Raw genomic sequence first — 72,089 nt, forward strand, 5'->3', positions numbered from 1 at the left:
TTTGGCAATAGGGAGGAAAATAATGAGATGGAGGAAATAAATGGAATATCAGTTCCAGAAACAAGAAAGATAGCACTAAGTCGTGTCCAACTCTTTTGATCCCATTAACTGTAACCTGCCAGGCTCCTCTGTCCATGGGATTCTCCAGGCAAATACTGGAGTGGGTTGCCATTTTCTTCTCCAGGGGATCTTCCTGATCCAGGAATTGAACCCAGGTCTCCCACATTGCAGGCTAATGGTCTACCAACTGAGCTACATAGGAAGCTCCAGAAGAAAGTCTTCCCTAACCAGGAATCGAACCCCAGCCATTGCAGTGAGAGCACCAAATCCTAACCACTAGACCACCAGTGACAGTTATACAGAAATGATAAACCGGACTCACACTTCTGAGGATAAATATTATAGACAAGAGTCTTTTGACAATTCCCAGAAAAGTGCTAGATTGATTGCCATATTTGCTTTCCCTAAACACATAAAATAGAAAGATTAACCCATATAATATGAGATGGAGGAAATAAATGAAATATCAGTTCCTTAAACAAACAAATTAGCAATTTCCTAGTGGCTCAGACTAGGAAATTTCCTAGTGGCTCAGACTAAGTAAGAATCTGCCTGCAATGCAGGAGAACTGGGTTCAATCCCTTTGTCAGAAAGATCCTCTGGAGAAGGGAATGGCAACCCATTCCAGTATTCGTGCCTGGAGAATTCCATGGACAGAGGAGCCTGGTGGGCTACAGTCCATTGGGTCGCCAAGAGTCGAACACAACTGAGCACTAACACTTTCACTAGGTAGGAAATCTGTGCTGTTGAATATATATTCATGATAATAAAGATACAGTCATTATAATATTTTTAAAGGGCTCAAAGAGATCCAACTTTTATCCCATAGTAAATTGGATTCTCAAAACAAAAGTGGATAAATACATATAATTATAAATAGTTAAACATTTGAACAAACAAGAAAGTTTGGTTTTTTGCCTCACAATCAAAATTACATACATACACAGTATTTCAAAATAATTTGGGTCAAAATATTTTAAAATTACCTTATAAAGCAACTTTTAAAATGGAGGTGAAATTCATATAACTGTAGAATTTATATGAAATTACTCCATTTTAGCAACAAGTAAAAAGTAGAACAGACTGCAAAATAAGCAGTTTTTCTTAGATCCATAAGAGAGGGGAGAACAAAGGGCAAATGCACGATACTGGATGCTTGGGGCTGGTGCACTGGGACAATCCAGAGGGATGGTATGGGGAGGGAGAAGGGAGGAGGGTTCAGGATGGGGAACACATGTATACCTGTGGTGGATTCATTTTGATATATGCCAAAACCAATACAATATTGTAAAGTTAAAAAATAAAAAAAAAATAAGTCAATGTGTCAACAAAATATAAAAAAAAGATTAGAGAGAAGGAAAAATACAAGTTATCATGGTTTATTGGAGCACAGACAAACAGAAACTGCTGCAGAAATCAGTGCCAGGGTAGGAAAACTTGAACCATAATTGATGAATTGCTGGAGGCTCAGTGTGGACAACTTTGAGAGTTAAAAATTGTCTGGGAGACCCAGCCATACAAGATCCCAACAATATTGACTTGAGGAGTTTGAACATATTGCCACAGAAAATATTTTAGAAAAATCTCCTCAGATTTCTAGCAGAGGGAGGGAATAGCGACCATTTTGAAATACATCAGCACACTCTGGTGTGTGTGTGTGTGTGTGTGTGTGTGTGTTTAACAAGCCCTTCCCTCAGAAGAAAACAGTTAACTAAAACCTAAGCTATTGAAGTATTATCTGAGGCTAACTTATCTGGGAAAGGGAAATACCCAGCTCTAGTCCATTCTAGCCAATTTGTTTCATTAAAGGGAGGAGAAACAAAACTGAGAAACACTTGTGAAGCTTACAGTCCAGAGGCATGGGGACACTAAAAGACTACGACCTAATCATGGGACTATAGAACACTTCCCCTTTGCCCACACCTCCTCATCAATTAACCAAAGCCTTTTTACTGTAGTTTCTTTTCCCCAGTACATCATGTCTAGCCATCAGAGAAAAATTACAAGGCATACGCAATATAAAAAGCATAATTTGAAGAGGTAGTGAAAGCATTAGAACTAGACACTGCAGGGACATCAGAATTATCAGGACTCCGTCATGGATAAAGTGAGGGAGAAATAGAGACTTTCTCAGACAAGCAAGTGAAGGAATTTGTTGCACTAGATATGCCATGAAAAATGTTAAAAGGAGTTCTTGAAAGAAAAAGAAAATAATGTAGGTCACAAATGCAGATCTAAATACCAAAGTGAAGAGCAGAGAAGAAAGAGGCAAAGGTAAAATAAAAACTTGCATTTTCCTTATTCTTAATTAATCTAATAGATAACAGCTTAAAATAATGATAGCAACAATGTATTCAATCATATATATGTTTATATCTTATGCTTATATGTATGCTTACATATAAGACTATGTTATATTCTTATATATGTCTATATCTTATGTTTGTATCTTAAGCTTATATGTTTATATCTTATGCATATATGTATGTTTATGTCTTATGCTTACATATATGCTTACATATAAGAATAATGAATGACAACAATGAGACAAGAAGTGAGAGGAAGGAATTGGGACTGTTTGTTATTAATAGTATCAGGTATTCACACTACCCATGAAGTTCAGTTCAGTTCAGTGGCTCAGTTGTGTCTGACTCTTTGCAACCACATGAACCGCAGCACGCCAGGTTTCCCTGTCCATCACCAACTCCTGAAGTCCACCTAAACCCATGTCCATTGACTCAGTGATGCCATCCAACCATCTCATCCTCTGCAGTCCCCTTCTCCTCCTGCTCTCAATTTTTCCCAGCATCAGGGTCTTTTCAAATGAGTCAGCTCTTCGCATCAGGTGGCCAAGGTATTGGAGTTTCTGCTTCAACATCAGTCCTTCCAATGAATATTCAGGACTGATCTCCTTTAGGATGGACTGGTTGGATCTCTTTGCAATCCAAGGGACTCTCAAGAGTCTTCTCCAACACCACAGTTCAAAAGCATCAATTCTTCAGCACTCAGCTTTCTTTAGTCCAACTCTCACATCCATACATGACCACTGGAAAAACTATAGCCTTGACTAGATGGACCTTTGTTGGCAAAGTAACGTCTCTGCTTTATATTATGCTGTCTAGGTTGGTCAGAACTTTCCTTCCAAGGAGTAAGCATCTTTTAATTTCATTGCTGCAATCACCAAAAGTGATATAGTGTTATTTGAAAGTGGACTTAGAAAATTATAAATGTATATTCCAAACTCTAGATTAACAATCAAAAAAAGTAAAACAGAAAAGAAGTACAAATGATATACTAAGAAAGAAGGAGAAGGGGATGACAGAGGATGACATAGTTGGATGACATCAGCGACTCAATGGACATAGGTTTGGGTAGACTCTGGCAGTTGGTGATGGATAGGGAGGCCTGGCATACTGCGGTTCATGGGGTCGCAAAGAGTCAGACATGACTGAGTAACTGAACTGAATTGAAGAAAGAAGAGCAAATGGAATCAACTAAAATGCTCAATTAAAACCACAGAAGGTAGGAAAAGGGTGGAAGACAAAAGTAAAAACAAAGAATCAGGACAAAAAATAGAAAACTATAATAAATATTGTAGAAATTAATCCAAAATTTAAATAATCACTTTAAATGTCAGTAGTCTAAGTGTATCAATTAAAAGACAGAGATTGAATTCTACCAAAAATTTAGAGAAGAGCTAACACCTATCCTACTCAAACTCTTTCAGAAAATTGCAGAGGAAGGTAAACTTCTAAACTCATTCTATGAGGCCACCATCACCCAAATATCAAAACCAAAGATGCCATAGAAAAAGAAAACTACAGGCCAATATCACTGATGAACATAGATGCAAAAATCCTTAACAAAATTCTAGCAAACAGAATCCGACAACATATTAAAAAGATCATACATCATGACTAAGTGGACTTTATCCCAGGGATGCAAGGATTCTTCAATATCTGTAAATCAATCAATGTAATACACCATATTAACAAATCAAAAGATAAAAACCATATGATTATCTCAATAGATGCAGAGAAAGCCTTTGACAAAATTCAACAACCATTTATGATAAAAACCCTCCAGAAAGCAAGCATAGAAGGAACATACCTCAACATAATAAAAGCTATATATGACAAACCCACAGCAAACATTATCCTCAATAGTGAAAAACTGAAAGCATTTCCCCTAAAGTCAGGAACAAGACAAGGGTGCCCACTCTCACCACTACTCGTCAACATAGTTTTGGGAATTTTGGCCACAGCAATCAGAGCAGAAAAAGAAATAAAATGAAACCAGATTGGAAAAGAAGAAATAAAACTCTCACTGTTTGCAGATGACATGATGCTCTACATAGAAAACTCTAAAGACTCCACCAGAAAATTACTAGAGCTAATCAATGAATATAGTAAAGTTGCAGGATGTAGAATTAACACACAGAAATCCCTTGCATTCCTATACACTAACAATGAGAAAACATAAAGAGAAATTAAGGAAACAAGTCCATTCACCAATGCAACAAAAAGAATAAAATACTTAGGTATATATCTACCTAAAGAAATAAAAGACCTATATATAAAAAACTATAAAACACTGGTGAAAGAAATCAAAGAGGACACAAATAGAGAAATATACCATGTTCATGGATTGAGAGAATCAATACAGTGAAAATGAGTATACTACCCAAAGCAATCTATAGATTCAAAGCAATCCCTATCAAGCTACCAACAGTATTTTTCAAAGAACTAGAACAAATAATTTTAAAATTTGTATGGAAATACAAAAAAAAAAAAAAAAACAAAAAAAAAAAACAAAAAACAACCCTTGAATAGCCAAAGTAATCTTGAGAAAGAAGAATGGAACTGGAGAAATCAACCTGCCTGACTTTAGGCTCTACTACAAAGCTACAATCATCAACACAGTATGATAGTGGCACAAAGACAGAAATATAGATCAATGGAACAAAATAGAAAGCCCAGAGTTAAATCCATGCACCTATGGACACTTTATCTTTGACAAAGGAGGCAAGAATATACAATGGATTAAAGACAATCTCTTTAAAAAGTGGTGCTGGGAAAACTGGTCAACCACTTGTAAAAGAATGAAACTAGACCACTTTCTAACACCATACACAAAAACAAACTCAAAGTGAATTAAAAATCTAAATGTAAGACCAGAAACTATAAAACCCCTAGAGGAGAACATAGGCAAAACACTCTCTAACATAAATCACAGCAGGATCCTCTGTGACCCACCTCCCAGAGTATTGGAAATAAAAGCAAGAATAAACAAATGGGACCTAATTAAACTTAAAAGCTTTTGCACAAAGAAGGAAACTGTAAACAAGGTGAAAAGACAGCCTTCAGCATGGGAGAAAATAATAGCAAATGAAGCAACTGACAAAGAATTAATCTCAAAAACATAAAAGCAACTCCTGCAGCTTTTCTCAGTTCCAGAAAAATAAACGACCCAATCAAAAAATGGGCCTAAGAACTAAATAGACATTTCTCCAAAGAAGACATACAGATGGCTAACAAACACATGAAAAGATGCTCAACATCACTCATTATCAGAGAAATGCAAATCAAAACCATAATGAGGTACCATCTCACGCCAGTCAGAATGGCTGCGATCCAAAAGTCTACAAGCAATAAATGCTGGAGAGGGTGTGAAGAAAAGGGAACCCTCTTACACTGTTGGTGGGAATGAAATCTAGTACAGCCACTATGGAGAACCGTGTGGAGATTCCTTAAAAAACTGTAAATAGAACTGCCATATGATCCAGCAATCCCACTCCTGGGCATACACACCAAGGAAATGAGAACTGAAAGAGACACATGTACCCCAATGTTCATTGCAGCACTGTTTATAGTAGCCAGGACATGGAAGCAACCTAGTTGTCCATCAACAGATGAATGGATTAGAAAGCAGTGGTACATATACACAATGGAGTATTACTCAGCCATTAAAAAGAATACATTTGAATTAGTTCTAATGAAGTGGATGAAACTGGAGCCTATTATACAGAGTGAAGTAAGCCAGAAAGAAAAACACCAATACAGTATATTAATGCATATATATGGAATTTAGAAAGATGGTAATTATAACCCTGTATGCGAGACAGCAAAAGAGACACAGATGTATAGAACAGTCTTGGACTCTATGGGAGAGGGAGAGGGTTGGATGATTTGGGATAATGGCATTGAAACATGTATAATATCATATGTGAAACGAATCGCCAGTCCAGATTCGATGCATGAGACAGGGTGCTTGGGGCTGGTGCACTGGGATGACCCAGAGAGGGATGGGGACGGAGGTGGGAGGGGGGTTCAAGATGGGGAACACATGTTCACCCGTGGCAGATTCATGTCAATTTATGGCAAAACCACCACAATATTGTAAAGTAATTAGCCTCTGATTAAAATAAATAAATTTATATTTAAAAAATAAAATAAAAGAGATTATCAAAGTGGATTAAAAAACAATCCAACTACATATTGTCTATAAGAAATCCACTTTAAATATAGAAACATCCATTTAAAAGTAAATGGATGGAGAAAAACATACTATGTTAACACACATCAAAAGAAAACAGAATGGCTATATTAATTTCAGAAAGAACAAACTTCAAAGTAAGGAAAATTATCAGGGATAAAGAAAGGTATTACATAATAATAAAGAGGTTCATTCTCAAAGATTACATAACAATTTTTAAAATATGTGCAACTAAAAACAGCATTAAACTACATGAGGCAAAATCTGATAGAAGTACAAGGAGGAATAGTGAAATAACAGAGAAGGGCAAATACCATATGATTTCACTCATATATGGAATATATTTAAAAAATAAATAAATAAATGAACAAAGCAAACTGAATAAAAACAAACACCCAAATACAGAGAACAAAATAGTGATTACCAAAAAAGAAGGATCAGTGGGGAGGGCAAAATGGGTAAATGGGATCAACTTTATGGTAATGGATGAAAACTAAATTTTTAGTGGTTAGCATGCTGCAGGGTATACAAAAGTAGAAGCACAATTTGTCCACATGAAATCTACATGATGTTATAAACCAATGTTGCCTGAATAAAAAATAAAATATACATATCATTAAAATTAAAAATACAATAGATCTTCCAGTTTCGTGGAGAAATTCTTAACATCACTAAGCATAGCATGATGATTTGATTTACTTATATTGTGAAATGATTACCACAATAGGTCTAGTTACTGTCTATCATTTCATATAGACACAATAAAAAGAAAAAAGTAATTTCTCCTTGAACTCAGGATTTACTCTCTTAATGACTTTTCTATGCACCTTTTAACCATCTTCCTCCAATTCCCCCACCTCCCCAACACCTAGTAACTACAAATTTATCTTTTATTATTAATCCAGTGTTTGTTAGATTCCACATATAAGTGAGATCACACACTATTTGTTTTCTCTGACTTATTTCACACAGCATAATGCCTTTAAGGTCCATCCATGTTTGTTTGCATGTATTACATTGGAGTATAGTTGATTGATGATATTGTGTTACTTTCAGGTGTACAGCAAAGTGATTCAGTCAGAAATATACATTTATCTATTCTTTTTTAAAATCTTTTCCCATTTAGGTTGGGAATATTGAGCAAATTTCCATGTCCTACATAGTAGTACTGGAAAATCTTTGTTGGTTTTCATGTAGGTTATTCATTTTAAATACAGTAGTGTGTATCTGCCAATTTCAAACTTCCAATTCATCCCTCCCCACTTTTTTTCATTGGTAACCATAAGTATGGGCTTCCCTAGTGGCTCAATGGTAAAAAATCTGCCAGCCAATGCAGGCCCCACAGGAGATCTGAATTTGATCCTTGAGTCAGGAAGATCCTCTGTCTGGAGGAGGAAATGGCAACCCACTAAAGTATTCTGGCTGGGATAATTCCATGGACAGAGGAGCTGGGTGGGCTATCCAAGAATGCTCAGATTCCTTATACAAAATGGTGTAGTTTTGCATATAACTTACACATATCCTTCCACATACTTTGAATCTTCTAGATTTAAATTTTCTAGATGTTTTTTATCATACCTAATAGAATATATATGCTATGTAAATAGATGACAGCATGTGGCAAATTGAAAGTTTTGCTTTATGAAACTTTCTGGAATTTTTTTCAATATTTTTTTTAATTTTATTTTTTTTAAACTTTACATAATTGTATTAGTTTTGCCAAATATCAAAATGAGTCCGCCACAGGTAAACTTTCTGGAATTTTTTTCAATATTTTTGATCCATTGTTTGTTGAATCTTCAGATGAGGAAACATAGATGTGGAAGGCCAATTGTATGTACCACAACTTCTATATCCATTCATCCATCAATGCACACTTAGTAACTTAGTCCGTGTCTTGACTACTGTAAAAAATTCTGCCATGAACTTGGGGGTGCATATATCTTTTTTGAATTAGTATTTTTGTTCACTTTGTTATATTCCCCAAAACTAAATCGATGGATGATATGATAGTTCTTGTTTTGTTTTTGTTTTTTTTTTGAGGAACCTCTATAATGTTGCATAGGGGTTCACCAATTTATATTTCCACAAAACAGTTCCCAAGGGTTTCCTTTCCTCCACATTCATGTCAACACATGTTATGAAATGCTTTTTGATGATAGCCATTCTGACAGATGTAAGGTGATGTCTTTGTGGTTTTGATTTTCAGTTCCCTGATGATTAGTGATAGTGAGTATCTTTTCAGGTTATTGTTGGCCATCTACATGTCAGTTAATAGATAAAAAGAACTAAATGGGAATAAATCAAGAATGGTTATGAGAATACTCCCCTTACATAAAGCCTTTTGCTTGTTTCTGGAAAAAAATATTGATACATAGGGCTCATTCTCTCCCAATCCATGAATAAGAGCACCAGCAAGAATTGTATATGACTTCTCACTCTTTCCCAACTCAGTAACTCTAAATGAGTTCATGGTTCTATATTTTTTGTTTTAAATGGTACTTATGTCTCACCTACCCAGTGCATTATCTTTCTCAATATTGAAGATATTCTTACTTTTTCTTTCTTTTTTAATTTCTCATCACCAAGTATCTCTTCTGGTTTTTTTTCCTTGGGAAAATCAACATGACTTATAGACCTGGTTCCCAGGGGAAATCAATAAAATGTTTGTTGTTAGGGATCTGAGAAGTGTCAATGGGTCACCAATACCTAGTATTACTAATTAACCGTATTCCCACTGGGAAAAAAATACATATTTTTTTCCTGGAGGTGATTACTCTCCAAAGCAGAAATCAAAATTATTAAATTTCTACAAATGCTGCTGTACAACCTAGAACAGAAGAGGTAGGTCATTAAAATGCTCCTAATATTGAGCAATACCACAGCAATCTCTCTCATATTTCTCTTCCACTTTCTGTCTTTATTTTCTCCTGTCTCCAGTCTCCAAATTCCAATCCTTTGGACACTATTTCACTAAATTATGCTATGCCTGAAGAAGGGGCTGACATTTATGATGCCTCTCTTTGGTGATGAGATACTATAATTTGGGGTTATAATTTTTCTTTGCTCCTTATGCTAAGTCACTTCAGTCATGTCTGACTCTCCGTGACTCCCCGGATTGCAGTCCACCAGGCGCCTCTGTCCATGGGATTCTCCAGGCAAGAAAACTGGAATGGGTTGCCATTTCCTTCTCCGTGCTCCTTAGAAGAGAGGGAATTTCCAGTCACTAAAGTCTGAACACCAACATTCTGATTTTTTGCTTGAAAAAAATCTACTTTAAAATATTCCTTTGGCCTGAATGTTAAAGCCAAAATATCCAGCAGAGATAGCAACCAACTCTTATGAGACTCTCCGTCTGGAGATTTCTGAGTCTTTAATGTTTTCTAAAAAAGCAAAAGAACTAAGTATTTTTAATTGGTTAGAATACAGTCTTTCCTCATGTGCTAAGCATGAATTCAGTATTTCAAGATTAACTAACTAAATGCTAGGATTCCTGATAACTTCTGAACTGAAGATGTTTTAAATTTTTAAACAGATTAATCAGTACAGCATAGTGTATGCAGTTATAAGTAAGTCTGATTTCACTACATATTTTTAGCATTTCTTTTTAGATATATTTCTTCAGTCAGTCTTATCTGTTTTAGAAAATAATAAGAGTCTATTCAAAAGAATAAAATTAAGTTGACAAGATAAAGTGGGGGAGTTATTAGTGCTTTCCCATTGTTTTCAGTGTATGATTTATCTATTCCAAATAATGGACACACCAGGATTCTATAATGTGGCACATACATTAACATTTCTCTAGAAAAAGAAGCATGTACATATTTGGGCCAAATTTGACATAAAACATCCAGGGTTTTCATCATAGTACACTCAGTAATTGTCAATCACCAACCAAGAAATGGTGGTTTAACCAAGGCTAACAAAACTAGTAAACTAGTGTCAAAAATCATAATAACACTCTACCTCTAATATCACATATATGCATACTTCATTCCCTCCATAAATCTCAGTGTTTTTTTTCATTTTCTTGGCCCTCTTTCTCCTCTGTTACTCTCCTCTCATTTTCTTTTCATTTTTATTGCAAACATGTGGCCAATTTAGAAAAATATAAAATATATTCAAAATTTTAGTATTAAAATGACATTCATTATCCAAAGTTATCAAGAGATGTTATTGTATATGTGAACATATTTGTGCAATGTAAACATATCAAGAGCACAACAAAAAAAACACTCATTTGTAACCAATTTTTGTCACAATAATTTAGTGGACATGACAACAAAACTATATTTGCATCTATGATAATGGCCATATTTATTTTGGTACCAATCTTATCAACTTCCCCTTTCTGTATATCTTTTCATAACTTATCTCTTTTTAATATACTTCTATTTTTTCTCTTTACATTGGATAATGAATGGATTCAAATATGTCTTATAGATAGACATCTATAATCATTCTGTTTATATTAAGTGATGATAGATACTCTCCTGTATTTAAAAGTTGTTGGTAGCAATTTTAGTTCAGTTCAGTTGCTCAGTCGTGTCCGACTCTTTGCGACCCCATGAACCACAGCAGGCCAGGCCTCCCTGTCCATCACCAACTCCCGGAGTTCACTCAGACTCACCTCCATGGAGTCGGTGATGCCATCCAGCCATCTCATCCTCTGTCGTCCCCTTCTCCTCCTGCCCCCAGTCACCCCTAGCATCAGAGTCTTTTCCAATGTGTCAACTCTTCGCATGAGGTGGCCAAAGTACTGGAGTTTCAGCTTTAGCATCATTACTTCCAAAGAACACCCAGGGCTGATCTCCTTCAGAATGGACTGGTTGGATCTCCTTGCAGTCCAAGGGACTCTCAGCAGTCTTTTCCAACACCACAGTTCAAAAGCATCAGTTCTTCAGCACTCAGCTTTCTTCACAGTCCAACTCTCACATCCATACATGACCACAGGAAAAACCATAGCCTTGACTAGAAGGACCTTTGCTGGCAAAGTAATGTCTCTGCTTTTTAACATGCTGTCTAGGTTGGTCATAACTTTTCTTCCAAGGAGTAAGCGCCTTTTAATTTCATGGTTGCAGTCACCATCTGCAGTGATTTTGGAGCCAAGAAAATAAAGTCTGACACTGTTTCCACTGTTTCCCCATCTATGTCCCATGAAGTGATGGGAACAGATGCCATGATCTTCATTTTCTGAATGTTGAGTTTTAGGCCAACTTTTTCACTCTCCTCTTTCACCTTCATTAAGAGGCTTTTTAGTTCCTCTTCACTTTCTGCCATAAGGGTGGTGTCATCTGCATATCTGAGGTTATTGATATTTCTCCTGGCAATCTTGATTCCAGCTTGTGTTTCTTCCAGCCCAGTGTTTCTCATGATGTACTCCGCATAAAAGTCAAACGGCATTTTAGCAAAACAAAGCTTAAAATACTTGAAGACAAACTGTCATGACCTTTATGGTCTGTAGTTTTTACATTTTCTTAGTTTATCATGACTAAATATTTTGTTTCAGTGAAGACATCATTACTTCTCAGTTTCATATTTGAATTGCCAGTCATTAATCCTATAACACAGTGCTCATAGCACAAAATCTCTCTCAATCCTAATAAAATACTGAAAAATCCTCTTTTTGAGTCATTTGAAAATCCTTCTTTGCAGTTTGGAGTTTCCCTTGATTTAAAGTGTGTTATAATTCTCCAAGTGTCAGAAACAATCAGAGAAGTAAAACTTTTAGTTTCATGCTACCATCCTACATGCAACATTCATGCCCTCATTAGTTGGTAACTATTCTATGTGTGATTAATGCCTGAGATTTCTTAAGTGTGAAGTAAAAGAAAAATAGAGATTACATTCTCCTAGAGTGTGTGTGAACAATTATGATTTGCTTGAACACTTCAAATATACCTGATAATTCATGATATGTAAGCTGTTATGTTAAATAAATATGAATAACATGGAAGAAGTCAGAATTATTGCACAATAAGCTTGGTAAAGTAGCTCTCTGCTAGGAATATGTTACTCATTGTTCCTAATTCCTCCACCTTACTTGCCATGTTTCCACATAATTTCTTTCTTTGTTGCACTGGCCTAACTTTTGATTATCTCATTTCTTTTTTTTTTTTTTTTTAATTTTATTTTATTTTTAAACTTAACACAACTGTATTAGATTTGCCAAATATCAAAATGAATCTGCCACAGGTATACATGTGTTCCCCATCCTGAACCCTCCTCCCTCCTCCCTCCCCATTCCATCCCTCTGGGTCGTCCCAGTGCACCAGCCCCAAGCATCCAGTATCATGCATCGAACCTGGACTGGCAACTCGTTTCATACATGATATTTTACATGTTTCAATGCCATTCTCCCAAATCTTCCCACCCTCTCCCTCTCCCACAGAGTCCACAAGACTGTTCTATACATCAGTGTCTCTTTTGCTGTCTCGTACACAGGGTTATTGTTACCATCTTTCTAAATTCCATATATATGCGTTAGTATACTGTATTGGTGTTTTTCTTTCTGGCTTACTTCACTCTGTATAATAGGCTCCAGTTTCATCCACCTCATTAGAACTGATTCAAATGTATTCTTTTTAATGGCTGAATAATACTCCATTGTGTATATGTACCACAGCTTTCTCATCCATTCATCTGCTGATGGACATCTAGGTTGCTTCCATGTCCTGGCTATTATAAACAGTGCTGCGATGAACATTGGGGTACTCGTGTCTCTTTCCCTTCTGGTTTTCTCAGTGTGTATGCCCAGCAGTGGGATTGCTGGATCATAAGGCAGGTCTATTTCCAGTTTTTTAAGGAATCTCCACACTGTTCTCCATAGTGGCTGTACTAGTTTGCATTCCCACCAACAGTGTAAGAGGGTTCCCTTTTCTCCACACCCTCTCCAGCATTTATTACTCGTAGACTTTTGGATCGCAGCCATTCTGACTGGTGTGAAATGGTACCTCATAGTGGTTTTGATTTGCATTTCTCTGATAATGAGTGATGTTGAGCATCTTTTCATGTGTTTGTGAGCCATCTGTATGTCTTCTTTGGAGAAATGTCTATTTAGTTCTTTGGCCCATTTTTTGATTGGGTCATTTATTTTTCTGGAGTTGAGCTGTAGGAGTTGCTTGTATATTCTCGAGATTAGTTGTTTGTCAGTTGCTTCATTTGCTATTATCTTCTCCCATTCTGAAGGCTGTCTTTTCACCTTGCTAATAGTTTCCTTTGATGTGCAGAAGCTTTTAAGGTTAATTAGGTCCCATTTGTTTATTTTTGCTTTTATTTCCAATATTCTGGGAGGTGGGTCATAGAGGATCCTGCTGTGATGTATGTCAGAGAGTGTTTTGCCTATGTTCTCCATTTCTTCTATTCACTTACCATCATTCTTTCAGCTCCCCTATCTGTAAGTCTTCTCACTTCATATTTTGGCATTTACAATATGTTTTCCACAGATTCATTGATGAACAAATAATGTATTAATTTTGGTACTCACATTTCTCATTTCTTTCTTATTTTCTACCTTCAGACTATTTCAGCTTCTTCTCTACTGATTGAGTCAATGGATGGAGTAAATGACTCTATGGTATCTGAATTTGTACTAATCAGACTTTCAAATTCATGGAAAATGCATCTTTTTTTTTTTTCTTCTTTTGGTTCTTTTTTGTGTTCTACATGGGAATCATCCTGGGAAACTTCTTTGTTGTATTCACTGTAATTATTGACTCACATTTACACTCTCCTATGTACTTCCTGTTGGCCAACCTCTCTGTTCTTGATCTAGGTCTTTCCTCTACCACAGTACCCAAAATGATCTCTGATCTTTTCACTAACTGCAACATCATTTCTTTTATAAAATGTATGACACAGATATTTTTCATTCATGTCATGGGTGGAGTTGAGATGATGCTGCTCATAGCCATGGCATTTGACAGGTATACTGCAATCTGTAAGCCTATCCACTACCTGACAATTATGAGCACCAAAATGTGTGTTTCCTTTGTAGTGGTTGCCTGCATAGTGGGGATAATCCATGCTGTATCTTAGTTTTGTTTTTGTCATAAACTTGCCTTTTTGTGATCCCAATAAAGTAGACAGTTTTTATTATGATTTGCCTCGGGTCATGAAACTTGCTTGTGTAGACACTTACAAGCTAGAGTTTGTAATTATTGCTAATAGTGGCTTTATTTCCATGGCTGACTTCTTCTCTTTAATTATATCCTACATTTTCATTTTGGTCACATCTGGAAACCTTCAGGAGACTTATCCAAAGCATTTGTCACACTGTCAGCTCACATTACTGAAGTAATTTTGTTTTTTATGCCATGTATGTTTCTCTATGTGTGGCCTTTCCCTGCAACATCACCGGATTTGTTTATTGCTGTCTTTGCTATCACCCCTGTCTTGAATCCTGCCATTTATACATTATGAAACAAAGATGTGAGAATTGCCACGAGAAGACTGGGCAAACGGATTGTAGGCTCTAGTGGGATCTTATATGAATGGAGCAAATCTAGAATACAAGACACTTTAGGCTCACCAAAAACACTGAGAGTCATGTGACTATCATCATTACTATGCTAAGAATTACTATTTTGAATGATAGTTCAACAAAGGTACACCTGTAGAATCTGATGTGTCAAATCAGAGTTGACTTTATTTTGCCAATTACAGGGAATAAATTGACTTCATCTACTTTCATGGAGAAGAGAGAACTGAGCTGATTTCCAGGTGTAAACTTAACATTCAAATACCATTTTCTGTGTGACATTTCTTGCATCTTTCTTTACTAGGTGTGATTACTGTCAATTACAAATAAATATCTCAAAAAGTGCTAGAAATTTCTCATAGCAAAATAATGGATTAAATAGATAAAATGTAAGTTTAATTATGGGGAAACAATGGACAGGAGTTGTGATTGACAGGGAAGCCTGGCATGCTGCAGTCCATGGGGTCACAAGGTGTTGGACACAACTGAGCGACTGAACTTAACTGAAGTTTAATTATAAATAAAGTATATTTTTAAATTTTCTATCTCAATTTTAGTTTGATTTAAAATAAGAATAAAATCAGCTATGTATTTCCTATGTTAAGCCTTGAACTCAACACTTGACTATACTTTGAGCTTTTTTAGTTTAGGATGCCATTTCAATTTTGAGTTTAGACTTGAATGAGATTTGAATGACTGCAGGTAGAAAATTTTTTAACACTATCAATACTTTAGATAAATACAGACCAAAGATTTTTGGACTCTTACTTTTCTGTCATTCTGAAAATGAATGTCTTCTAATATTCAATCAGCCTGCTGCTACTCCTGCTGCTAAGTCGCTTCAGTCGTGTCTGACTCTGTGCGACCCCATAGATGGCCTCCTACCAGGCTCCTCTGTCCCTGGGATTCTCCAGGCAAGAACACTGGAGTAGGTTGCCATTTCCTTCTCCAATATTCAATCAGTCTAGTTTATTCTTTTTAAAAAGCATAGCCATAATAGCTGTTTCACAAGATACTAATCGCCCAAAGATGGCATTTAGAGGTCCTGGTTTCCTTGAATATGTTTTCTTATCTATCAGACTATCCCTTCCCACAAGAGTTTATGTATCTCAGTTTGATAGCCTTGGATAAATGGAAAGCCAAAAATGTTGAGGCATAATCAACTTAAATGAGGATTTCTACATCTGGAATATAAAGGTTTTGTTGAAGATACACATAACCTTTTTTTTTTATATGCTTCTATTGTTCTGGAAATAAAATCTGCTCAATTAAAAAAATCAAAAGCTTATTTTTTGTCCTGTGTTTTTTCAGAAATCTACAATTACATCTCTGACTTTCTCATATAAATAAATCAACAATACTTCTTTTTAATTTTTTTTATTCATCTGGACAGGAATTTTTTTTTGCTTAATTATCGCTGACAACTCCTTCCTTTAAATACTCTACTGGGCCTCTGAAACACTACAATCTCCTGGTTTCCTCGTACACCTTGGGTAATTCCTTCCCAGTATCTGTTTGTTGCGTTTCCCTCATTTGCCCAACCAACAAACTTAGGATTCCTCAGAATTGTATCTTTGGCCTATTCTCACTTTGTATTCTGTCCCTAGATGATATCCATTCCCACAGTTTTCATTACTATGCCAAGCTTTTAGCTTGGGGCTCTCAAAGCCAGGTTACTAGTTCTTGAGTTCCTAATCCACAAATCTATCTTCTTACTTGGATGCTTCACAGACAATGCCCACTCAGAAGGTCTACAACTAACATGTCTCCTTTTCCTCACACCCCTTCTTTCAAAGTTACAGCAAATGGGTCAAACACCCAATTGCTCAACTCAAAATTTGGTGTAATAATAGACTGTCTATAAAAGAGACATGTGGACTCACTTATAGAAAAAGGCAAAGTGGTTTAAGAGGCTTTACAAATAGCTGAGGAAAGAAGAGAATCAAAAGGCAAGGCAGAAAGGCAAAGATATACCCAACTGAATGCAGAGGTCCAGAAAATGGCAAGGAGAGATAAGAAGGCCTTCTTAAGTGAAGATTGCAAAGAAATAGAGGAAAACTATAGAATGGTAAAGAGTAGAGATCTCTGTAAGGAAACTGGAATATCAAGGGGAACATTTCATGAAAGGATGTATACAATAAAGGACAGAAACAGTAAGGACTTAACATCAGCAGAAGAGATTAAGAAGAGGTGGCAAGTATAAACAGAAAAACTAGACAAGAAAGATCTTAATGACCCAGATAAGTATGAAGATGTGGTCACCTACAGCCAGACATCCTAGAGTATAAAGTCAAGTGGGCCTTAGGAAGCATTATTATGAACAAAGCTAGTGGAGGTGATAGAATTCCAGCTAAGCTATTTCAAATCCTAAAAGATGATGATGTTAAAGTGCTGCATTCAATATGCCAGCCAGTTTGGAAAACTCAGTAGTGGACATAGGGCTGGAAAAGGTCAGTTTTCATTCCAATATCAAAGAAGGGAAATGCCAAAGAATATCCAAACTACCATACAATTGCACTCATATCACATGCTAGCAAAGTAACGCTCAAAATCTTTCAAGCTAGACTTCAGCATTATGTGAACTGAGATGCACAAGCTGGGTTTTGAAGAGACAGAGGAATCAAAAATCAAATTGCCAATATTTCTTGGATCATGGAAAAATCAAGGGAGTTCCAGAAAAGCATCTACTTCTGCTTCATTAACCAAAGCCTTTAACTCTGTGGATCACAACAAACTGAAAAATTGTTAAAGAGATGTAGAGTACCAGACCACCTTACCTGTCTCCTGAGGAACCTGTATGAAGGTCAAGAAACAAGTCTTAGAACCAGACATTGAACAATGAACTGGTTCCAAATTGGGATAGGAGTATATAGTCACCTTTTGGTCCCAAATTGGGAAAAGACTGTATATTGTCATCCTACTTATTTGACTTACATTCAGAATAAATCATGTGAAATACCAGGCTGGGTGAATCACAAGCTGGAATAAAGATTGCCAGGAGAAATATCAACAACCTCAGATATACAGATGATACACTCTAATGACAGAAAGTGAAAAGGAAGTGAAGACCCTCTTGATGAGGGTGAAAGAGGAGAGTGAAAAAGTTGGCGTAAAACTCAACATTCAAAAGACTAAGATCATGGCATCCAGTCCCATCACTTCATGGCAAACAAAAGGGGGAAAAGTGGAAGCAATAACAGATTTTATTTTCTTGGGGTCAAAAAACACTGCGGACAGAGACTGCAGACATGAAATTAGAAGATGCTTGCTTCTTGGAAGAAAAGCTATGACAAACATCAGTTCAGTTCAGTCACTCAGGCATGTCCGACTCTTTGCGACCCCATGAATAGCAGCACGCCAGGCCTCCCTGTACATCACCAACTCCTGGAGTTCACCCAAACTCATGTGCATCGAGTCAGTGATGCCATCCAACCATCTCATCCTCTGTCGTCCCCTTTTCCTCCTGCCACCAATCCCTCCCAGCATCAGGGTCTTTTCCAATGAGTCAACTCTTCACATGAGGTGGCCAAAGTATTGGAGTTTCAGCTTTAGACTGGTCTCCTTTAGGATGGACTGGCTGGATCTCCTTGCAGTCCAAGGGACCCGTAAGAGTCTTCTCCAGCACCACAGTTCAAAAGCATCAATTCTTTGGCGCTCAGCTTTCTTCACAGTCCAACTCCACATCCATACATGACCACTGGAAAAACCATAGCCTTAACTAGACGGACCTTTGTTGGCAAAGTAATATCTCTGCTTTTTAATATGCTTTCTAGGTAGGTAATACTTTCCTTCCAAGGAGTAAGCATCTTTTAATTTCATGCCTGCAATCACCATCTGCAGTGATTTAGGAGACCCAAAAAAATAAAGTCTGACACTGTTTCCACTGTTTCCCCATCTATTTCCCATGAAGTGATGGGACCAGATGCCATGATCTTTGTTTTCTGAATGTTGAGCTTTAAGCCAACTTTTTCACTCTCCACTTTCACTTTCATCAAGAGGCTTTTTTTTTCTTCTTCACTTTCTGCCATTAGGGTGGTGTCATCTGCATATCTGAGGTTATTGATATTTTTCCCAACAATCTTGATTCCAATGTGTGCTTCTTCCAGCCCGGCATTTCTCTGCATAGAAGTTAAATAAGCAGGGTGAAAATAACAGCCTTGATGAACTCCTTTTCCTATTTGGAACCAGTCTGTTGTTCCATGTCCAGTTCTAACTGTTTCTTCCTGGCCTGCAAACAGGTTTCTCAAGAGGCAGGTCAGGGGATCTGGTATTCCCATCTCTTTCAGAATATTCCACAATTTATTGTGATCCACACAGTCAAAGGCTTTGGCATAGTTAATAACGCAGAAATAGATGTTTTTCTGGAACTCTCTTGCTTTATCAATGATCCAGCAGATGTTGGCAATTTGATCTCTGGTTCCTCTGCCTTTTCTAAAACCAGCTTGAACATCTGGAAGTTCACAGTTCATGTATTGCTTGCTGAAGCCGGCTTGGAGAATTTTGAGCATTACTTTACTAGAGTGTGAGATGACTGCAATTATGTGGTAGTTTGAGCATTCTTTGGCATTGCCTTTCTTTGGGATTGGAATGAAAACTGACCTTTTCCAGTCCTGTGGCCACTGCTGAGTTTTCCAAATTTGCTGGCATATTGAGTGCAGCACTTTCACAGCATCATCTTTCAGGATTTGAAATAGCTCAACTGGAATTCCATCACCTCCATTAGCTTTGTTCGTAGTGATTCTTCCTAAGGCCCACTTGACTTCACATTCCAGGATGTCTGGCTCTAGGTGAATGATCACACCATCGTGATTATCTGGGTCATGAAGATCTTTTTTGTACAGTTCTTCTGTGTATTTTTGCCACCTCTTCTCAATATCTTCTGCTTCTATTAGGTCCATACCATTTTTGTCCTTTATCGAGCCAATCTTTGCATGAAATGTTCCCTTGTTATCTCTAATTTTCTGGAAGTGATCTCTAGTCTTTGCCATTCTGTTGTTTCCTCTATTTATTTGCATTGACTGCAGAGGAAGGCTTTCTTATCTCTCCTTGATATTCTTTGGAACTCTGCATTCAGATGCTCATATCTCTCCTTTTCTCCTTTGCTTTTCACTTCTTTTTTTCACAGCTATTTGTAAGGCCTCCCCAGACAGCCATTTTGCTTTTTTGCATTTCTTTTCCATGGGGATGGTCTTGATCCCTGTCTCCTGTACAATGTCACAAATCTCCATCCATAGTTCATCAGGTACTCTGTTTATCAAATCTAGACCCTTAAATCTATTTCTCACTTCCACTGTATAATCATAAGGGATTTGATTTAGGTCATACCTGAATGGTCTAGTGGTTTTCCCTACTTTCTTCAATTTTAGTCTGAATTTGGCAACAAGGAGTTCATGATCTGAGCCACAGTCAGCTCCCAGTCTTGTTTTGGCTGATGGTATAGAGCTTCTTCATCTTTGGCTGCAAAGAATATAATCAATCTGATTTTAGTGTTGACTGTCTGGTGATGTCCATATGTAGAGTCTTCTCTTGTGTTATTGTAAGAGGGTGTTTGCTATGACCAGTGCATTATCTTGGCAAAATTTTGTTAGGCTTTGCCATTCTTCATTTTGTATTCCAAGGCTAAATTTGCTTGTTACTCCAGATGTTTCCTGACTTCCTACTTTTGCATTCCAGGCCCCTATAATGAAAAGTACATATTTTTTGGGTGTTAGTTCTAAAAGGTCTTGTAGATGTTCATAGACCATTCAACTTCAGCTTCTTCAGCATTACTGGTTGGGGCATAGGCTTGGATCACTGTGACAAACATTGACAGTGTTTTAAAAAGTAGAGACCTCACTGCCAACAAAGGTCCATATAGTCAAAACTATGGTTTTTCCAGTAGTCGTGTATAGATGTGTGAGTTGGATCATGAAGAAGGCTGACCACCAAATAAATGATGTTTTTGAACTGTGGTGCTGGAGAAGGCACTTGAGTGTCCCTTGGATGGCAAGGAGATCAAACAGGTCAATCCTAAAGAAAATCAACACTAAATATTCATTAAAACAACTTCTGATGAAGTTGAAGCTCCAGTACTTTCACCACCTGATACGAAGAGCTGATTCATTGGAAAAGACCATGATGCTAGGAAAAAGTGAAGACAAAAGAAGGGCGAAACAGAGGATGAGATGATTAGATAGCATTACCAACTCAAAAGACATGAATTTGAGCAGACAGGCAATAATGGAGGGCAGAGGAGCCTGATGTGCTACAGGCCATGGGGATGCAGTCAGACATGACTTAGTTACTGAACAACATCCTCGTAATCCACAGTGGATTAGTCCAGGATTCCCCCACAGACAAAAAAATCCGAAGATGCTCAAATTCCTTTTACAAAGTCATATAGTTGTATAAGGTATTTGCATACAACCTACACAAGTGTGGGAAGGCCTTCTGAGACAAGAAAAGTTTCATATGATACCACATCATCCACATGGGAGAGAAGCCCTTCAAGTGCATGGAATGTGGGAAAGCCTTCCACCACAGGTCACAGCTCATGATGCACCAGCAGATCCACACCAGAGAGAAGCACGTGTGGGAAGGGCTTCTGTGACAGCACCAGACTCATTCAACACTCCATCACCCATACCGGGGAGAGGCTCTACAAGTGCCTCAAGGGTGGGAAGGTCTTCTACCACAAGCCATACCTCAACGAGCACCAGAGGGTCCACAGAGGGGAGAAGCCCTATGTATGCACCGAGTGGGGAAAGGCCTTCATCTACTGCTCCACTTTTATTTTACATAAAAGGGCCCACACTGGAGAGAAACCCTATGAATGCAAAGAATGTGGAAAGGCCTTTAGCAATCAGTGAGGCCTCAGCTGGCACTTCACCATCCACAGTGAAGCAAAGCCCTACAAGGGCACAGCGTGTGGGAAAGCCTTCAACCACAAGTCATACCTCACCAGCCACCAGCAGATTCACAGTGGAGAGAAGCCCTACAAATGCATGGAGTGTGGGAAGGTCTTCTGGTGGAGCACAAGCCTCATTCAATACTCCATCATCCACACCAGAGAGAAGCCCTATGAGTGAAGTGAGTGTGGAAAGGCCTTCAATCACAGCTCATCCCTTACCGAGAATCAAAGGGTTCATAATGGGGGAAACCCTGTCAATGTAACAGATGTGGGATGACTCTGCACACTTATGTAGTTCCATACTTAAGAGTTCAACCTCTAAGAACTCCTTCTGGGGAGAGACTTCTGCATGTAACCCCTGAGGAAAATCTGAGGAAGGAATAGCTTACTCAGAATCTAATCATTCATACCCAAAAGAAATCCCCTCATTTTTCTTCCCTGTGAAAAAACCTATTGCAGGATATCAGTTTTCATCCAAAGAGTCATGTTAGAAATGGACTCAGCCTAGAAACATTCTATATCTGAAAATTCACACAGAAGAGTGGCCCAATCTTTATTGTGCATTTAGCAGAGAATTCAGGCACATCTTCCTCCTCAGTTTACACTGCAAAATGATCTCAGGGACACTTAAACAAAAGAGGGGGAGACATGAGAGAGAAAAGAGAGAAATACAAACACAGCTTTCATATTTCCATGATAAGCCTATGGCATTTGTCATCCCTTAGTTTATTTGAGGTAAGAGGAGCATTGTTGCAGAGATCAGAGGACCTCATTCCTTTTATTTATCTTGTATATACATGCATTGCTGCCCATTGCCAGGAGAGTTAAACAGTTGAGGGTACATCTTAAAAGATTTGCTGAAAGCCACCTTTGCTTCCTAGTAGCTCAGATGGTAAAGCATTCACCTGCAATGCAGGAGATCAGGGTTCTGTCCCTGGGTCAGGAAGATCCTCTGGAGCAGGAAATGACAACTCACTCCAGTATTCTTGCCTGGAGAATTTCATGGACAGAGGAGCCTAGTGGGCTACAGTCCCTGGGGTTGCAAGAGTCAGACACAACTGAGCAACTAACACACACACTACACACATTCTTCCTTATACTTGAAATCTTCTAGACTATTTATAATATCTAATAGAATATAAATGCTATGTAAATATATGCCAGCATGTGGCAAATTAAAATTTTGCTTAATGGAACTTTCTGGAATGTTTTCCAATATTTTTGATCTGTAGTTGGTTGAACCCTCACATATGGAACTAGAGATATGGAGGGCCAGCTGTATGTACCACAATTTCTTTACCCATCTATCAGTGGGCACTTAAGTTGTTTCCATGTATTGACTATTGTGAAAACTTCTGCTACGCACATGAAGGTGCAGATATCGCTTTCATTAGTGTTTTTGTTTCTTCTGGTTTTGATTTATCATTGTATATAAAATCATATATGGATTATATGATAGTTTTAATTTTTAGGAACCTCTATAGAGGTTGCACTAATTTGCATTCCCACAAAACAGTATACATGGGTTCCCTTTTCTTCAAATTCATGTCATCACTTTTTTATTTCATATCTTTATGATAATAGCCATTCTGACAGATGAGAGGTGATACCATTGTGGATCTGATTCACATTTCCTTAGTGATGGTTAACATCTTTTCATGTATCTGTTGGACAACAATATGTCAGTTAATAGACAAAAATCACTAAATGGGAATAAATCAAGAATGGTTATCAGAATATGCCCCATGCATAAAGCCTAAGGCTTGTCTCTTGAAAAAAAAAATATTGATAAATGAACCTCATTCTCGCCCGGTCAATGAATGAGGGTGTCAGGAAGAATTGTGAACGACTTCTTACCCTTCCCCACCTCAGTAACTGTAAGTGAGTTTGTGGTTCCACATTTTCTGTTCCAAATGGTACTTATTTCTTAGCCATCCAGCACATTATCTCTCTCTATATAAAGGAGATATTCTTATGTCTTCTTTTTTTCTTACTTCTCATCACCAAGTAACTCTTCTGATATTTTTTCTCGTGGGAAAATTAACATGACTTGTAGACCTGGTTCCCAGGAGAAATCAATAAAACGGTTACTAGGGACCTCAGAATATCAATGGGTCCCCCAAACCTAGTGCTACTAATTAAGTATAATCTCACTGGGAAAAAAAACTTATATATTTTTGTCCTAGAGGTGATTATACTACAAAGCAGAAATCAAAATTATTGTGTTTCAACAAATGCATCCTAGAAAAGAAGAGGTAGGTCATAAAAATTTACCTAATACTGAACCATATCACAGCAATCTCATATTTCTCTAGCACTTTCTTTCTTTTCTCCATTTCCAATTATTCCCAATCCTTTTGACACCATTCTTCACTAGATTATATTATGCCTGAAGAAGGGACCAATATTTATGATGGCTGTCTTTGGTGAGTTAGTATCTCAAGGTTCCTGCATCTCTCACCATCTTCATCATCTTATAAGATGAAGTCCCTGCATTTCCCATTGTGGAGACTGAATATGCCCATATCTTGCCCATTCCATTCCCATCCATGCTTCAAACAGATTACCATTTGAAGTGACTATTTGCCCTCATATGAAAATGATTGGATTCAGTTAGTTCCCTCTATTTGGCATATTTGATAAACCCCTCAATGATATTAGTGATGAGTGGATCAAGAATTAAAGAGAGAATGATAAGAATGAACATGGCTTAATAGAACTTGTGTCCATTAGTTCTGTAAGTATTCTATAACCAGTGAGCTAAGGTGGTTAAGGGTAGAAATTAAAAGAAAAAAATAATGAATATGGTATATCAGTGAAGAACTGAGTTTTGAACAGCTTTCCTTCTGTGTGTTCTCAATCTTAAGGTGGTTATAATTTCTCTTGGCTCCTTAGAGGAGAGGGAATTTTTAATCACGGAAGTCAGATTACCTACATTCCATCTGATTTTTTGCTTGAAAAAAATATTTTGAAAAGGTTTCCATGTTCTAAATGTTAGAGCCAAAATATCCAACAGAGATAGCAACCAACTTTTATGAGACTCTGCCTCCGGAGAAGTTCTGAGTCTTTAATGCTTTCTAAGAAAGCAAAACAGGACTTCCCTGGTGGCTCAGATGGAAGAAAGCAAAAGAAATAAATATTTTAAACTTGTTTGGTTATACTCTTCCCTCTAAGCAAGAACTCAGTATTTCAGAATTAACTAGCTAAATATTAGAACCAATTCCTGATAAGTTTTAAACAGATTAATCAGTACACATAGTGTATGTAAAGTTATAAGAAAGTTTGATTTCACTCTGCAGTATGCCTTTTTACCTTTTCTTTTTAGACATATTTCTTCACTCAATCTTATCTGTTTTGGAAAATATAAGGGACTATTGGAAAGAATAAAATTCAATTGACAAACAAAAGTGGGAGAGCTATTAGCGCTTTCCCACTGTTTTCAGTGTATGACTTATCTATTCCAAATAACGAACAAACCAGGATTCTATAGAATGTCACATATATTAACATTTCTCTAGAGAAGGAAGCAAGTACATATCTGGTCCAAATCTGACATAGAACATCCAGAGTTTTCTTCATGTACTTCCAGTAATTGTCATTCACCATCCAAGAAATGGTGGTTTAACCAAGGCTAATAAAACTATTAAACTAGTGCCAAAAATGCTAATACTACTCTAACCACCACATATATGCATACTTCACTACCTCCATAAATCTCAATGCTCTTCTTTTTCATTTTCTTGGCCCTGTTTCTCTCCTTTCATTTTCGCTTTTTATCACAAATATGTGGTCGGTTTAGAAAAATATAAAATACAGATATTTAAATTTTTAATATTAAAATTACCTGAAGTGTCATTATCCAAAGTTATCTTCTTGAGATGTTATTGTATATGCAAACATATTTTTGTAATGTATAATATTAATAGCACATCATATAAGACACTCATTTGTAACCATTTTTTGTCAATAATTTAGTGGGCATGACAAAAAAAATAATTTTACATCATTTATAATGGCCATATTCATTTTGGTACCAATCTTATCAATTTCCTGTTTCTGTATGCCTTTTCATAGCTTCAGTTCGGTTCAGTTGTTCAGTCATGTCCAGCTCTTTGTGACCCCATGGACTGCAGCACTCCAGGCCTCCCTGTCCATCACTAACTCCCAGAGTTTACTCAAGCTCATGTCCATTGAGTTGGTAATGCCATACAACCATCTCATCCTCTGTAGCTCCCTTCTCCTGCCTTCAATCTTTCCCACCATCAGGGTCTTTCTTAATGAGTCAGTTCTTTGCATCAGGTGGCCAAAGTATTGGGAGTTTCAGTTTCAGCATAAGTCCTTCCAATGAATATTTATGACTGATTTCCTTTAGGATGGACTGGTTGGATCTCCTTGTAGTCCAAGGGACTCTCAACAGTCTTCTCCAACACCACAGTTCAAAAGCATCAATTCTTTCGCACTCAGCTTCCTTATAGTCCAACTCTCACATCCATACATGACTACTGGAAAAACCATAGCTCTGACTAGACAGACCTTTGTTGGCAAAGTAATGTCTCTGCTTTTTAATATGCTGTCTAGGTTGTTCATAACTTTTCTTCCAAGGAGCAAACGTCTTTTAATTTCATGGCTGCAGTCACCATCTTCAGTGATTTTGGAGCAAAAAAAAAAAAAATTTAATCTGTCACTGTTTCCCCTGTTTCATAGCTTATTTCCTTTAATATACTTTTATTCTGTCTCTTTGTATTGGATAATGAATGGATTTAAAAATGTGTTATACATGATCTCATCAATGTTTACATTTATTTGTAGTGATAATAGATACTTTCTATTAAAAAGTTGTTGGTAGCAGTTTCATTCACCTTCAGATAGCATTTTAGCAGAACTAAGCTTCAAATCAGAGAAGGCAATGGCAACCCACTCCAGTGTTCTTGCCTGGAGAATCCCAGGGATGGGGGAGCCTGGTGGGCTGCCGTCTATGGGGTCGCACAGAGTCAGACACGACTGAAGCGACTTAGCAGCAGCAGCAGCAGCAAGCTTCAAATACTTGAAAGACAAGCTGTTGTGACCTTCATGGTCTGCAGTTTTTTTCATTTTCTTAGTGCATCATGACTAAATATTTTGTTTCAGTGAAGGCATCATTGTTTCTCAGTTTCACATTTGAATTGCCAATTACTACCGTCTGAGTCACCAGGGAAGACCAATCCTATAGCACAGCTCTCAAAGCACAAAATCTCTCTCAAGCTTAGCAAAGTACTCAATAACTCTCTTTTGGGGTTTTTAGACACTCCTTCTTTGGAGTTTCCTTTGATTTAAACTGTATCTTAATTCTCCAAGTATTGTAAATTAGAGAAGTAAACCTGTTCATTTTATGCTACCGTCTTAAGTGCAACATTCATGCCCTCATTTGTTGGAAACTCTTCTATGTGTGATTAACACTTGTGTGGACAAATGTGATTAAGAGTTTGAACACTTCAGATATGCTGATTATTCATGATGTGGAAGATGTTATGCTAAAATATTTATGAACAAGACTGAAGAAGCCAGAACTGGGCTTCCCTGTCAGATTAGATGGCAAAGAATCTGCCTGCAATGCAGGACACCTAGGTTCAATGCCTGGGTTGTGAAGATTCTCTGGATAAGGGCATGACAACTCACTTCAGTATTCTTGCCTGGAGAATCCCCATGGACAGAGGAGCCTGGCGAGCTACAGTCCATAGGGTTGCAAAGAGTTGGACACAACTGAGCAACTAAGCTCAGCACAAACTTGGTAAAGAAGCTCTCTCCTAGGAAACTGTTACTCTTTATTCCTAATTCCTCCATTTTACCTGCCATATTCCCATATGATTTCTTTCCTTGTCTTTATGGTCTAAATTTTATTATCTCTTTTCTCCTATTCAATTATCTTCCTTTAACCTGCCCCTCTCTGTATTTCTTCTCACTTCATATTTTGGCATTTACAACATGTTTTCCACATAATCATTGATGGATAAATAAGGTATTAATCTTTGGTACCCATATATCTCAATTCTTTCTTATTTTCTACCTTCAGAATACTTCAGCTTCTTCTCTGATTGAGTCAATGGATGGAGTAAATGACTCTGTGGTATCTGAATTTGTACTAATCGGACTTTCAAATTCATGGGAAATGCATCTTTTTCTTTTTTGGTTCTTCTTTGTGTTCTACTTGGGAATTATTCTGGGAAACCTCTTCATTGTGTTCACAGTAATTATTGACTCTCATTTACACTCCCCCATGTACTTCCTGTTGGCCAATCTCTCCCTCCTTGATCTAGGTCTTTCCTCTACCACAGTACCCAAAATGATCTCTGATCTTTTCACTAACTGCAACATCATTTCTTTTATAAAATGTATGACACAGATATTTTTCATTCATGTCATGGGTGGAGTTGAGATGGTGCTGCTCATAGCCATGGCATTTGACAGGTATACTGCAATCTGTAAGCCTCTCCACTACCTGACAATTATGAGCTCCAAAATGTGTGTTTCCTTTGTAGTGGTTGCCTGGATAGTGGGGATAATCCATGCTGTATCTCAGTTTGTTTTTGTCATAAACTTGCCTTTTTGTGGTCCCAATAAAATAGACAGTTTTTACTGTGACTTTCCTCGGGTCATGAAACTTGCTTGTGTAGACACTTATAAGCTAGAGTTTGTAATCATTGCTAATAGTGGGTTTATATCCATGGCTACCTTCTTCTCTTTAATTATATCCTACATTTTCATTTTGGTCACTGTCTGGAAACGTTCTTCAGGAGACTTATCTAAAGCATTTTTCACACTGTCAGCTCACATCACTGTAGTAATTTTGTTTTTTATGCCATGTATGTTTCTCTATGTGTGGCCTTTCCCTACAACATCATTGGATAAGTATTTGTTTATTGTTGACTTTGCCATCACCCCTATCTTGAATCCTACCATTTATACATTGAGAAACAAAGACATGAGAATTGCCATGAGGAGACTGGGCAAACGGATTGTAGGTTCCAGTGGGATCTCATAATGAATGGAGCAGATCTAGAGTACACGATGCTTCAAGATCACCAAAAACAGAGTCATGTGACTATCATCATTACTATGGTTAAGAATTACTATTTTGAATGATAGTTCAACAAAGATGCACCTGTAGAAATTGATTATCAAGTTAGAGTTGACTTTTATTTTGACAATCACAAGGAATAAATTGACTGCCTCTACATTCATGGAGAAAAGAGATGAGAAAAGAAAACTAAGCTGACCTCCACATGTAAACTTAACATTCAAATACCATTTTCTGGTGCCATTTCCTAGGACTTGCTGGGTGTAATTACTCTCAATTATAAATAAATACCTCAAAAATTGACAAATATATCTCATAGTAATCTAATAGATTAAGAATCTAAAATGTAGGTTTGGGTAAATTATAAATAAAGTACATACTTCTGATTTTCTATTTTAATTTTATTTTAATTAACAGTAAGAATAAAATCAACTGTTATTATTTATGTTTAGCCCTGAATTCAAGACTTGACTACACCCTGAGCTTTTTCAGTTTAGGATGCCATTTCAATTGTGTTTAGATTTCAGTGATTGCATGTACAGAATTTCTTTAACACTATCAATATTTTAGATGAATTTAGACCAAATATTTTTGCACTTTTTTTATGCTTCTCTGTTATCCTGAATATGAAGACCTTCTAACATTCAACTAGCTCAGTTTATTCTTTTAAAAAGATGTATAATTAATAGCTGCTTCACAGCATAATAATCACCCAAGAATGTATATTTAGAGGTCCTGGTTTCCTTGAATATGGTTTCCTGGTCTGTCAAACCACCATCCCACCACCACCACAAGCACCATCCCCTCCTTCACCCCACGGCCCAATACAAGAGTTTATGTATCTTTGTTTGATAACCTTGGAATAATAGAAAGCCAAAAAGGTTGAGGCATAATCAATTTAATTGAGGATTTCTACATCTAGAATAAAGACTTCGTTAAAGTTACAGGAATATACAGTAACATCTCTGTCTCCTCTGTATAAATAAAACAATCTAATATGTCTTTTAAATTTTTTCTTTTTTTAAATTTTTTTTCTTTTTTTAATTTTATTTTATTTAACTTTACAATATTGTATTGGTTTTGCCATATATCAAAATGAATCTGCCACAGGTATACATGTGTTCCCCACCCTGAACCCTCCTCCCTCTTCCCTCCCCATACCATCCCTCTGGGTCATCCCAGTGCACCAGCCCCAAGCATCCTTTTTTCTTATTCATCTGGACAGGAATTTCTTTTTAACTTAATTATTGCTTATAACTCCTTCCTTCAAATACTCCACTGGGCCTCTAAATCACTATAATCTCCTGGTTTACCTCCTACCTCTTGGGTAATATCTTCCCAGCATCTGTTTGCTGAATTTCCCTCATTTGTTCAACCAACAAACTTAGGATTCCTCAGAATTGCATCTTTAGCCTGTTCTCACTTTATATTCTGTCCCTAGGTTGCATCCATTCCCATGGCTTCACCTCAAACCTCCTGTTCTTTCAAAGTCACAATAAACGGCTCAAACACTTGCCCAGTAGCTCAACCCAAAATCTGGGGTGATAATGAACTCCTCCCTCACTCTGATCCTCAATATTCAATAAATCAGCAAGTCTATTAATTCCACTTTATAAACATTTCTTATATACCTCCCCTTATTTTCTTCTACAATGTCACCATTCTTGTTGAAACCATCACATATTATTTTTTAGAATAGAATTTTAAGTCAACTATGTGGTCTTCATGCTTCAAATCTTATCCCATTATCTTCATTTCAGTAGAGAGGTTTTTAAAAATATAAATCTAACCATGTAGTTGTTTTGCTCAATGACTTTAACATAATTGTCATAGACCTTAAATTAAAACATTACCTCTCTTTCAAAGTTTATCAGGCCACCAGAGACCTGGTTTCCACCATGTCTCCTGCCCCTGAGAACAACATGCTCTTTCCCTTTAACTTCAGATTCAATTTGGTGTTTTTTTAACTTGCCTGGAAACTTCAAACTCTCTCATCTCTGATGCTTTGCACTGATGAACATTCTGTCTGAAACACTTGTCTTTTATGTTTCATCTAGTAACATCTACTTATTCTTCAAACCTCAGTTTCAGCAACACTTTACCGGGGAATAATTCTCAGGACCTGGGTTCAAGAACTCTCTTCTTATTGTGTATTATTATAGCACTCCTTATTACCACTTTTGTAACATTAGTGACACTCATGATTTCCTATTCAATGTAAGTCTTCCTCATTACACTTAACTTCCATGAGAAGAGGAGCTGTTTAATGCTGCCATCATATTTACTGCCAAACATTAGTATCAGTAGCAACAGTACAGAAAACAATCTATAAACATTTGTCATTAAATACAGACTGAGGTCAGAACGAGAAAAACAAAAATCCTATGTAAACACATATATGTGGAATTTACTGAGCATGCCCCCGCCCATCAGAACAAGACCCAGTTTCCCCCACAGTCAGTCTGTCCCATCAGGAAGATTCCATAAGCCTCTTATCCTCATCCCTCAGAGGGCAGACAGAATGAAAACCATAGTCACAGAAAACTAACTAAATTGATCACATGGGCCACAGCCTTGTCTAACTCAATCAAACAATGAGCCATGCCATGTAGGGCCACCCAAGATGGACAGGAGATAGTGGGGAGTTCTGACAAAACATAGTCCACTGAAGAAGGGAAGGGCAAACCATTTCAGTTTTCTTGCCTTGAGAACCCCATGAACAGTATGAAAAGGCAAAAAGATAGGACACTGAAAGATGAACTCTCAGGTAGATAGGTTCCTGGAGAAGAGTGGAGAAATAACTCCAGAAAGAATGAAGAGATGGAGCCAAAGCAAACACAATGACCAGTTGTGGATGTGACTGGTGATGGAAGTAAAGTCTGATGCTGTAAACAGCAATACTGCATGGGACCCTGGGTCAGGTCTATGAATCAAGGTAAATTAGAAGTGGTCAAACATGAGATGACAAGAGTGAACATTGGCATTTTAGGAATCAGTGAACTAAACTGGACTGGAATGGGCTAATTTAATTTAGATGACCATTGTATCTACTATTGTGGGCAAGAATCCCTTAAAAGAAATGGAGTAACCATCATAGTCAACAGAGGAATCCAAAATGCAATACTTGGGTGCAATTTCAAAAACAACAGAATGATCTCTGTTTCCAAGGCAAACCATTCAATATTACAATAATACAAGTCTATGCCCTGACCAGTAATGCTGAATAAGCTGAAGTTGAATGGTTCTATGAAGACCTACAAGACCTTCTAGAACTAACACACAAAAAAGATGTCCTTTTCATTATAGGGGACTGGAATGCAAAAGTAGGAAGTCAAGAGATACCTGAAGTAACAGGCAAATTTGACCTTGGAGTACAAAATGAAGAATGGCAACAAAGTTTTTCCAATGGAATGAACTGGTCATAACAAACACCCTCTTACAACTACACCAGAGAAGACTCTACACATGGCCATCACCAGATGGTCAATACCAAAATGAGATTGATTATATTCTTTGCAACAAAACATGGAGAAGCTCTATACAGTCAGCCAAAATAAGACTGGGAGCTGACTGTTGCTCAGATCATGAACTCCTTATTGGCAAATTCAGACTGAAATTGAAGAAAGTGGAGAAAACCACTAGACCATTCAGTTCAGTTCAGTTCAGTCACTCAGTCGTGTCCAACTTTTTGGGACCCCATGAATCGCAGCACCCCAGACCTCCCTGTCCATCACCAACTCCCAGAGTTCACTCAAACTCATGTCCATCGAGTCAGTGATGCCATCCAGCCATCTCATCCTCTGTTTTCCCCTTCTCCTCCTGCCTCCAATCCCTCCCAGTATCAGAGTCTTTTCCAATGAGTCAACTCTTCACATGAGGTGGCCAAAGTACTGGAGTTTCAGCTTTAGCATCAGTCCTTCCAATGAACACCCAGAGTTAATCTCCTTTAGAATGGACTGGTTGAACCACCTTGCAGTCCAAGAGTCTTCTCCAAAACCAGAGTTCAAAAGCATCAATTCTTTGGCACTCAGCTTTCTTCACAGTCCAACTCTCACATCCATACATGACCACTGGAAAAACCATAGCCTTGACTAGACGGACCTTTGTTGGCAAAGTAATGTCTGTGCTTTTTAATATGCTATCAAGGTTGGTCATAACTTTCCTTCCAAGGAGTAAGTGTCTTTTAATTTCATGGCCACAATCACCATGTGCAGTGATTTTGGAGCCCACAAAAAATAAAGTCTGACACTATTTCCACTGTTTCCCCATCTATTTCCATTCAGGTATGACCTAAATCAAATCCCTTATGATTATACAGTAGAAGTGAGAAATAGATTCAAGAGACTAGATCTGATATACAGAGTGCCTGATGAACTATGGACAGAGGTTCATGATACTGTACAGGAGACAGTAATCAAAATCATCCCCAAGAAAAAGAAATGCAAAAAGGCAAAATGGTTGTCTGAGAAGGCCTTACAGATACCTGAGAAAAGAAAAGAAGCTAAAGGCAAAGGATAAAAGGAAAGATATACCCATCTGAATGCAGAGTTCCGAAGGACAGCAAAGAGAGATACAAAAACCTTCTTCAGTGATCAATGTAAAGAAATAGAGAAAACAATAGAATGGGAAAGACTAGAGATCTCTTCAAGAAAATCAGAGATACCAAGGAAACACTTGATGCAAAGATGGGCTCAATAAAGGACAGAAATGGTATGGACCTAACAGAAGCAGAAGATATTAAGACTAGGTGGCAAGAATACACAGAAGAACTATACAAAAAAAAAAAATCTTAATGACCCAGATAATCACGATGGTGTGATCAGTCACCTAGAGCCAGACATCCAGGAATGCAAAGTCAAATGGGTTTTAGGAAGTATCACCATGACAAAGCTAGTGGAGGTAATAGAATTCCAGCTGAGCTATTTCAAATCCTAAAAGATGATGCTATGAAAGTGCTGCAGTCATAAAGCAGCAAATTTGGAAAACTCAGCTGTGGCCACAGGATTGAAAAAGGTCAGTTTTCATTCCAATCCCAAAGAAAAGCAATGTCAAAGAATGTTCAAACTACCATATTATTGCACTCATCTCACACACTAGCAAAGTAATGCTCAAAATTCTCCAAGCTAGGCTTCAACAGTATGTGATCTGAGAACTTCCAAATGTTGAAGCTGGATTTAGAAAAGGCAGAGGAACCAGAGATCAAATTGCCAACATCCATTGGATCATCGAAAAAGCAAGAGAGTTCCAAGAAAACATCTACTTCTGCTTTATTGATTATGCCAAGGCCTTTGACTGTGTGAATCACAACAAACCGTGGAAAATTCTTAAAGAGATTAGAATACCATACCACCCACCTTACCTACCTCCTGAGAAATCTGTATGCAGGTCAAGAAGCAAGAGTTAGAACTAGACGTGGAACAAGAGACTGGTTCCAAATTGGAAAAGAGTATGTCAAGGCTATATACTGTCTCCCTGCATAAATTATTTAATTTTTATTCAGAGTACATCATGCAAAATGCCAGGCTGGATGAAGCACAAGCTGGAATCAAGATTGCCAGGAAATTTATCAGTAACCTCAGATACACAGATGACACCACCCTTATGGCAGAAAGTGAAGAGGGACTAAAGAGCTTGATGAAAGTGAAAGAGGAGAGAAAGCCAGAAAAAGCTGGCTTAAAACTCAACATTCAAAAAACAAAGATCATGGCATCTGGTCCCATCACTCCATGGCAAATAGATGGAGAAACAATGGAAACAGTGAGAGACTTTATTTTCTTGGGTTCCTAAATCACTGCAGATGGTGATTGCAGCCTTGAAATTAAAAGATGCTTGCGCCTTGGAAGAAAAGTTATGACCAACCTAGACAGCATATTAAAAAACAGAGACATCACTTTGCCAACAAAAGTCCATCTAGTCAAAGCTGTGGTTTTGCTAGTTCATGTATGGATGTGAAAGTTGGACTACAAAGCAAGCTGAGTGCCAAAGAATTGATGCTTTTGAACTGTGGTGTTGGAGAAGACCCTTGAGAGTTCCTTGAACTGCAAGGAGATCAAATCCTAAAGAAATCAGCTCCGAATATACATTTGGAAGGACTGATGCTGAAGCTGAAGCTCCAATACTTTGGCCACCTGATGCAAAGAATTTGCTCATTTGAAAAGACCCTGATGCTGGGAAAGATTGAAGGCAGGAGGAAAAGGTGATGACAGAGGATGAGATGGTTGGATGGTATCACTGACTCGGTGGACATGAGTTTGAGCAAACTCTGAGAGTTGGTTGTGGACAAGGAAGCCTGGAATGTTGCAGTCCATGGGGTCACAAAGAGTCAGACACAATTGTGCGACTGAACTGAACTGTGGAATCTAGACAAAATGGTACAGATGAACCTATTAGCAAAGCAGAAACAGAGAAGCAGACATATAAAACAAATGTATGGACACCAAGGGGTCAAGGAGTGTGGGATGAATTGGGAGACTGGGAATGACATATATACATTACTATGTATAAAATAGATAAGTAATGAGAACCTACTGTATAGCACAGGGAACTCAACTCAGTGTTCTGTGTTGATATAAATAAGAAGGGAATCCAAAAAAGAGGGGATAAATGTATATGGATAGCTGATTCACTTGACTGTACAGCGGAAACTAACACAACATTGTACAGCAACTATACTCCAAAAAAATTTTATTTAAAAAAATAGAAATTAATTAATTAATAAACCCCAACAAAGAATAAAAATTAACAGTGTGAATAATTTGCTGCATAGAAATTGGGATTTGTTTTTACTTTTGATCAAAGATCACCCAGATTTAAAGAAATCCTCCCCTTTTTTTTTCTACTTGTCTCTCCTTAATTTTTTCTGCCTCTATCTCCTTAAGTAGAACTGAAATCTACTGTGAAATATACCAGTGAGTTCTTTTTACAGGCTTTGTCGATTCAAATCTTGAGCCAATCTCAGCCTGTGAATCACTGGTCTCGGGCCTCTCTGATACTCTCAGGTCTCAAGAACTCTACATTAACAATTTCTGATCTTCTACTGGGACTGAGGTTTCTCCACTGCCAACTAACCTGTGTCGCATGTCCCAGGAGAGAACTTCACATAGCCCAGGAGATGCTCTGTGCCTAGCGGCCAGCTTCCTAGGATTCTATTTCTGCCTATCTTCTCCCTCATTCATCTGAATATGCTGTTTTCCATGGTACCCCAATCTCCTCACTTAGAACAAAAGCACAATCGTTTTACTGGCATGGTAGAATGATTTATGGAGTTCTATACTGCTCACAGAGCTTCTCTGGTGGCTCAGATGGTAAAGAATCTGCTTGCAATGTGAGAGATCTGGGTTCGATCCCTGGGTTGGGAAGATCCCCTGGAGGAGGGCATGGTAATCCACTCCAGTATTCTTGCCTGGAGAATCCCCATGGACAGAGGAGCCTGGTGGGCTACAGTCCATAGGGTCGCAGATTCAGACATAACTGAGCAATTAAGCACAGCACACGCACTTACTGCTCACAGTGTTATGGACAAGCCCTGGGTGTGGGGGAGGGCCACAGGAGAAATTTTCTACTAATTTGGAATGTCACTATTTTACCAAAATTAATTTAGACAAGCCATAACTCTGCTGCTTTTCTAGAGTATATGGCTTCTGGGCAGGAGAAAATGATATACAACTCTAAACAAAGATAGAGCTTTGATACCTTGAGCCCACCATGGTAACCTGGAGATCAATTTTATTTATTTTTTTTTTACGTAAAGTCAGCCCTTTTCAGAGAAATCCACTAGGCTTATCTTGATGATTGTTACAGGTCATCTGAATAATTATCTCCTTCTCAGGTAAACATGCTCCTATTACAGACAACTCAAAATAACTCCCTACATTTTTTTCTCTTCAGACATTGATCCAACAAACCCAAAATTTACTTGTATCCAGTCAAGTCAGGAAAAATAAAGTTCAAAACCATTTAAGACCTTCACCCCCAGTAGTCCAAAGTTTATGAGCACAAGTAGAGTCACAGGTAAACATCTGCCATAATTAAAAACAGGAAAAGTATTATGAATTATGAGAATTATCTTTACCTATCAAGGGTTTAGATTTATTTCTTCAAGTCTGGTACTATGAATATCTTGTTTCTCAGGATATATTTTCACACCTTCATCTCAGTCACTCAAAGCAAGATCATCCACCATAAAGAGGGATTTTTATTATACAATCCAATATGTTATGTCAAAATCTTCCTGTAAAACAGATTCACTTTGCTGTACACCTGAAACTAATACAACATTGTAACTCAACTATATCCCAATAATATTTTTTTAAAAAAAACCTTCCTTCTTTCCCACTGTTTCATCACCAGAAAATTTTTCAATATTTCTCTCTTGGGGAAACCAATGTGACTCAAAGATTTAGTCCCCAAGAGAATCTAATAATGGGCTGAGTATTAGCCATCTTTGCAGCAGCAGCGAGTCACTCTCTTATGCAGCTAATTAGGTTATTTCTCATTATGGATAATCTTATATATAGCTTTGTCTTTGAGTGGGGTGGGAGTGCTTTTTACAAATATAAAAGAGTACACTCTCTGACTTTCTCTTCTTCTAAAAATATACACCCTGTGACTGAACAGGCAAGTAAGAAAGACACTTTTAAATTACAAAACCATCCCTGTCATGGTTGCTTCCCTCTCCCCATAACCCTCGACCTTCCTTCAATTTCCATTCCCCTGTAAAATACTGTGTCAGTTTTCTCTTTTGAAATCTATTTGTCCTTTCATCCTATACCATCTCTTTCCTATGATCAAATTTCAATCATTGAATTGCATTGTCTTCTAAAATTAATTACACACACACACACATATACCTTCTGATATTTTTAACTTCTTAATGTGAAAATTTTTCAAGATTCACGTTTCTGGCTTTTGTGCTTTCCAATTCATTTTAAACTTCGTTTTCCATTGTGCAAAACAGAGTTCTGGACTCAGTGTATTCCTATACTATTTAAGAACCAAATTCTGTTTTAAACAAAAGGAAATCTCAGTCCTCAGCCTCCAGGATTCTAGTGTGATTCCCTCTCCTTCACTATTACTTTCCTCTGAATTTGAAGGCTCCAGCCAATGCCTAGACTGAGAGCATATGCTCAGATTCAAAGAAGATTCTGGTGTTGTGCCAGAGGATGGTACAGAGGAGATGCTGGCTGAAAATTCTGAAAGAGAACTGTTCAAGGACTGGCCAGGTTGTTTGAAGAAATAGGAGAGGGGATAAGGAAGAGCAATACCCAATGGGGAAAAAAATAGTCTTTCAGAAAGGGACAGCTCATTTTATTTTAAAAGGAAAGAGAACTCAGGGATGAATAGGACTCTTCCAATTTGGTGTGATACAATCAAATATAAACAGTCTAGCTTTTTAATGACTTTTCCTACAAGCAGGTGTAGATCGTGAGTGAGGAAGGTCATTGGACTGAGTTAGGCTGGCTTCTAGTGCTGGCTCTGTGAATGTATTGCTGCAAATACACTGGGCATTTAACCTCCTGGGTTGTTTTCCATCTGTAGAATGAAATAACTGGGCAAGATCATCTCAAAGTTCTTTCCCACTTCTATAAAAATGTATCATTCTAATAATCTTTTTTGTTTAAAGATTTGTCTCTCCAGGCATTGGATAACTGATAAATTTTAAATCTCCAATAGGAGAGATGGCAAGTTCTAAGGGGACTTGGCTTTTGAAGAACTCCTGGGAACTTCACACAGTCACCAGTGTTTCCTAAGAAGGCAGAGAAACCAAGTATGTGGTCTTTTTCTCCAAACAAGCACTCTCAGGTCATCAGGACTTCTTGAATAATGATACACATTAATTCTAGATGTTTATAACAGAATGGGTGGGCCCTTCTTCATTTATCTTAAATACTCATGATTATATATATATATATATATATATATATATATATATATATACACACACACACATATCTCATTAGGTTATCATTAGGAAGCACAAGCTTGTGGAGAAGGTGTTGTTAACTTCAATTTCTCTATATATTTGTGAGGACTTCTATTTTGTTTACGTGGGCAATTTAGTGATAATTTCTGGACAATTTATTCTTCAAATATTCCTTGAGCTTTTTCTATGTGCCAGCCTGTTTTAGTCAAGAGACACAGTGTTGGACAAAGCAGAAAGTGTACCTACGTAATGAACTTTAATTTTTACATTTTACAAAAAGCTATAAATATTAGAAATAAGGAAAGCAAAATACTGACTGGAAGTTAAAGGGGTGTTTTTAATCAGTTACTTCCTAATGTTTTAGAGGTGACCTGTCAGCTGAACCACCATGCCAAAACTATACCCACTCCATACTGTCAAACCCCTCTGCCACATCCATTTGCTTAATGTCTTAACTTTTCTTCATATCAGTGACTATTTTCCCTAAAATTTTATTATTACTTTCCATCCTTTCAGGCAAAATGTACTAAAATAGTGAATGGAAATGCAGATAAAGCTCACACTCTTAGGTGTTCATAATGTATTGATGTGTGTTGATGTAAACAATGACAGGCAATTAAGCAAAGATGTGCAACATTGCACCAATGTCTCTTTTAATCATTTTATCCTCTTTATTTGTCCTAGATTTTATTTATTCCATCCCCTGTTTTCATTTAATTCTTCACTCCCTTTCTATTTTCATTCTTCCTCTTTCTTTAGATCTTCTTTCCTGCCTGTTCCCTAGACATGTTACTGACTGACTGCACCACACTACTATGCTTATAGCACCATGTTTTATATTGTAATTATACCAAACCCACTCCAGCATTCTTGCCTGGAGAATCCCAGGAACAGTGGAGCCTGTTGGGCTGCCGTCTATGGGGTCGCACAGAGTCGGACACGACTGACGCGACTTAGCAGCAGCAACAGCATAATTAAAGATTATCAATAAATTTAATTACACTTTTAAATGGAATCTTACAGTCTTTAGGCTAATAGACTCAAAGAGTATTGGATTTTTCTCTTTGTGAGTGAGTGAGTGAGCTCTGTCGTGTCTGACTGTTTGCAACCCATGGACTGCAGCCCACCAGGCTCCTCCATCCATGGGATTTTCCAGGCAAGAGTACTGGAGTGGGTTGCCATTTCCTTCTCCAGTTTAAAAAACTTAATTATCACTCACACTCCAAGACAAGCACCATTTCAGCAGTACTAAGCTAATACATGTGGAAATTTTCAAATATGACAAATCAATTTAGAGAAAACTTCAATTGTTTTTATAAGATGAAACATCCACTTTCATGATGATGGAGACTTGAAGAATTGAGTTTATATGTTTAATGTTAGCTTTATAGGATAAAATCTTTGATCATAAGCAGTCAACATGATTCTTAAGCTTCAGCTTCATTACTCCAAGATAGTGACTTGAATGATGAGATCAGGAAATCAACACCTTCTGCTCAGCAGAATAGAGGGTATTGCTATGAAATCTTCTAGGGATGACTTTCTGAACTCTATAATGTTCCCCAGATTCAATTCCAATCCCCAAATTCTTTGCCCTTACGCCCCTGTGACCTGGGTGATTTAAATATGGATATGAAGTCCATTGATAATTGAATGAATAAATTTCAAATGGTTATCATAGTTTTCAGAGAAAATGCTAGGAAGGGTTTTTAGAACATCTAGGTGAGAGAAGGTAGAAGACAATAGAAAAATTAATCAAGAGGCAACAGAAACAATAGTATATTGCTGAAATAGGAAGTTAATCAAACCTTTCCTATTTCCACCATCAAAATCCAGATCCATCAGGACACTATACTTATTTAGCTACATTCTGCCCTAATACTATCATCTATTAATCAATTCTGACAGCTTATGAAAATGTCTAATTGGATGAGAGAAGTATTAAAGTCCTTGACTTCTCCAGCTAGTCTTCTAATAATTACAAATTATTCTTTGTTTTTGAACCTTCTTAATAAATCATTCTTTAGCTCTCTATGCTCTTGGATGTTTTTATCAAAAAATCTAATATAAATATGATAGCTATACTGAAAGATATTTAAAATCTAAAGGATTTTTCAAGTTCTAAAAAATAAAAGTCAACTACTGTACTATGCAATCTGTTTACTTTTCGTACACTTAATATTATAAATAAAATTCTTACTAATGCTATTATAAATTTCTATTAACTTATTTTAATAACTATAATATTTTCCTTCATAACAGAATTAAACCTAATGTTTGACATCTAAATTGTTCAAAGTTTTATCAACTGTAAAGTATGACAAACATTTTTGTGCAAAAATCTTTTTTGATACAAATAGAATTCCACAAGGAGTACTACTGCACCAAGTGGTATGGAGTCGAGATTCTTGACACATGATTTCAAAATATTTTCTTTAATAATCTTTAGTTTCTTTTTTAATTGGTGGAAAATTGCTTTATCTTGTTGTGTTGCTTTCTGCCATACTCATGCACGCTCTTGAGCCTCCCTCCACTCCTCCCAACCCCCACCTCTAGGTCATCAAGGAGCACCAGGCTGGGCTCCCTGTGTTATATAGCAACATCCCACTATCTATTTCACACATTACAGTGTATACATATCCATGCTACTTTCGCAATTCGTCCTACCCTCACCTTCCCTCTGTGTGTCAAGTCCCTTCTCTGCTATGTTCATCAGTACCATTTCAAAATATTTTCTTAATTTTAGATTAGTCTATATTTCTATCAAGGGTGTATGAATGTGCCTATCTCAATGAGTGTTTGACAACAATACTACAAAACTTTTTTAACTTAATAGAAAAATAATAGCTTTATATTTGATTTGATTTCTGAGGAAGATATATATATATATGCAAAAATACATAGATAGTTTACTTTTCTGAATTCTCTCTTCATATCATTTGTCCATTTATCTATTAGGCCTCAGAGGTTTTATTAAATGATTTGAACTTTTTAAAAATATTATGAAGATATCAATCTTTTGTCTGTCTATGGTACTTCAAATTCATGTAAGATTTTTAAGGTAGATTGTTTTTAATTACATGTAGGAAATAGCATTCAGAGGTATCTTAACAGTTATTAGGAATGTCTATACTCATTTCTAATATGTGTAGTGTATCAGATGGTAAAGAATCTGCCTGCAATACAGGAGATCCAGGTTCAACCCCTGGATCAGGAAGATCCCTTGGAGAAGGAAATGTCAACCCACTCCAGTATTCTTGTCTGAGGAATTTCGTGCACAGAGGAGCTTGGCGGGCTACAGAGATCTCCAAGAGTTGAACATAACTGAGTGACTAACACTTTTCATATTCACTTCTAACTTCTATTTAACTTTATTGTTCATGATTATATTTTTTAAAGGTTATCTATTTTTTAATCATTTTATATGCTCTTATACCCTCTTCCAATTTTCTAGGATTCAGTATTTTGGTTTTTAACTTTTATTATTTCACTTCATCTGTATTCCTTCAGTTTATGTTATATGTTCTTTCCTAACACCATAAATTGTCTGATTGCTCACATATTTAAATAAATAGGATCATTTAAAGCAAAATATTGTCTCTGAGTGAAGCTTTGTTGTATTCAATATTTTATACCCTGGTTCCCATTATTTTGTAAGTAGTCTATAATCATTTAAGTTAAAGGACCAATTTTAAATTATCAACATTTAAGTTGTATTAAGTTGATCCCTCCTTTTTTTTGTTGCAGGTCACTTGACAGTCTTCTTGTCTTTATAATTCAATGGACCAAGTAAATGGCTCTGTGGTAACTGAATTTGTGTTACTGGGACTTACACAATCCTTAGGGATGCAGTTTTTACTTTTTCTCTTCTTCTCTGTATTATATTTGGGGATTATCCTGGGAAACGTCTTCATTGTGGTCACAGTGATTTTTGATTCCCACTTACATACCCCCATGTATGTTCTATTGGCCAACCTGTCACTCATTGACCTAGCCCTTTCATCCACCACAGTTCCCAGGATGATCTCTGATCTTTTCAGTGACTGTCAAATCATTTCTTTCCACAACTGCATGCTACAAATGTTCTTTATCCATGTCACAGGAGGAGTGGAGATGATGCTGCTCATAGCCATGGCATATGACAGGTACACAGCAATCTGCAAGCCTCTCCATTATCTAACTATTATGAATCCCAAAATGTGCATGTTTTTAGTAGTTGCTGCTTGGATAATTGGAGTGACTCATGCTGTGTCTCAGTTTGTCTTTGTCATAAATTTACCCTTCTGTGGACCTAATAATGTGGGGAGCTTTTATTGTGATTTTCCTCGGGTTATTAAACTTGCATGCATAGATACTTACAAACTAGAATTTGTAGTCACTGCCAACAGTGGCTTCATATCTATGGGCACCTTCTTTCTCTTAATTATATCATACATCTTCATTCTGATCACTGTCCGACGACATTCTTCAAAATATTTATCCAAAGTGTTCTTCACTCTGTCAGCTCACATCACTGTAGTGCTTTTGTTTTTCCTTCCATGCATGTTTCTCTATGTATGGCCTTTCCCTACAAAGTCACTGGATACATTTTTTGCCATTGTGGACTTTGTTGTCACCCCCGTCTTAAATCCTGCCATATATACTTTAAGGAACAGAGATATGAAGGTGGCAATGACAAGGCTAAGTCAACATGTTTTAAATTCTAGGGAAGTGACATGAGAGATTTCATTGATGAGAGCACAAGATAAATGTCATGAATCATCAAGACCCTTGTGGTCACCATGAACACTATAGAATGTGTTCATTTTCATTATTGCTTTTAAAAACTGAGAAGTTGGTTCTTCCCTAGTGGTTCAATGGTAGAGTCCACCTGCCAATGCAGAGGACATGGGTTTGATCCCTGATCCAGGAGGATCCCATATGCCGCAGAGCAACTAAGCTCATTGACCACAACTGCTGAGGCTGTGCTTTAGAGCCCAGCCACTGAGCCCACATGCTGCAACTACTGAAGCCTGCATGCCCTGGAGCCTGTGCTCTGCAACAAGAGAAGCCACAGCAATGAGAAGCCTATGAACCACAGCTAGAGAGTAGCCCCGGATTGCCTCAACTAGAGAAAAGTCCATGCAGCAACAAAGACCAAGCACAACCAAAATAAATAAATAAAATTATAAAACAACAACCCAAAAAAACTGAGACGCCTACAAAAAAGAAGGTATTAAATCAAAGAATTTCACTTACATAGAGTTGCAGCTTACATTTCTACCTAATCTCCAAACCTAAACTGTAGTTACCACATGGCTGCATTCAATATTCATGTGGATATTTTACATCTACAGATAGATATGTACACTTGTATATATGTATATATATATATGTATACACACATATACATGTAATTTAACTTCATCAGTATTTTCCATTTGATAACAAGCATCACTGGAAATCAATTAATATTTCTTATGGAAATTACGTAGATCCAAAGATAAAATATGGCTTTATGTAAACTAGTAGACAGTAAAATTGAGGAAGAAGCAATTCTCATCATACTTGTATTTTAATTAGATAAATAGGAAGGTCAACACTATGACACTACATTAATAATTAAAATTGCTTTTAGACTTTGATAATGTATTTCATACAATATTGTTTTAGAAATAGAGTCTATTATTTTCTATTATGCAAAATTTTGCCTATTTTCCAGTTTTTTTCAATATTTGTGTTCAAAGCATATCTTGATTCATTCTTTAAAAGTATCTACAATTCTGTAAGTATTTGAAAGGACTTATTTACTAGAGAAGGATACTCCATTGAGATCTCAGCTTCTTCAATGTGTTCATTTTTAAGTAAGGGCACTTAGAACAAAGAAGATGGCATGTTTCAGGTAAAATCTGGAAAGTCTGCTGGTCATGGAGCACAGCTGAGAGATCATTTGGATTCTTTCTATGACTGATTTAAGGAACATTAACTGTGATAAGTCAGTTCAGTTTAAACCACTGTATGGTAATTAAAGCTACTCAATAAAAATGATAAATAATAAGAACTTAGACTTATTATTCATCAAGGTATTTTTCCTATATTTTCTCCACAAATTCTAAGCTATCTGCTTTCTATAAAATCTAAAACATTATTATTTGCTTTCTTCTTAACACATGTGAATTTTAATTGCACAATTTTATCAATTGTTTTACTATGATTCCTTAAAAATTTACTTTTAAATTCAGTGAGGGTCATAGAAGTACCTGAGTTAGCCAAGAAACTGTGACATTAACCCTTAAATCAAGATGATTTTGTGTATTTCCTCAGGGGAAAGCTTGTGGGACTATAAAAGTTAGTCTCAATACCCAAAGTTCAGGATAACTATTTTCAGATCTCTTCATCTGCCTCTAGTCACTTCCATAAATGGTTTTTAATTAATGAAGTCATTTGCTAAGGAGGATTAGTTTATATCAATTTTCTTCTCTTGGAAATTGTATACTTCATGAGAAAGTACAAATAAAAGAAAAGTCTACACACCTTGCTCTGAAAATTGCTGTAGTGTCTTCCAGTTATGAAGGAGGTAGGTAGAATATGAAAGTGAAATATATTAGCAAAACTAACCAAACTGTAGCATTTGTATTGACAATAAAATGCTTCTATTAGTAATAACCCATTCTATAGAATTCAATTTTATGTGTATTTTTCAGAAAAAATGGAAGAATCCTGAGGTTGGTGAAACAAATTCATTTTGCTGAAGAATAGTATATTTGAATTCTTGCTTGTTACCATGGTAGAAAATCTTTTCACTGCAAATGAGAAGACTTTGGTAAATCTATACTGACATAACTATCGAGTTTGTTGTCTTCTCTCAGTGAAATGATTTCACATCAGTAAACATCCAAAGAAAATACTAAATAACATTCCTTGACTTTAAAGAAACATCCAAATCAATCAATCATGTCAGAAATGATCTCACAATAGGAATCCCATCCTCTTTATTGTCGATGACAAGTATGATTATATTTGTGCTAAGGAGAAGGGGACTAAAATTACTTTATGACTTGTTTTACTACTAGACTTCTTTTTATACTTGGAAATAAATTAGAATTGCTAAATATTTATAGGATTTTAAAAACAGTAATATGGAGCTTTAGGATAGGGCTATGGAATGGATAATGAAGAAAAAATGTAATTTCCAAGGACTGATTAAGTAGAGAAAACGTAATACTACTCCCCCAAGAAATTTGATGAGCCATACCCTATCCTTTCATGACTCCTTGAGACCCGTCAATTTCCTCTCCTCTCTTTTGTAGCTTCCCCTTCAAGCTACTGTTTCATTTTCTACTTCATTTACTGCAAAACCTCTGGACTCCCCAATACATATATGAAATGACTTTCGCAACTTACATCCAACGACCACTTTTCAGGCTCTTAATTTTCAGGTAGCAACTTACAAAGATATTCCAACAATACCTTTACATTTTATTATCATCATCCTTTACTTTCTTCCAAATGTATTACTTCTTCTAAAAATAATCTTTATGTTATATATTGCTATGCTAACTCTTATCATAGTTATTATCAGAATTAAAGCTGTGACAGTGTTCACAATTACTCAGAATTTAAAAATTAGCATCATTTTTTTATCTTATATATGTGTTGACACATGTCCTGTTATTACTACCTTTTATAATGGCTATTATTTAACTGCTTACCATTTGTTAGAAATTTATTAAACAATTGCTCATAATTCTGCAACAGTTCATGTCAACATAATAAAACAAGAATCCTATAGTAGGCATTCTAGAATACTTTTCCAATTTCATTTCCTATTAAAATTTTTTCACATTTTATCTCAGCAAATATTTTCCTCACTTTTAAATTTTTATTTTTTAAATTTTATTTTGTTTTTTAAGCTTTTTTGACCACCCCACACAACATGTGAAATCTTAAGTTCCCCCATCAGGGATCAAACTCACATCCTCTACAGTGGCATTCTCTTGCTTTTAACTTCTTTCTCTCATTTTTAAACCTTATTTTTGTGTTGTTATTCTTTTCTTCTATTTTTCATCTTTAATTTTATTTTGGCATAAATCTTTCTTCTAAGCATTTTCATATTACCAAATGGTAAGCATCAATTCTATCCTCTATAAATTCTTATAATTTTTAGTTTCTCTTTCAGAATTCTCATAAATGTAAAGTTCCCATAAGACTGAATCTCTACATCTGTCTTAGTTTTCATATTGCTATCCAAGCTCCTGAGAGATTATGAAAATTATATTTAAATTATGTCCCTCCCTCAATCCTGATAGAGTATTAGATTAGTGGGGATTTAGAAAAGTTTTGATCCAATGCAGTCATTTAAAAGATAGGGAAATGAAATGTTGCTATGATAATTATTTTTAGAATACAAGTAAACTTTTAAATGATTATTGAGGAGCCAGGGTTTTTCTATGAATCAGAGGTGATAACTCTCACTACTAATAATCATCTAAATCTATTGTGTAATTACCAAATAAAAAAGTTGAAATTCATAATAACCATAAGAAGGAATATAATTGGTATTTGCATTTACAAAATGGCAAAAGAAGTCTTAAAGAGGATGAATTCAAGATCCACAGATGCACACAAAACCCACTGTGATTGCCTCACATTAAATTGTGAATGAGGGTTTGTTTTATTTTAATAGAGAAGTTTCCAATAACTGTATACAAGATTATTGTGGTGAACTATAAGGCTACTAAAAATACCTTCTCAAAAATGCATGTCGTGAAAAGGCTTTGTAGATGTGACAATCATAGAGTTTTGTATGTATTTAAGAGCTATGATACGATCCACAGAATATGAACTGTTTTGGAGTTCAGCAAAAGAGGACACAAATGCACGGTGAGGGTATAAATTTAATGTGGCAGACAGGGTAACATGAAAAAAAGCATTTTATTAGGAATAAGCCCTAACATAAGTGGAAACATTAAAGCTTGGACAACTGGACTATAAGCATATCCAGGCAAAGAGTGTGGGATAAAATTGAGTTTAGATTGTAGGCATTTTGAATTCCTTTATGTAATAAAGCACAGAATGTCATCATGAGTGTGAACATAATGACACAAAATGGGGCTCTGAATTTGAACACAATATTTCTGACTTTCTTCTCACTCCATTCAAGGTAACTACAGAGTGTATTTCCTGGAATGAATCAATAAGTGAAACAAATCACTCCACGGTGACTGAGTTCATTTTTCTAGGATTCTCCAATTCTCAGGAACTCCAGATTTTCCTATTTGTGTTCTTTTTTGTATTCTATGTAGGAATTGTGTTTGGAAACCTTCTTATTGTCATAACTGTGGCTTCGGACTCCCACCTTCACTCCCCCATGTACTTCCTGCTGGCCAACCTCTCACTCATTGACCTGTGTCTGTCTTCAGTCACAGCCCCCAAGATGATTGCTGATTTTTTCAGTAAATGTAAGGTCATCTCGTTCAAGGGCTGCCTTGCTCAGATATTTCTCCTGCATTTCTTTGGTGGGAGTGAGTTGATGATCCTTATAGCCATGGCCTTTGACAGATACGTAGCAATCTGTAAACCCCTTCACTACACTACAATTATGCGTGGCAATGTATGTGTTGGCTTTGTGGCTGCTGTATGGGGAACTGGCTTCCTCCACTCAGTGAGCCAGTTGGCCTTTGCAGTGAACTTACCTTTCTGTGGTCCCAATGAGGTAGACAGCTTTTATTGTGACCTTCCTAGGGTCATCAAACTTGCCTGCACAGATACCTATAGGTTGGATATCATGGTCATTGCTAACAGTGGTGTGCTCACTGTGTGCTCTTTTTTTCTCCTAATCACCTCATACACTGTCATCTTAGTGACCATCCAGCATCTCCCTTCAGAGAGGTCATCCAAGGCTCTGTCTACCTTAACTGCTCATATCACAGTAGTTCTTTTGTTCTTCGGACCATGTATCTTCATTTATGCCTGGCCATTCCCCATCAAGTCATTAGATAAATTCCTTGCTGTCTTTTATTCTGTGGTCACTCCTTTCTTGAACCCAATGATATACACACTGAGGAACAAAGACATGAAGACTGCAATGAGACGACTGAGAAAATGGAATATCAATTCTAGGATAAAGTCTTAGATCTCTTATAAAATTAATCTGTAAGATTAATCTGAGATAATGACATATTATACAGTATCAGTAAGTTATTTAGAAAATCTAATGAAAAATGATATCTTCCATTTCATATTCTGTATCAACTGTCAAAGAATATTTACATACACAACCTCATGTTATTCTTTGACAATCTTGTTATATTTTTGAATACAGAGGCAAACTTAACATTTTACTTTGAAAATATGATCTCACTAATTCTTCTAACAATTAAAGGCATAAATATGTTAACATTTGTACACTCCTGTGCCTTCTTGGATGGTCCTGAGGGTAAAACAGAGAAAGATAGAAACTAGGTTGACTTAGGATATTTTTTTTTTAATTTCTATTTGGCTCATTTTACCTAAAAATATCAAGAAGCAAATGCTATACACCTAATTCAAAAAAATATACATGCTTAGTGATAATAATATATATGTCAACTTTTAAGAGGTTTAAAAAAGAAACTCCTCCCATTTTAACAGTTTAACTACTATCATTGTAACATCCCATAATCCATGAGTGTATTATTAAGAAAGACAGGAAGAGGGGCTTCCCTAGTACATCAATGGTGAAGTATCCATCTGTCAATGCAGGGGACATGGGTTCTATTCTTGATCCGGGACGATCCTATATGCCATGGGACAGCTAAGCCCACGTGCCACAGCTACTGAGCCTGTGCTCTACAGCCCATTGACAAGCAACTACTGAGCCCACGGGCTACAAGCACTGAAGCCCGTGCCTAAAGTCCATGCTCCACTACAAGAGAAACCACTGCAATGAGAAGCCTGCTCACAGCAGGGGCTAGAGATTAGCCCCCGCTCACCACAACTAGAGAAAACCCAGATGCAGCAACAAAGACCCAGCACAGTCATAAATAAATAAATAAATAAATAAATCTTATTTTTTAAAAAAAGAATGACAGCAAAAGCAAGTCTGCCAATATAAAATTTGTCTTGTAGGCACATGACATCCTGTGGTATACAACAGTTCATAGAATAAAAGCATTAGAGAGATTCAATTCTCTCAACATGTTGGCACACTGTGTATCATTTGGATTCATCCTTGTCACTTTTCATGGTTAGCTTTCACAAGCACAGGCTTTGAAGTCAAAAAGAGATGGGTTTGACTTTACCTACCCCATACTAATCATGACTTTAAGTATTAGCCCAGTTGGTAAATAATCCACCTGCAATGCAAGAGACCCTGGTTCAATTCCTTGGTCAGATAGGCTACCCACTCCAGTATTCTTGGGCTTCCCTTGTGGCTCAGCTGGTAAACAATTGCCTGCAATGCAGGAGACCTGGGTTCCATTCCTGAGTTGAGAAGATCCCCTGGAGAAGAGAATGGCTACCCACTCTAGTATTCTGGCCTAGAGAATCCCATGGACTATACCCATGGGGTCACAAAAGAGTTGGACGTGACTGAGTGACTTTCACTTTCAAGCTTGTTTCCCATGGATTAATACCCAGAAGAATTGTTGGGTCATATGTTAGCTAAATGTTTAATTTTGGAAAAACTCCATGCTATTTTCTATAATGTCTATGCCAACTTACATACCCATCAACAGTGTAACAGGATTTCCTTTTCTTCACATACTTTACACTTTCTTCATTAATTATACACCTGCTGGCTATTTGTAGATCTGCTTTGGAGAAATATCTATTCAGGTCTTTGCCTGATTTTAATCAGTTTTTTTTGTTTTGTTTTGTTTTTGTTGTTGTTTTCTGGTTTTTTTTTGTTTTGCTGTTCTGTTTTTAGCTATCGAGTTGAATGATTTTAACTCCTTATCAGAAATATGCTATAAAAATATTTTCTCCCATCCTGTATTTGCGTTTCACTCTTGCCTGTTTTCCTTATTATGCATAAGCTTTTTAGTTTTATGTGTTGTTGATTTCAGTTAGCTAATTTTTGTTGAGTTTTGCATTTATACGTCTTCAGTAATATTGTTCTGTGGTTTTTGTTTCTTGCAGTATTCTTATCCGGCTTTAGTATCAGGCTAATTCCGGATCTATAAGTTTAGGAGAATTCATTCCCTCCTCTTCATTTTTTTGAAAGAGTTTAAGAAGATTGGCATTAATTCTTTAAATTTGGGTAGAATTTACCAATGAAAACGATCTAGCCCTGGAGTTTTTACAAAAATGCAGCAAAACTGGAAGCTGGAAATAAAATTAAGAAATTAATAAAAACCTTGAAATTTAGAAACTTGCACTTAAAAATACTAAATGAAAGTGGAAATACAGAGAAAAAAGCAAATTTTCTCAATAATGATAATAAAGCAGTACATACAAAGATAAATGGGATATAGTTAAAGCAGTGATAAGAGAAAACACATACATATGAGAAAACTCATATGTATATGAGAAAAACTCATATACATGTATCATGTTTATGATGAGTCATATACACACACATTGATTAAAAATGAAAGAATTAAAGAAATGAGTTAAATTGCCAACTCAAATTTAAAAAAAAAAATCAAAAGGGAAACAAAAAGAAAACACAAGAAATAAAAGAAACAAAAGTAAAAATAAATAAAATAACCAAAAAGGGTATCAAATTTGTAAATCAAAAATCTTGTTTTAAATAAATATACAAATTAGACTGTCCAGTCCATTAGATAGTTTCATAAAAGATAAGAAGAGATAAAGCAGAAAAGTAGTTAATAAATAGTAAGAGAAAATAATGATTAAAAATCAGCAAATAAAGGTCACTAAAAACAATATTGTACACATCTATATAAATAAATTTGAAAGTTTTATGAAATGGATAAATATTTCAGGATAATACATTTACTACTGACTTCAGTACAAATATAATACTTAAAAACGCTAATTTCCATAGAAATAATACAGAAATTTATCAGGGAATTATAACACACAAATATCACATACATATACACATACACACACACACCAGGTTTAAATGGGTCCACAGAGAACTCTACAAAACATTTAGAAATCAGATATGCTGTGTGTTGCGCTTAGTCACTCAGTCGTGTTCAACTCTTTGTGACCCCATGGACTGTAGCCTGCCAGGCTTTTCGGTCCATGGGGATTCTCCAGGCAAGAATACTGGAGTGGGTTGCCATGCCCTCCTCCAGGGGATCTTCCCAACCCAGGGATCAAACCCAGGTCTCCACATTGCAGGCAGATTCTTTACCATCTGAGCCACCAGGGAAGTCCATGAATCCTGGAACGGGTAGTCTATCCCTTCTCCAGGTGATGTTTCTAACCCAGGAATCGAACCAGGGTCTCCTGGATTGCAAGCAGATTCAGATAGTCTCACTGAAAACAAATTGTTCCAAAAAATAGAAAAATAAAAACTGCTTCCAATTTTTTCATGAAACAGCAAAAGTTATACCCAAATTAAATAAAAATAGTACAAGAGCAAACATTATCAACCAGTTTAGTCATGAATATTGCAGTCAAAATTCTATATATAATATTAGTACAGTAGACATCCTTTCTTATACTATTCACAAGAATTAACTGTTAATAGATCTGGGATACAAATGCCAAAACATGAAGATATACAAACACAAGTACAAAATATGAGTAAATTCCTGAAAGTCCTAAATATAATGGAAATCTTTCTATGACACTAAATACAGATGTGATTTTTATTTTTTTTATTTTTTTTTTTCCTTACTTTTTTTTTTAATTTTATTTTATTTTTAAACTTTACATAACTGTATTAGATTTGCCAAATATCAAAATGAATCCGCCACAGGTATACATGTGTTCCCCATCCTGAACCCTCCTCCCTCCTCCCTCCCCATTCCATCACTCTGGGTCGTCCCAGTGCACCAGCCCCAAGCATCCAGTATCGTGCATCGAACCTGGACTGGCAACTCATTTCATACATGATATTTTACATGTTTCAATGCCATTCTCCCAAATCTTCCCACCCTCTCCCTCTCCCACAGAGTCCATAAGACTGCTCTATACATCAGTGTCTCTTTTGCTGTCTCGTACACAGGGTTATTGTTACCATCTTTCTAAATTCCATATATATGCGTTAGTATACTGTATTGGTGTTTTTCTTTCTGGCTTACTTCACTCTGTATAATAGGCTTCAGTTTCATCCACCTCATTAGAACTGATTCAAATGTATTCTTTTTAATGGCTGAATAATACTCCATTGTGTATATGTACCACAGCTTTCTCATCCATTCATCTGCTGATGGACATCTAGGTTGCTTCCATGTCCTGGCTATTATAAACGGTGCTGCGATGAACATTGGGGTACTCGTGTCTCTTTCCCTTCTGGTTTTCTCAGTGTGTATGCCCAGCAGTGGGATTGCTGGATCATAAGGCAGGTCTATTTCCAGTTTTTTAAGGAATCTCCACACTGTTCTCCATAGTGGCTGTACTAGTTTGCATTCCCACCAACAGTGTAAGAGGGTTCCCTTTTCTCCACACCCTCTCCAGCATTTATTACTTGTAGACTTTTGGATCGCAGCCATTATGACTGGTGTGAAATGGTACCTCATAGTGGTTTTGATTTGCATTTCTCTGATAATGAGTGATGTTGAGCACCTTTTCATGTGTTTGTTAGCCATCTGTATGTCTTCTTTGGAGAAATGTCTATTTAGTTCTTTGGCCCATTTTTTGATTGGGTCATTTATTTTTCTGGAGTTGAGCTGTAGGAGTTGCTTGTATATTCTCGAGATTAGTTGTTTGTCAGTTGCTTCATTTGCTATTATTTTCTCCCATTCTGAAGGCTGTCTTTTCACCTTGCTAAGAGTTTCCTTTGATGTGCAGAAGCTTTTAAGGTTAATTAGGTCCCATTTGTTTATTTTTGCTTTTATTTCCAATATTCTGGGAGATGGGTCATAGAGGATCCTGCTGTGATGTATGTCAGAGAGTGTTTTGCCTATGCTCTCCTCTAGGAGTTTTATAGTTTCTGGTCTTACGTTTAGATCTTTAATCCATTTTGAGTTTATTTTTGTGTATGGTGTTAGAAAGTGTTCTAGTTTCATTCTTTTACAAGTGGTTGACCAGAGTTCCCAGCACCCCTTGTTAAAGAGATTGTCTTTAATCCATTGTATATTCTTGCCTCCTTTGTTGAAGATAAGGTGTCCATATGTGCGTGGATTTATCTCTGGGCTTTCTATTTTGTTCCATTGATCTATATTTCTGTCTTTGTGCCAGTACCATACTGTCTTGATAACTGTGGCTTTGTAGTAGAGCCTGAAGTCAGGTAGGTTGATTCCTCCAGTTCCATTCTTCTTTCTCAAGATCGCTTTGGCTATTCGAGGTTTTTTGTTTTTCCATACAAATTGTGAAATTATTTGTTCTAGCTCTGTGAAGAATGCTGTTGGTAGCTTGATAGGGATTGCATTGAATCTATAGATTGCTTTGGGTAGTATACTCATTTTCACTACATTGATTCTTCCAATCCATGAACATGGTATATTTCTCCATCTGTTAGTGTCCTCTTTGATTTCTTTCACCAGTGTTTTATAGTTTTCTATATATAGGTCTTTAGATTCTTTAGGTAGATATATTCCTAAGTATTTTATTCTTTCCGTTGCAATGGTGAATGGAATTGTTTCCTTAATTTCTCTTTCTGTTTTCTCATTATTACTGTATAGGAATGCAAGGGATTTCTGTGTGTTGATTTTATATCCTGCAACTTTACTATAGTCATTGATTAGTTCTAGTAATTTTCTGGTAGAGTCTTTAGGGTTTTCTATGTAGAGGATCATGTCATCTGCAAACAGTGAGAGCTTTACTTCTTCTTTTCCAATTTGGATTCCTTTTATTTATTTTTCTGTTCTGATTGCTGTGGCCAAAACTTCCAAAACTATGTTGAATAGTAATGGTGAAAGTGGGCACCCTTGTCTTGTTCCTGACTTTAGAGGAAATGCTTTCAATTTTTCACCATTGAGGATAATGTTTGCCGTGGGTTTGTCATATATAGCTTTTATTATGTTGAGGTATGTTCCTTCTATTCCTGCTTTCTGGAGAGTTTTGATCATAAATGGATGTTGAATTTTGTCAAAGGCTTTCTCTGCATCTATTGAGATAATCATATGGTTTTTATTTTTCAATTTGTTAATGTGGTGTATTACATTGATTGATTTGCGGATATTGAAGAATCCTTGCATCCCTGGGATAAAGCCCACTTGGTCATGGTGTATGATCTTTTTAATGTGTTGTTGGATTCTGATTGCTAGAATTTTGTTAAGGATTTTTGCATCTATGTTCATCAGTGATATTGGCCTGTAGTTTTCTTTTTTTGTGGGATCTTTGTCAGGTTTTGGTATTAGGGTGATGGTGGCCTCATAGAATGAGTTTGGAAGCTTACCTTCCTCTGCAATTTTCTGGAAGAGTTTGAGCAGGATAGGTGTTAGCTCTTCTCTAAATTTTTGGTAGAATTCAGCTGTGAAGCCATCTGGACCTGGGCTTTTGTTTGCTGGAAGATTTTTTATTACAGTTTCAATTTCCGTGCTTGTGATGGGTCTGTTAAGATTTTCTATTTCTTCCTGATCGAGTTTTGGAAAGTTGTACTTTTCTAAGAATTTGTCCATTTCTTCCTCGTTGTCCATTTTATTGGCATATAATTGTTGATAGTAGTCTCATGATCCTTTGTATTTCTGTGTTGTCTGTTGTGATCTCTCCATTTTCATTTCTAATTTTATTGATTTGATTTTTCTCCCTTTGTTTCTTGATGAGTCTGGCTAATGGTTTGTCAATTTTATTTATCCTTTCAAAGAACCAACTTTTGGTTTTGTTGATTTTTGCTATGGTCTCTTTTGTTTCTTTTGCATTTATTTCTGCTCTAATTTTTAAGATTTCTTTCCTTCTACTAACCCTGGGGTTCTTCATTTCTTCCTTTTCTAGTTGCTTTAGGTGTAGAGTTAGGTTATTTATTTGACTTTTTTCTTGTTTCTTGAGGTGTGCCTGTATTGCTATGAACTTTCCCCTTAGGACTGCTTTTACCGTGTCCCACAGGTTTTGGATTGTTGTGTTTTCATTTTCATTCGTTTCTATGCAAATTTTGATTTCTTTTTTGATTTCTTCTGTGATTTGTTGGTTATTCAGCAGCGTGTTGTTCAGCCTCCATATGTTGGATTTTTTAATAGTTTTTCTCCTGTAATTGAGATCTAATCTTACTGCATTGTGGTCAGAAAAGATGCTTGGAATGATTTCTATTTTTTTGAATTTACCAAGGCTAGCTTTATGGCCCAGGTTGTGATCTATCCTGGAGAAGGTTCCATGTGCGCTTGAGAAGAAGGTGAAATTCATTGTTTTGGGATGAAATGTCCTATAGATATCAATTAGGTCTAACTGGTCTATTGTATCGTTTAAAGTTTGTGTTTCCTTGTTAATTTTCTGTTTAGTTGATCTATCCATAGGTATGAGTGGGGTATTAAAGTCTCCCACTATTATTGTGTTATTGTTAATTTCTTCTTTTATACTTGTTAGCATTTGTCTTACATACTGCGGTGCTCCCGTGTTGGGTGCATATATATTTATAATTGTTATATCTTCTTCTTGGATTGATCCTTTGATCATTATGTAGTGACCATCTTTGTCTCTTTTCACAGTCTTTGTTTTAAAGTCTATTTTATCTGATATGAGTATTGCTACTCCTGCTTTCTTTTGGTCCCTATTCGCATGGAAAATCTTTTTCCAGCCCTTCACTTTCAGTCTGTATGTGTCCCCTGTTTTGAGGTGGGTCTCTTGTAGACAACATATGCAGGGGTCTTGTTTTTGTATCCATTCAGCCAGTCTTTGTCTTTTGGTTGGGGCATTCAACCCATTTACGTTTAAGGTAATTACTGATAAGTATGACCCCGTTGCCATTTACTTTATTGTTTTGGGTTCGAATTTATACACAATTTTTGTGTTTCCTGTCTAGAGAATATCCTTTAGTATTTCTTGGAGAGCTGGTTTGGTGGTGCAGAATTCTCTCAGCTTTTGCTTGTCTGAAAAGCTTTTGATTTCTCCTTCATATTTGAATGAGATCCTTGCTGGGTACAATAATCTGGGCTGTAGGTTATTTTCTTTCATCATTTTAAGTATGTCTTGCCATTCCCTCCTGGCCTGAAGAGTTTCTATTGAAAGATCAGCTGTTATCCTTATGGGAATTCTCTTGTGTGTTATTTGTTGTTTTTCCCTTGCTGCTTTTAATATTTGTTCTTTGTGTTTGATCTTTGTTAATTTGATTACTATGTGTCTTGGGGTGTTTCGCCTTGGGTTTATCCTGTTTGGCACTCTCTGGGTTTCTTGGACTTGGGTGATTATTTCCTTCCCCATTTTAGGGAAGTTTTCAACTATTATCTCCTCAAGTATTTTCTCATGGTCTTTCTTTTTGTCTTCTTCTTCTGGGATCCCTATGATTTGAATGTTGTAGCGTTTAATATTGTCCTGGAGGTCTCTGAGATTGTCCTCATTTCTTTTAATTCGTTTTTCTTTTATCCTCTCTGATTCATGTATTTCTACCATTCTATCTTCTAATTCACTAATCCTATCTTCTGCCTCTGTTATTCTACTATTTGTTGCCTCCAGAGTGTTTTTAATTTCACTTATTGCATTATTCATTATATATTGACTCTTTTTTATTTCTTCTAAGTCCTTGTTAAACCTTTCTTGCATCTTCTCAATCCTTGCCTCCAGGCTATTTATCTGTGATTCCATTTTAATTTCAAGATTTTGGATCAATTTCACTATCATTATTTGGAATTCTTTATCAGGTAGATTCCCTATCTCTTCCTCTTTTGTTTGGTTTGGTGGGCATTTATCCTGTTCCTTTATCTGCTGGGTATTCCTCTGTCTCTTCATCTTGTTTAAATTGCTGAGTTGGGGTGTCCTTTCTGTATTCTGGCAGTTTGTGGAGTTCTCTTTATTGTGGCGTTTCCTCGCTGTGTGTGGGTTTGTACAGGTGGCTTGTCAAGGTTTCCTGGTTAGGGAAGCTTGTGTCGATGTTCTGGTGGATGGAGCTGTATTTCTTCTCTCTGGAGTGTAATGAAATGTCCAGTAATGAGTTATGAGATGTCTATGGTTTTGGGGTGACTTTGGGCAGCCTGTATCTTGAAGCTCAGGGCTGTGTTCCTTTGTTGCTGGAGAATTTGCTTGGTATGTCTTTCCCTGGAACTTGTTGGCCCTTGTGTGGTGCTTGGTTTCAGTGTCGGTATGGAGGCGTTTGATGAGCTCCTGTCAATTAATGTTCCCTGGAGTCAGGAGTTCCCTGGAGTCAGGGTTTGGACTTAAGCCTCCTACTTCCAGTTATCGGTCTTAATTTTACAGTAGTTTCAAAACTTCTCCTTCTATACAGCACCACTGATAAAACATCTACGTTAAAGATGAAAAGTTTCTCTACTGTGAGGGTCACTCAGAGAGGTTCACAGCGTTACATGGAGAAGAGAAGAAGGAGGAGGGAGTTAGAGGTGACCCAAATGAGATGAGGTGGAATCAATAGTGGAGAGAGTGGGCTAGCCAGTAGTCACTTCCTTATGTGCACTCCACAACTGGACCGCTCAGAGATGTTCACGGAGTTATACAGGGAAGAGAAGAAGGAGGCAGGAGACAGAGGTGGCCAGAAGGATAAAAGGGGGAAATGAAAAGGAGGGAGACAGATCCAGCCAGTAATCAGTTCCTTAAGTGTTCTCCACCGTCTGGAACACACAGAAATTCACAGAGTTGGGTAGAGTAGAGAGGGGTTAGGGAGGAGGTACAGGTGACCTGGTGGAGAAAATGGAGAGTCCAAAGGGAGAGAGAGCAGTCAAGCCAGTAATCTCGTACACTAGTGAAAAATGGGTCCTGAAGATTGGGTTCTTAAAGGTACAAAATTGGTAACAAATACATAAAAACAAAAATTAGAAATCTAGAGTAGAGTTTGGAATTTCAAAAATGCGATGTTAATGAAAAGGAGAAGGAAAAGAAAGAGAGAAAAAACGAACAAAGTAAAACAAACAAGGTCGTGAAAGTAATAAAGAAACTACAGGTACAAAATTGATAACTAATACCAAACAGCAAAAATTAAAAATCTAGAGTAGAGTTTGGAATTTCAAAAATACAACGTTAAAAAAAAAAAGAAGAAGAAGAAAAATAAAGAGAGAAAACAAACAAACCAACAAAAACAATGTCGCAAAAATTATAAAGAAAATACAGGTACAAAATTGATATCAAATACCAAAAAGCATAAATTAAAAATCTTGAGTAGAGTTTGGAATTGCAGATATACGATGTTATATAAACGAAGAAGAGAAAGAAACAGAGGAAAAAAAAAGTCACAGAAATTATGAAAAAAACTATAGGTACAAAATTGATAACATATATCAAAAGGCTAAAATTAAAAATCTAGAGTAGAGTTTGGAATTTCAAAAATACAATGTTAAAGAAAAGAAGAAAAAGAAAAAAGAAAAAAAAAAAACCACGGTCAAAAAATTATAAAATATATATATGAAGTTTGCTGAAGAAGAAAAAAAAAATAGGGTCTTTTTTTTTTTTTTTTTGCAAAGTAATAGTTATAAAAGTGAAAATTAAAGGACAATAGAGGACTTAAAAAAAATTTTTTTTATTAAAAAAAAAAAGGAAAGAAAGATTGATCGTAAAAATAGTAAAAATATATCTAGGTCTTTCTCTGGTTTTGTTGTGAGTATTGTGGGTTCAGTTCATTTTTGGCAGTTCCTTAGTCCGACTTATATTTCTCAAGATCTATAGGCCCCTTCCTATGTAATCCGTAGTAACCACAGGGTTTTAATCTATGGCCTGTAGCTTCCAAGGCGTTTCCCTCTGTTATAGCTTCTTCTGTTTGCTGGTCTCTTCAGTGTCTGGTTCCCGCCCTGACACAAAGGGGATGGTTGAGGACACTATTTTTCTTTTGTTTTTTTTTTAAATTTACGCTCACTTGTTCAGCCGCGCTGTGGGGAGGGAGGGAGGGATGCTGCAAACAGATAACACTGGCGTGCGCTCGCAGTGCCTCAGCCACACTGGGTCTGCCCCCGCTCACGGTGCGTGTAGCCTCCCTGTCCACACTGCTTGGGCTCTAGGTTGTTCCGCCGGGAACAATCAGAGGCCGGCCCTGGACTGAGCTCCCAGGTCCAAGCCGCTCAGGTTCAGGCACTCGGGTAGTCCTCAGAGGCGCAGACTCGGTTGGGCCTGCGTTTTGTGCTCTTCCCAGATCCGAGCAGCTCAGGTGATGTGTTTGGCGAGTGCCAATGCTGCGACTTATTGCCTCCCCGCCACTCGGTTATCTGTGTGTAAAACCGGCGCACCTTCTCAGGCAGATGTTGACTGTCCAGACCCCCAAGAAGTTTTAGTTAGCAAAGAAGCCTGCTTACAGTTTTATAGATAGTGTCTCTCTGGGGCTGCGATTGCCCCCTTCCGGCTCTGGCTGCCTGTCACCGGAGGGGGAAGGTCTGCAGCCGGCTATCTCTGTTCAGTCCTTTGTTCTGTGCGCGGGCCTGGCGGTGTCTTAGGTTAGGGCTGGCTTTTCGCGTGGTAGATATCCCACAGTCTGGTTTGCTAGCCCAAATTATTTCGCTCAGATAGCGCTCAGGACATTCGGCCCGATTCTTACTCTAAGGGACACAGCCCACGCCGCACTTCCCTGCCCAGCCCCCGCTTGCTAATGCCGTGTGCAGGCGTCTGCGCTGCTTCTCCGCTGGGGGAGTTACCGTAGGGCTCACAATCCGCGATTTTTATTTTTTTTTTATTTTTTTTTTTTTTAATTTTATTTTATTTTTAAACTTTACATAACTGTATTAGATTTGCCAAATATCAAAATGAATCCGCCACAGGTATACATGTGTTCCCCATCCTGAACCCTCCTCCCTCCTCCCTCCCCATTCCATCCCTCTGGGTCGTCCCAGTGCACCAGCCCCAAGCATCCAGTATCGTGCATCGAACCTGGACTGGCAACTCATTTCATACATGATATTTACATGTTTCAATGCCATTCTCCCAAATCTTCCCACCCTCTCCCTCTCCCACAGAGTCCATAAGACTGATTTATACATCAGTGTCTCTTTTGCTGTCTCGTACACAGGGTTATTGTTACCATCTTTCTAAATTCCATATATATGCGTTAGTATACTGTATTGGTGTTTTTCTTTCTGGCTTACTTCACTCTGTATAATAGGCTCCAGTTTCATCCACCTCATTAGAACTGATTCAAATGTATTCTTTTTAATGGCTGAATAATACTCCATTGTGTATATGTACCACAGCTTTCTTATCCATTCATCTGCTGATGGACATCTAGGTTGCTTCCATGTCCTGGCTATTATAAACAGTGCTGCGATGAACATTGGGGTACTCGTGTCTCTTTCCCTTCTGGTTTTCTCAGTGTGTATGCCCAGCAGTGGGATTGCTGGATCATAAGGCATGTCTATTTCCAGTTTTTTAAGGAATCTCCACACTGTTCTCCATAGTGGCTGCACTAGTTTGCATTCCCACCAACAGTGGAAGAGGGTTCCCTTTTCTCCACACCCTCTCCAGCATTTATTACTTGTAGACTTTTGGATTGCAGCCATTCTGACTGGTGTGAAATGGTACCTCATAGTGGTTTTGATTTGCATTTCTCTGATAATGAGTGATGTTGAGCATCTTTTCATGTGTTTGTTAGCCATCTTTATGTCTTCTTTGGAGAAATGTCTATTTAGTTCTTTGGCCCATTTTTTGATTGGGTCATTTATTTTTCTGGAGTTGAGCTGTAGGAGTTGCTTGTATATTCTCGAGATTAGTTGTTTGTCAGTTGCTTCATTTGCTATTATCTTCTCCCATTCTGAAGGCTGTCTTTTCACCTTGCTAATAGTTTCCTTTGATGTGCAGAAGCTTTTAAGGTTAATTAGGTCCCATTTGTTTATTTTTGCTTTTATTTCCAATATTCTGGGAGGTGGGTCATAGAGGATCCTGCTGTGATGTATGTCAGAGAGTGTTTTGCCTATGTTCTCCTCTAGGAGTTTTATAGTTTCTGGTCTTACGTTTAGATCTTTAATCCATTTTGAGTTTATTTTTGTGTATGGTGTTAGAAAGTGTTCTAGTTTCATTCTTTTACAAGTGGTTGACCAGAGTTCCCAGCACCACTTGTTAAAGAGATTGTCTTTAATCCATTGTATATTCTTGCCTCCTTTGTCGAAGATAAGGTGTCCATATGTGCGTGGATTTATCTCTGGGCTTTCTATTTTGTTCCATTGATCTATATTTCTGTCTTTGTGCCAGTACCATACTGTCTTGATAACTGTGGCTTTGTAGTAGAGCCTGAAGTCAGGTAGGTTGATTCCTCCAGTTCCATTCTTCTTTCTCAAGATCGCTTTGGCTATTCGAGGTTTTTTGTTTTTCCATACAAATTGTGAAATTATTTGTTCTAGCTCTGTGAAGAATGCTGTTGGTAGCTTGATAGGGATTGCATTGAATCTATAGATTGCTTTGGGTAGTATACTCATTTTCACTACATTGATTCTTCCAATCCATGAACATGGTATATTTCTCCATCTGTTAGTGTCCTCTTTGATTTCTTTCACCAGTGTTTTATAGTTTTCTATATATAGGTCTTTAGATTCTTTAGGTAGATATATTCCTAAGTATTTTATTCTTTCCGTTGCAATGGTGAATGGAATTGTTTCCTTAATTTCTCTTTCTGTTTTCTCATTATTAGTGTATAGGAATGCAAGGGATTTCTGTGTGTTGATTTTATATCCTGCAACTTTACTATAGTCATTGATTAGTTCTAGTAATTTTCTGGTGGAGTCTTTAGGGTTTTCTATGTAGAGGATCATGTCATCTGCAAACAGTGAGAGCTTTACTTCTTCTTTTCCAATTTGGATTCCTTTTATTTCTTTTTCTGCTCTGATTGCTGTGGCCAAAACTTCCAAAACTATGTTGAATAGTAATGGTGAAAGTGGGCACCCTTGTCTTGTTCCTGACTTTAGAGGAAATGCTTTCAATTTTTCACCATTGAGGATAATGTTTGCTGTGGGTTTGTCATATATAGCTTTGATTATGTTGAGGTAGGTTCCTTCTATTCCTGCTTTCTGGAGAGTTTTGATCATAAATGGATGTTGAATTTTGTCAAAGGCTTTCTCTGCATCTATTGAGATAATCATATGGTTTTTATTTTTCAATTTGTTAATGTGGTGTATTACATTGATTGATTTGCGGATATTGAAGAATCCTTGCATCCCTGGGATAAAGCCCACTTGGTCATGGTGTATGATCTTTTTAATGTGTTGTTGGATTCTGATTGCTAGAATTTTGTTAAGGATTTTTGCATCTATGTTCATCAGTGATATTGGCCTGTAGTTTTCTTTTTTTGTGGGATCTTTGTCAGGTTTTGGTATTAGGGTGATGGTGGCCTCATAGAATGAGTTTGGAAGTTTACCATCCTCTGCAATTTTCTGGAAGAGTTTGAGCAGGATAGGTGTTAGCTCTTCTCTAAATTTTTGGTAGAATTCAGCTGTGAAACCGTCTGGACCTGGGCTTTTGTTTGCTGAAAGATTTTTGATTACAGTTTCAATTTCCGTGCTTGTGATGGGTCTGTTAAGATTTTCTATTTCTTCCTGATCGAGTTTTGGAAAGTTGTACTTTTCTAAGAATTTGTCCATTTCTTCCACGTTGTCCATTTTATTGGCATATAATTGTTGATAGTAGTCTCTTATGATCCTTTGTATTTCTGTGTTGTCTGTTGTGATCTCTCCATTTTCATTTCTAATTTTATTGATTTGATTTTTCTCCCTTTGTTTCTTGATGAGTCTGGCTAATGGTTTGTCAATTTTATTTATCCTTTCAAAGAACCAGCTTTTGGTTTTGTTGATTTTTGCTATGGTCTCTTTTGTTTCTTTTGCATTTATTTCTGCTCTAATTTTTAAGATTTCTTTCCTTCTACTAACCCTGGGGTTCTTCATTTCTTCCTTTTCTAGTTGCTTTAGGTGTAGAGTTAGGTTATTTATTTGACTTTTTTCTTGTTTCTTGAGGTGTGCCTGTATTGCTATGAACTTTCCCCTTAGGACTGCTTTTACCGTGTCCCACAGGTTTTGGATTGTTGTGTTTTCATTTTCATTCGTTTCTATGCAAATTTTGATTTCTTTTTTGATTTCTTCTGTGATTTGTTGGTTATTCAGCAGCGTGTTGTTCAGCCTCCATATGTTGGATTTTTTAATAGTTTTTCTCCTGTAATTGAGATCTAATCTTACTGCATTGTGGTCAGAAAAGATGCTTGGAATGATTTCTATTTTTTTGAATTTACCAAGGCTAGCTTTATGGCCCAGGTTGTGATCTATCCTGGAGAAGGTTCCATGTGCGCTTGAGAAGAAGGTGAAATTCATTGTTTTGGGATGAAATGTCCTATAGATATCAATTAGGTCTAACTGGTCTATTGTATCGTTTAAAGTTTGTGTTTCCTTGTTAATTTTCTGTTTAGTTGATCTATCCATAGGTGTGAGTGGGGTATTAAAGTCTCCCACTATTATTGTGTTATTGTTAATTTCTTCTTTTATACTTGTTAGCATTTGTCTTACATACTGCGGTGCTCCCGTGTTGGGTGCATATATATTTATAATTGTTATATCTTCTTCTTGGATTGATCCTTTGATCATTATGTAGTGACCATCTTTGTCTCTTTTCACAGTCTTTGTTTTAAAGTCTATTTTATCTGATATGAGTATTGCTACTCCTGCTTTCTTTTGGTCCCTATTCGCATGGAAAATCTTTTTCCAGCCCTTCACTTTCAGTCTGTATGTGTCCCCTGTTTTGAGGTGGGTCTCTTGTAGACAACATATGCAGGGGTCTTGTTTTTGTATCCATTCAGCCAGTCTTTGTCTTTTGGTTGGGGCATTCAACCCATTTACGTTTAAGGTAATTACTGATAAGTATGACCCCGTTGCCATTTACTTTATTGTTTTGGGTTCGAATTTATACACAATTTTTGTGTTTCCTGTCTAGAGAATATCCTTTAGTATTTCTTGGAGAGCTGGTTTGGTGGTGCAGAATTCTCTCAGCTTTTGCTTGTCTGAAAAGCTTTTGATTTCTCCTTCATATTTGAATGAGATCCTTGCTGGGTACAATAATCTGGGCTGTAGGTTATTTTCTTTCATCATTTTAAGTATGTCTTGCCATTCCCTCCTGGCCTGAAGAGTTTCTATTGAAAGATCAGCTGTTATCCTTATGGGAATTCTCTTGTGTGTTATTTGTTGTTTTTCCCTTGCTGCTTTTAATATTTGTTCTTTGTGTTTGATCTTTGTTAATTTGATTACTATGTGTCTTGGGGTGTTTCGCCTTGGGTTTATCCTGTTTGGCACTCTCTGGGTTTCTTGGACTTGGGTGATTATTTCCTTCCCCATTTTAGGGAAGTTTTCAACTATTATCTCCTCAAGTATTTTCTCATGGTCTTTCTTTTTGTCTTCTTCTTCTGGGATCCCTATGATTTGAATGTTGTAGCGTTTAATATTGTCCTGGAGGTCTCTGAGATTGTCCTCATTTCTTTTAATTCGTTTTTCTTTTATCCTCTCTGATTCATGTATTTCTACCATTCTATCTTCTAATTCACTAATCCTATCTTCTGCCTCTGTTATTCTACTATTTGTTGCCTCCAGAGTGTTTTTAATTTCACTTATTGCATTATTCATTATATATTGACTCTTTTTTATTTCTTCTAAGTCCTTGTTAAACCTTTCTTGCATCTTCTCAATCCTTGCCTCCAGGCTATTTATCTGTGATTCCATTTTAATTTCAAGATTTTGGATCAATTTCACTATCATTATTTGGAATTCTTTATCAGGTAGATTCCCTATCTCTTCCTCTTTTGTTTGGTTTGGTGGGCATTTATCCTGTTCCTTTATCTGCTGGGTATTCCTCTGTCTCTTCATCTTGTTTAAATTGCTGAGTTGGGGTGTCCTTTCTGTATTCTGGCAGTTTGTGGAGTTCTCTTTATTGTGGCGTTTCCTCGCTGTGTGTGGGTTTGTACAGGTGGCTTGTCAAGGTTTCCTGGTTAGGGAAGCTTGTGTCGATGTTCTGGTGGATGGAGCTGTATTTCTTCTCTCTGGAGTGTAATGAAATGTCCAGTAATGAGTTATGAGATGTCTATGGTTTTGGGGTGACTTTGGGCAGCCTGTATCTTGAAGCTCAGGGCTGTGTTCCTTTGTTGCTGGAGAATTTGCTTGGTATGTCTTTCCCTGGAACTTGTTGGCCCTTGTGTGGTGCTTGGTTTCAGTGTCGGTATGGAGGCGTTTGATGAGCTCCTGTCAATTAATGTTCCCTGGAGTCAGGAGTTCCCTGGAGTCAGGGTTTGGACTTAAGCCTCCTACTTCCAGTTATCGGTCTTAATTTTACAGTAGTTTCAAAACTTCTCCTTCTATACAGCACCACTGATAAAACATCTACGTTAAAGATGAAAAGTTTCTCTACTGTGAGGGTCACTCAGAGAGGTTCACAGCGTTACATGGAGAAGAGAAGAAGGAGGAGGGAGTTAGAGGTGACCCAAATGAGATGAGGTGGAATCAATAGTGGAGAGAGTGGGCTAGCCAGTAGTCACTTCCTTATGTGCACTCCACAACTGGACCGCTCAGAGATGTTCACGGAGTTATACAGGGAAGAGAAGAAGGAGGCAGGAGACAGAGGTGGCCAGAAGGATAAAAGGGGGAAATGAAAAGGAGGGAGACAGATCCAGCCAGTAATCAGTTCCTTAAGTGTTCTCCACCGTCTGGAACACACAGAAATTCACAGAGTTGGGTAGAGTAGAGAGGGGTTAGGGAGGAGGTACAGGTGACCTGGTGGAGAAAATGGAGAGTCCAAAGGGAGAGAGAGCAGTCAAGCCAGTAATCTCGTACACTAGTGAAAAATGGGTCCTGAAGATTGGGTTCTTAAAGGTACAAAATTGGTAACAAATACATAAAAACAAAAATTAGAAATCTAGAGTAGAGTTTGGAATTTCAAAAATGCGATGTTAATGAAAAGGAGAAGGAAAAGAAAGAGAGAAAAAACGAACAAAGTAAAACAAACAAGGTCGTGAAAGTAATAAAGAAACTACAGGTACAAAATTGATAACTAATACCAAACAGCAAAAATTAAAAATCTAGAGTAGAGTTTGGAATTTCAAAAATACAACGTTAAAAAAAAAAAGAAGAAGAAGAAAAATAAAGAGAGAAAACAAACAAACCAACAAAAACAATGTCGCAAAAATTATAAAGAAAATACAGGTACAAAATTGATATCAAATACCAAAAAGCATAAATTAAAAATCTTGAGTAGAGTTTGGAATTGCAGATATACGATGTTATATAAACGAAGAAGAGAAAGAAACAGAGGAAAAAAAAAGTCACAGAAATTATGAAAAAAACTATAGGTACAAAATTGATAACATATATCAAAAGGCTAAAATTAAAAATCTAGAGTAGAGTTTGGAATTTCAAAAATACAATGTTAAAGAAAAGAAGAAAAAGAAAAAAGAAAAAAAAAAAACCACGGTCAAAAAATTATAAAATATATATATGAAGTTTGCTGAAGAAGAAAAAAAAAATAGGGTCTTTTTTTTTTTTTTTTTGCAAAGTAATAGTTATAAAAGTGAAAATTAAAGGACAATAGAGGACTTAAAAAAAATTTTTTTTATTAAAAAAAAAAAGGAAAGAAAGATTGATCGTAAAAATAGTAAAAATATATCTAGGTCTTTCTCTGGTTTTGTTGTGAGTATTGTGGGTTCAGTTCATTTTTGGCAGTTCCTTAGTCCGACTTATATTTCTCAAGATCTATAGGCCCCTTCCTATGTAATCCGTAGTAACCACAGGGTTTTAATCTATGGCCTGTAGCTTCCAAGGCGTTTCCCTCTGTTATAGCTTCTTCTGTTTGCTGGTCTCTTCAGTGTCTGGTTCCCGCCCTGACACAAAGGGGATGGTTGAGGACACTATTTTTCTTTTGTTTTTTTTTTAAATTTACGCTCACTTGTTCAGCCGCGCTGTGGGGAGGGAGGGAGGGATGCTGCAAACAGATAACACTGGCGTGCGCTCGCAGTGCCTCAGCCACACTGGGTCTGCCCCCGCTCACGGTGCGTGTAGCCTCCCTGTCCACACTGCTTGGGCTCTAGGTTGTTCCGCCGGGAACAATCAGAGGCCGGCCCTGGACTGAGCTCCCAGGTCCAAGCCGCTCAGGTTCAGGCACTCGGGTAGTCCTCAGAGGCGCAGACTCGGTTGGGCCTGCGTTTTGTGCTCTTCCCAGATCCGAGCAGCTCAGGTGATGTGTTTGGCGAGTGCCAATGCTGCGACTTATTGCCTCCCCGCCACTCGGTTATCTGTGTGTAAAACCGGCGCACCTTCTCAGGCAGATGTTGACTGTCCAGACCCCCAAGAAGTTTTAGTTAGCAAAGAAGCCTGCTTACAGTTTTATAGATAGTGTCTCTCTGGGGCTGCGATTGCCCCCTTCCGGCTCTGGCTGCCTGTCACCGGAGGGGGAAGGTCTGCAGCCGGCTATCTCTGTTCAGTCCTTTGTTCTGTGCGCGGGCCTGGCGGTGTCTTAGGTTAGGGCTGGCTTTTCGCGTGGTAGATATCCCACAGTCTGGTTTGCTAGCCCAAATTATTTCGCTCAGATAGCGCTCAGGACATTCGGCCCGATTCTTACTCTAAGGGACACAGCCCACGCCGCACTTCCCTGCCCAGCCCCCGCTTGCTAATGCCGTGTGCAGGCGTCTGCGCTGCTTCTCCGCTGGGGGAGTTACCGTAGGGCTCACAATCCGCGATTTTTAATTGTTTATTTTTTTTCCCCTCCCTTTTATGTTGCCCTCTGTGCTTCCAAAGCTCGGCACAGATTCGGCAGTGAGAGGGTTTCCTGGTGTTTGGAAACTTCTCTCTTTTTAAGACTCCCTTCCCGGGACGGAACTCCGTCCCTCCCTCTTTTGTCTCTTTTTTTGTCTTTTATATTTTTTCCTACCTCCTTTCAAAGAGTTGGGCTGCTTTTCTGGGTGCCTGATGTCCTCTGCCGGCATTCAGAAGTTGTTTTGTGGAATTTACTCGACGTTTAAATGCTCTTTTGATGAATTTGTGGGGGAGAAAGTGTTCTCCCCGTCCTACTCCTCCGCCATCTTGGCTCCTCCTCCCAGATGTGATTTTTAATGATAAATTATAATAACAAAGTCTGCAACCCAAAATATTTTTTTAAAAACAAATGCAAATTCAGAATACAGAAGACAAACTGGGAGTAAACATTACAACATATATCACAGATAATATACTAATATTACTAAATGCAGAAAGAACTCTTAAAGTTGAAAGAGGAAGACCAGACATCTGATGGATTAAAAAAATGAAGTGTGGGGGAGGTGAGTTCAGAGTAAACGCCAGAAGAGATAGCTCCAGGGACCTATCACTCTATAGAAACACTGAAATTTTAAGCAAAAATTATTAGAATCAACATTTTCAGAATTCTGGAAAGTAATCAAAAGCTCATAGCCAATAAGTAAACACTGAATAAAGAAAAAGGCAACTTAAAAATAATAGAATAGATTTGTGGCACTTTTATTTGCCCTTTCATCACACCCTTTCCTAGCTTAGCATTTTTGTGAAGATGATGGCCCATAGCCGAATGAGATTACAGTCTTTGACTCCAGAGGGAGCAGAGCAGACCCTAATTTCAAAGAACTGTGTTTCTTTTTTCTGACCTGTCTGAAAGCCACCTAAAAAAATTATGTAAACCTTTGAAATTTGTTTCACCTAATTCAGAAGTCACTCAAGGTGGAAGAGGAGCAAGAATTCTTCAAAAACAGTGTAAGGCAAATGAAAAACCCATAGCCATCTGGGACAATTGAACCCCTCCCTAAAAGCCTGGAAGGAAAAAGTAGGAGCTGGGTTTTTTGGAAATGAAGGTAGTCAAAACAGTACCTTTATATTGGAGAATTCAGAAAGCCTGATGGCTCAGATGGTAAAGAATCCACCTGCAACGCAGGAGATCCAGGTTTGATCCTGGGTTGGGAAGATCCCCTGGAGAAGGGAAGTCTACCCACTCAAGTATTTTTGCCTGAAGAATTCCATGGATATAGGATCCTGGAGAAGGCAATGGCACCCCACTCCAGTACCTTTGCCTCGAAAGTCCATGGACGGAGGAGCCTGGTGGGCTGCAGTCCATGGGGTCGCTAGGGGTCGCACATGACTGAACAAATTCGCTTTCACTTTTCATTTTCATGCATTGGAGAAGGAAATGGCAACCCACTCCAGTGTTCTTGCCTGGAGAATCCCAAGGATGGGGGAGCCTGGTGGGCTGCCGTCTATGGGGTCACACAGAGTCGGACACAACTGAAGCGACTTGGCAGGAGCCTGGTGGGATACAACCTATAGAGTCACAAAGAGTCAGACATGACTGAATGACTAACACTATACATGTTGGAGCAAAATACATATTCAGAAAATACCCGAGAAGATTCTCAAGTTTTAGCTCTGGCTATTTTCTAATGCAAACAGAAATTGAAGGGTAAGGCAGAGTTTTATATAACCTAAATATTGAAAGACTGCCTCAGCAATCAACCAGGAAAGACTGGAAGTGTTTTCATTTTTCTTACTTTTCTTATTTTCTATTGCTTTTTATTATTTTTTTCTTGGCTCTTGGTGTTCAAAATATCACTAGCTGAACACACACTAAAGATATAGACACTACAGAGAACAAACATAATAAAGAATACAGAAGGTACAAAAATAGTCTAGAAGTCACTAAACAACAAACAAACAAACAAACCCAGCTGAATCCTACAGAAATTAACAAAAATAAACCTTGAAGAGGGGAAAGAATCTGATTTCCAAGTTACTGAATTATAATATCCAGAAGACCTAGTTTAAAAAATAAGAAGCCTACAAATAAAAAAAAAAAAGTATGTTCCATGCACGATGAAATAAACAGACACTATCGGTGAGAAAGCAAAATGTTTGACTTACTAGATTAAGACTTTAAACAAATGGTTTTAAAGGAAAAGTAAGAGAATAATAGATCATATCAAGATTATCAGTAAAGGTATAGAAATTATAAAAAGGAGCCAAAAAGTATAATGGAGCTTCCCAGGTGGCACTAGTGGTAAAGAACCTGCCTGCCAATACAGGAGATGCAAGAGACACAGATTTTATCCTTGGGTTGGGAAGATTCCCTAGAGTAGGGAATGGATACCCACTCCAGTATCCTTGCCTGAAGAATTTCATGGACAGAGGAGCCTGGCGGGCTACAGTCCATGGGGCCACAAAGAGTTTGACATGACTGAGCACACACACAAAAGTACAATAACTGAAACAAAAGGTTCTGGGACAACTGATATTCAATTGCCAAGAAAAATGAAGTTGAATGCCTACTTTACACCATATACAAAGCCTAATTCAAATTGTATCAATGGCTTAAATATAAGACTGAAACCATACAACTCCTAGAAGAGAATATAGGAATAAATCATGGCCTTGTACAGGCAACGACTCCCTAGATATGAAAAGAAAAGCGAAGGATAAAAAAAGGAAAGCAAAGAAAAGAAAAAAGAGATTTGACTTCAAAATTATAAACTTTTTATAACAAGAGCATTATCAAATAAATCAAAAACCTAGAGAAGAGGAAAAGTACTTATCTCTGATAAAGCTCTGGTATCCAAAATATATAAAAGAACTTACAATGCAGCAACAGAAAGACAAATAAAAACTAGAAAATGGACAAAGAACTTGAATAGGCATTTCTCCAGAGGAGAAACAATGGCCAAGAAACACATGAAAAGATGTTCAACATCAATAGTTATCAGGAAAACTCACATTAAAACCACAGATGTCACTTAACACCCACAATGAGTCCATAATCCAAAAAAAAAAAGGAGAGGTAAGAATATCCAGAAAATATGAAGTAACTGGAACCTTCATACACTACTCATGAAGATGTAAAGTGGTGAAGCTACTTTGGAAAGTATTTTGCAGTTTCTCAAATGTTAAAAATAGAGTTAGCATATGACCCAGTAATTCCACTCAAAGGTATATACCCATAAGAAATGAAAACAGATGCTCAAAGATACTCAAACAAAAATTCACACACAAACACACAGACATACTCATAGCAGCACTATTAGCAATAGCCAAAAGATAGAAATTATCCAAACATCCCTTAGCAGATGAATAGA

At 37.1% G+C, this 72,089-nt stretch overlaps 3 protein-coding genes and 1 pseudogene across 3 annotated transcripts; all 4 read left to right on the forward strand.

Annotated features, from left to right (window-relative positions):
* Positions 1 to 14,149: 14,149 nt before the first annotated feature.
* Positions 14,150 to 14,854, forward strand: LOC129622079 (olfactory receptor 4F17-like; annotated as a pseudogene).
* A 13,148-nt stretch (positions 14,855 to 28,002) lies between these two features.
* Positions 28,003 to 28,941, forward strand: LOC129620539 (olfactory receptor 4F15-like). The gene has a single exon (XM_055536355.1). It carries the CDS (start codon positions 28,003 to 28,005, stop codon positions 28,939 to 28,941), a length of 939 nt encoding a protein of 312 aa, XP_055392330.1.
* A 13,738-nt stretch (positions 28,942 to 42,679) lies between these two features.
* On the forward strand, positions 42,680 to 43,618 carry LOC129620540 (olfactory receptor 4F6-like). Its single transcript, XM_055536356.1, has one exon. The coding sequence runs from the start codon at positions 42,680 to 42,682 to the stop codon at positions 43,616 to 43,618; it is 939 nt and encodes a 312-aa protein (XP_055392331.1).
* Positions 43,619 to 45,662: 2,044 nt separating this feature from the next.
* On the forward strand, positions 45,663 to 49,013 carry LOC129622080 (olfactory receptor 4F4). The gene is made up of 2 exons (XM_055538995.1): positions 45,663 to 45,701; positions 48,042 to 49,013. Exons 1-2 carry the CDS (start codon positions 45,663 to 45,665, stop codon positions 49,011 to 49,013), a joined length of 1,011 nt encoding a protein of 336 aa, XP_055394970.1.
* The last annotated feature ends 23,076 nt before the right edge of the window (positions 49,014 to 72,089 follow it).

This window comes from Bubalus kerabau, chromosome 10 (genome assembly GCF_029407905.1).
Source record: "Bubalus kerabau isolate K-KA32 ecotype Philippines breed swamp buffalo chromosome 10, PCC_UOA_SB_1v2, whole genome shotgun sequence".
Taxonomy (NCBI): Eukaryota; Metazoa; Chordata; class Mammalia; order Artiodactyla; family Bovidae; genus Bubalus; species Bubalus kerabau.

Coding starts and splice junctions, on each gene's coding strand:
- LOC129620539 (XM_055536355.1), top strand. CDS start 28,003: ATGGATGGAGTAAATGACTCTGTGGTATCTGAATTTGTACTAATCGGA.
- LOC129620540 (XM_055536356.1), top strand. CDS start 42,680: ATGGACCAAGTAAATGGCTCTGTGGTAACTGAATTTGTGTTACTGGGA.
- LOC129622080 (XM_055538995.1), top strand. CDS start 45,663: ATGGTAGAAAATCTTTTCACTGCAAATGAGAAGACTTTG. Junction 45,702..48,041: donor CTGCAAATGAGAAGACTTTG/GTAAATCTATAC, acceptor ACTCCATTCAAG/GTAACTACAGAGTGTATTTC.